A 58433-nucleotide genomic window follows, 5' to 3' on the forward strand; every position below is an offset into this window, starting at 1 on the left:
TGTCTTTCACGCTCGTTGTTCCGGATTGGAACGGTAGAGGAATAGCTTGAAGGTGTTTCGATGAACCCTCTGCCAGGCATTTAATTGTGAATTACAGAGCAATCATGTAGATGTAGATAAAGATGTAGATGAATACGAAGGTTGCTGGTATCTCCATTCAATATGTATCCCCTAATTAATAGTAAATGCCTTTTCTGATCTTAGTAATCCACACCATACAATGTAAATCTATCTACTTCAATAAAATCCCTTTTCATTCTCTCTTCACATTTAAACGTAAACTGTAGCTGTTTCTAGTACAGCTAATACTGTTATTATCTTTCTGTATCTCAATAATTTGTATAACTGTTGTTCTCGTTCGACGCACATGTAAATTTCTACTAGGAAATCGTCTTCTTTTCCGCTTTTTTTTCGTTTACTTATCTCATCTTGTTTCTCCTCCCTCTTCAAAATTTCCATTTCGCTGTTTTTGCACGGTCCCCTATCTTTCTTCCATCGTGTTCATTCCCTCCACACCATACAATGTAAATCTATCTACTTCAATAAAATCCCTTTTCATTCTCTCTTCACATTTAAACGTAAACTGTAGCTGTTTCTAGTACAGCTAATACTGTTATTATCTTTCTGTATTTCAGTCCTTAATAAAAATAACAACTATTCTAACATTTGTGCCGTAAAACGAGAATAATGTGCGATTCGTTATTAGAAAAGGACTCACGGTCCTAATCATGATAAATAAATTCAAAATGTGTCAAGTTACATAATGTGAAAAAGTACGAAATCTACTAGGTGTTATCCAGCGTCAACAAAATTCACACCAATAAACAGGTTATTTGTTAGTTCTCTGAATAGATTGCACAAGACATATTTTCTCACGGGAAGTAAACACACACTGGAATTTTGTATTCCTTGCTTGAGAGACACTTGTGCCGAATAGGTTGCATCAGTGCTAGACCGCTTTCGAGGCAAAAATCGGAGTAGTGGTGCCTTGGGGGAATAGTAATCTGCTGTCCGTACTAGCTATTTTATCGATTAATATAACTATCTAAGGCAAGCCTAGAATCATTTATAACACTAAAATTTCACTGTATGTTAAGCCCACATGCATAAAGGGAGAAGAAAACATCTTTCTGAGCTGTAACAAAGCATTAGCACGTACCATTGTAATCTCTGGGTTCTACGCACAGCGCTAAGTAGACAGGGGCACATACAACTCGATATGCCCCTGGAATCCAACTTGCACAACGAGCAGGGGCAAATTCACGGGGGAGAGCACATTTTCCTAAAAGCAATAATATTATCACATATACCAATTCCAGTATTTCTCAGATAAATATCGCAGAATAACATAGCACGAAAACGTCTAGTCCCTAAAAATGGCAAGAATTCTAAACAATTATATTAAACAAAGAAAAAATAACAGGAAGACTGACTTTCCCAAAGGTAGGTGCAAATGACGTACACAACAAACATATCCCCCTTTTAAATACTCACATAACTACAATCTGCAAACCAGACAAGCTGTAGAAATAAGAATGTGTGAGAAGATCTTCAACCGTGACAGCGGATATAATCGTAGCAGTACTTGGAAACGAGCTCTCGACGTAGAAAAGAGCCATATCTATTCGTCAGAATGTTCACGCTACGGCAGGACCGGTGGCATCACCAGCGCAGACGTTGACACCTTCTGCGGTAGCTTTACGTAATTACTGACCAATCAGAAGCCGTCTCTGGGCTAGATAAAGCCACCACAGCAGCATTTTTGGCGGTCAATTGTTCCTGACGAAGGCGATGGAAGTAATCGTCGAAACCTCGAGGTTTTACTCTGAACTGACGTGGAAGAAGTCCGAGAAAGTTTTATAGAACTTTGATTACGATCATTGTTCTGACTGAAATGATGATAACGGTAGGTGCTTGCTACAATTTTATATCGTCTAAACTGTACACTGATCAAAGCTGATAGATTTGGTTGCTTAGCGTGTTGTTCCCTTTTCAAACATAATACAACAGAGGTTCTGCTTGGCAAGGATATTACAAGTCCTTGACAGGATTCTAGTAGTATGTGGCCCCAGATGTTTACGCACAGGTCAAGCAAATCCCTCAAATTACAGGATGGTGGTTTATGGATACGCAGGTGGCGCTCGACGTGTTCTCCAATGACTACAGACCAGACACATTTGCTAGCCAAGACATGAGTTCACTATAATGCCCCTCACACCACTGCAGCACGGTTCTGACCTTGCAACACGTACTGTTTATCCTACTGGAAAATGTCGTCGCCGTAGAGGACATTTCAAGTATGAAGCGATTCAAGCGGTCAGCAATAATTTTCACGTAGATCACTGCTACCTAGATGCCTTCGATTACCACCACAGATCCCATGGAAGCCCAACTCAATATACCTCATAGCATAATTCTGCCCTCGCCGGCCTGCGTCTGTGGCACTGTGAATGTTTCTTGAAGCCATTCGCCTGGATGACGGCGTGTTACGTCGCAGCCATCGACCTTGTGTAACAAGAAACGCGATTCTTTCGACAGGCGACACGTTGCTGTTGATCCACGGTGAAAACTCAGTCATGCCTCACCCACTGTAATCATAACTGACGATATTTTTGGGTAAACACAGGAGCACGTAGGGGGTCGTGTGATGAGGAGCTGCATGTTCAACGATGGCCTTTGAACAGAGTGTTCCGAAGCATTTTTGCCTACACCAGCATTGTACTCTGTCCTCAGATCTGCTACAGATCGCTGTCTATCCTGGATCCTCAGCCCTCTACGTTTTGTGGTAAGACGTGGTCGTCCAATACCATACGTCCTACTCGTTATTTCACCATCGTTCAATCACTTTCCATAGCTGCTCACGACAGTAGTACGCCAACAGGTGACCAGCTTCGCCGTTTCGGAGATTCTTCTTTGTCAAATCCCATTATGTCGATGGATTTCCGCATTTGCGGCCCGTATGTTCGCTATGAATGCCCATTCGTCTCTCTTACATTGTTTCCTTACTGCATCATGTGCCCGCAACACCACCGGTAGGCGTTCAACCTAGCGGTGGGCAGTGGTCATAATGTTTTGGAAACATTAAAGTGCAATGTATGTATGTGTGTGTGTGTGTGTGTGTGTGTGTGTGTGTGTGTACACTCACATTATTTTAATAGATCAGCATAAAGTGTGATTAAATATTTCAATACATTCTCATCATCCTTCAAATTGATGACATTTATTTCTGTTCCTTATTAAAAAAAAATGGACATAAGAAACTATGTGATACGTGTAATACCACAAGTGTTTATTCAGGTCTGAACATGTTCATTACCGACCGAAGCTAACAGCCTGATTACGAATAAACATGCTGATCTAAGTCTAGAATTATAGTAAAGAAAATAGGAAATTATTATTACATAGGACACATTAGTGTTATTTCTTCACTGAAGCTACTGTTCAACTTATATAAGTAGTCTGTCAGCTGTCTTGAAGCTCAAAGTTTGATTGTAGTTCATTTATGTATGATTCTTTCATAATAACTCTGTTTTTGTATGATTTACTTTTGTTACTTGAATGCATTCACACTTACATGTTCTAAAAGTTTTTATGTGATGGTATTAAAACAATTTAATTTGGTGACTAATCACTATCTAACGAAGAAATAATTAATGTAAAGTCTCATTCCTGCGGTAGTTTATCAAATTTTAGAGCAATATGGCGTCAGGGGCACGTTATTGGTTAGAATATAACTACAGTGAAAATGTTTTACTATCTAGGCCTGTAAAATAAGATCTTTGGGCAGTTATAACAGTAGACAAGGCACTAGTGTAACTCTAAGTACGATGATAGTTTACACTGGAAGATAGAAGCACATGATTACTTGTATCATAAGTTACACCAAAGCGGAGCATTCCAGTATTATAATTAATTATTGCAGATGTGGAACGTACAGTTTAATATATCTTTTGTATGTATATGTTTTGTGTACATAAGCGAAATTCTGTGTATAATGCATGTATGAACAATGAAAAATATTATGCATTTGATATACAGTGGTTCTCTTTTGGTACAGATGAATCGAACATGTTAGATTATGATCGAAATCAATGTCAAAATAAAAATAAGTACAGCTATGTACTGCATGAAACAGTTCCTATGTTATATTACAGTTGTTCTACACTGCCTACTAAAAATAAGACCGAATCAAGTCCGCACATTTTTTCTGCAATTTTGGTGAAATTTCGAGTACAATTAAGGAACTTCATGTTTACTAAATGACACATGATGGCCAGAACAGAGACCATAACGTTATTAACATTTTGGCTGCTTATGCTGTTGCAAATCGATTCACTTAAACAGTGCGTTACTTTCCTGCTATGGGACTGCCCTACCCTCCCTTTGACAGGGGTTTGAATGGCGATACGATTAATCCGACACAATATTGAATGTATTAACCCTTTGGGCAAGAGAAACTTATATTATACCCAAAACAGGAAAATAAGTTTATGATAACAATAGTGAAAACTGAATTCAACTTTTTGTGACCCCAGTATTTCAAGAAAACACTGTATCAGTTACTTCTGAGGCCGAGAGAAGCATAAACACAAGAAGATTTCGTTTGCAATCAAACACTTAATGGTGTTCACCGAGTATGCCGCCAATCTTGGAGCTGGCTCAGCATCAGCGCATATTAATAGTGAGGTATCTATTCCACCTGGAAAATCCAGTAAAGACACCACTTTTTATGTAAAAAGCATATTCTTCCCAGGTACTTAGCTGTGAACAAAGATCTGGAAGTAAGGGAGGTCTTTCAATATGCACTACATGAAATTCTGATTTTATAATACGTTAATGGAATAGCCTAGTCACATCCAAATTCCAGAACAGGTGCGGCCGATCAGGGATAAGCAGTGAAATAAAATACAAGTGTTATTGTTTTATGTGTAGTAAGTATTTTCATTTTGTTATAGTAAAACATGATATTTTGTTTCTTTCTTTTTATTGCTATGTCAGATTATGCGTCAGCTGACTTAGAAATATAGCAGAATCCATTACAAAATGTAAAACAGAAAGATACCACATATCTTTAAAGTTTTAATAGAGTTCTAAGTACAGGGTACTTCTTAAAATAAGTCTAAAATCTTTTAAAGAATTGCAAAAAATAATAGCATGATGTTCCTTAGTATTATTTTATTTTTCTCCTGTAGTAACTCGCTAAGGCTAACATTAAAAGAACGTACTCTACGTAGTTTTTTCACTTATCTAAAAACTTACTTTACATGACACCTGAGCTTTTATGAATAAACAATTCACTTCCAAACCACTGGTCGATATACAAGAAAAGTTTCAATGAGCACACTAAATCATATCTTCAGCTCTTCAATCACATTCACCTACGCATCACAGTGAAAAACCAATTGATTTACCCAGTGCTTGAGCTTTCGTATTTGTGACAAAAGAATGTCGGTTTTAGACGTAGCTTCTGCTAGTAAAATGGGCATTTTGAAAAAAGTGACAAAGTGCACAGACTTCTCTGTATGGTTAGGATGAGGTGTACATACTTATTAAGAAAGAGGCATAGATGTAGAAGCATGACTCTTCTTCCATCTTACAGGCAATAGGAGATGCAACTTTAGATTACTAGACGGGCAATATAATTTCAGGTGCTGTGTATTTCTTTTGGTAATTATTAAGGCACTAAAAACTTTATGGATGTGCCATGAAATCTCATGAGTCTCTTATGGTATCTATGAAAATTGACTAGGCCTTAGTAATGGGGCTATGTAGGTTTCAGAACAATGGGGGGAAGTGCATTGTTCTTTTACTTCAATAACTATTTGCCCTAGCCTGATTTAATGACCCTTACGTAAACGAACCGCTTACTTGGGTTCTTATTTTCTAGATTTAGGATCTAATTACTGGCTCATAACTGTCATTTTCAGTACCAAAATTTTTGACCAAGATGGCCACCAAGGAGTGCTCATGTCTACCCATGTGTTACTTAATGGTCAAATGCTTTTAGCCTACTATGATAACTGTCATCTTAATGATCATTTAATTTTAACGACCATAATTTATGACTCAAAAACGGCGATCTCACCTTCTTCATTGGTGTAGTATGCTCCTACAGGTCGTCTACCACCAGCCCCTACACCCACTACCACTACCACCACTCTTAAGCGGACCCTGCATCATGAGTTGGGACTTTGCATTTGTGCTCTGTATCTTGGTACATCAAGAACAACAATAGCAGCTGCAAATTCTTGTGAGAGAGGTCCTCCATGATTTAGCGTGTTTTAAAAATAAAGTGCATAGTTCTCTTATTTCCTACCCTCGGCGGTGGTTCTAACAGCACCAGAAGTGTGGGTCCAAACATTATTTAGTCATGTCCTGCGCACCTTGAAAATTGGGAGAAAATCTACAAAATATCAACGAAACTGTAAATAGCGTCGTACATTGATGTACTCACAGGGTACGCAATGTGGTGTTAGTTGTTAAACATAAATGTGTGTCTTCTTGAAAAGTGGGAGAAAATCGGTAAAACAGACCCAAAAGTGTAAACAGTGCCATATGTTGGTGTGCTCACAGGACAAGCAAAGTGGTGATAGTTATTAAATATTTTCTTTTCTCGAAAAGTGGGAGAAAATCAGTGAAATAGCTCCAAAATCGTAAACAGTGCGATAGACTGGTGTGCGCGTAGTGCATGCACAGTGGTGATAGGTATTCAACATTTTAAGTCCTGTATTTATCTATGTCTTCTAGGAACGTGGGAAAAAGGCGATAATACTGCCGCAAAACTGTATATGCACACAGCAAAAGAAGGTTTTGCATCACCCTGGTTCCCAGAACTCCTGATGATGGACATAGACGTTGGATATTGTAACACAGACACAGTCCCTTTGACTGTTCAGAGATCTCACTAAACCCACCCAAAGATGTAAACAACCATGCATGAGCAGCGCCTGTTAGACGGAGACGGTCCGACACCCCATCACTTCCAGTCATTCCACCAGGAAGGAGGTCCACGGTTCATGTTGTCTGTAGTTTAACCATGCCTAGACGATCAATACTGCGGTTCGATCACGTCGGCACTGTTAATTTGTGCCAGAAGGGCTCTCAACAAGGGAAGTGTCCAGGCGTCTCGGAGTGAACCAAAGCGATGTTGTTCTGACATGGAGGAGTTACAGAGAGACAGGAACTGTCGATGACATGCCTCGCTCAGTCCGCCCAAGGGCTACTACTGCAGTGGATGACCGCTACCTATAGATTATAGCTCGGAGGAACCCTGACAGCAACGACACCATGTTGAATAATGCTTTTCATGCAGCCACATGACGTCTTGTTTCGACTCAAACAGTGCGCAATAGACCGCATGGTGCGCAACTTCACTCCCGACGTCCATGGCGAGGTCCATCTTTGCAACCACGACACCCTGCAGCGCGGTACAGATGGGCCCAACAACATGCCGAATGGACTGCTCAGGATTGGCATCACGTTCTCTTTACCAATGAGTGTCACATATGCCTTCAACCAGACAATCGTCGGAGACTTGTTTCGAGGCAACCGGTCAGACAGAGCGCCTTAGACACACTGTCCAGCGAGTGCAGCAAGGTGGAGGTTCACTGCTGTTTTGGGGTGACATTATGAGGGGCCGACGCACGCCGCTGGTGGTCATGGAAGGCGCTGTAACGGCTGTACGATACGTGAGTGCCATTCTCTGACTGATAGTGCTACCATATCAGCAGCATACTGACGAGGCAATTGCCTTCATGGACGACAATTCGCGCCCCCATCGTGCACATCTTGTGAATGACTTCCTTCAGGATAACGAGATCGCTCGACTAGAGTGGCCAGCATGTTTTCCATACATGAACCCTATTGAACATGCGTGGGATAGATTGAAGAGGGCTGTTAATGGACGACGTGACCCACCAACCACTCTGAGGGATCTACGCTGAATCGCCTTTGAGGAGTGGGACAATTTGGATCAACAGTGCTTTGATGAACTTGTGGATAGTATGCTACGAAGAATACAGGCATGCATCAATGCAAGAGGACGTGTTGCTGGGTATTAAAGGTACCGGTGTGTACAGCAATCTGGATCACCGCCTCTGAAGGTCTCACTGTATGGTGGTACAACATGCAATGTGTGGTTTTCATGAGCAATAGAAAGGGCGGAAATGATGCTTATGTTGATCTCTATTCTAATTTCCTGTAAAGGTTCCGAAACTCTCGGAACTGAGGTGACGCAAAACTTTTTTTGATGTGTGTAGTTTCATAAGTTGGTGTGATTGATGGGCATGCACAGTGATTGTTGTCACACAAACATCACAGGAAATGGCATTTGGTGTGATGCTCTACTAGAAATTACACAAATGAAGCCACAAGACTGTAAATAGCAATAGAAGGCAGTGACCTTGCAGAAAATACCGTTGGATGCGATACTCAACTGAAAATTGCGAATATCACGTGATTTGCTCCAGCCACTGCTGTTATTGATTAACCCAGATTACAGAGCACAAACTCAGGCTGCACCCAGACAGTGGGGGCAGTGAGGCAGGGGGATCGGTAGGGGGAGGGGGGCAATAGGGGGATACTACACCTGTGTGGGAGATGACACTGCCATTCTGGAGTCATAAATTATGATCATTATGATTAAAGATAAATTATGATCATTAAGGTGACAGTTATCACATTAGGCTAAAAGCGTTTGACCATAAAGTAAAACCTGCATAAAAATTAACCAAGTGCACTTTTTGGTGGCCATCTTGGGCAATTAATTTTGTCCTAAATAAATAAAACAAGATCTCAAGCGAGCAGTTTGTTTACATAAAGGTCATTAAATTGTGGAAGGGCAAGTGGCTGGTTTGTTTACATAAAAAAACAGTATCCCCCGCCTCATTGTTCTGGAACATACAAAGCCCTACTGCTGTCATGTTTAAAGCTTTCCCGGCGTACTGATTGTTCAATAAAAACACGGGAGAACTGCCGGATATCAGTAACGTTCTGCCACGATATTTCGGCGCAGAGTCTTCTGGCCATCTTCAGGTGAATGCCATTGTAGTAGTACTGGCGAGTACGCGCTGAGCTCCGCTATTTAAAGTCTTCTGAGGTGACATTGCGCATGCGCTGCTCAGCGTGCGCGTTCATAACGGCTCCGTGCGCTGCGCCTCGCGCCCTCCACTGTGAAAGCCTGGCGTATCGGTACCAGGTCGATTTCCATCTTTATGCAGATAACTACGTCGACTACGAAGTTTCTCTATAACAGGATTCCAAGCAGAGTTCAGCTGATAACCGCTATCTCGATTGATGAGAGTCTCGTTGTCAGACAATCTTATTTCCACAGATTCATTGATAATCGAGCTCCAAAAGTTTGATGTATGGGCCAAAATTTTTGTGTCGTCGTAATTCATGGAATGGTCTGTGGAAATACAATGTTCGGCGATTGCGGACTTGGTGGGTTGGAGAAGGCGAGTATGCCGTTGGTGTTCCCCAATGCGTTCCTGCACAGTTCGTGTCGTTTGCCCTATATATGATTTGCCGCATTCACACGGAATTTTGTAAACACCTGGTTTACGCAGGCCCAGGTCGTCTTTAACGAATCCCACCAGTGATGAAATTTTGGAAGGAGGACGAAAGATGACTCTCACTTGATCAAGCTGAGCAGCGCATGCGCAATGTCACCTCAGAAGGCTTTAAATAGCGGAGCTCAGCGCGTACTCGCCTGTACTACTACAGTGGCATTCACCTGAAGATGGCCAGAAGACTCTGCGGCGAAATATCGTGGCAGAACGTTACTGATATCCGGCAGTTCTCCCGTGTTTTTATGGAACCCTACTGCTGTCCTTGATCAAAGCTGCACATTGAGACCAATCTTCTTCTGTAATTGTGTAACATAGTGATGTACTGAGATATGTTGTGTGGCTCCCAGCCTGGTACCAGTCTTTCTTGAGTGTCAGATTTGCTGTTTCTTCATTTGAAGCTGTTCCTCAGCTGGTCTTTCGAAGGTGGGTGGACCCTTCCCAGACGTTTTCAACTCAGGTCTGAGAAGGTTAGCGGGAACGGAACCAGAGATCTCTGCATCGGTATCCAGCAGTGCTATCTACCAGATGACAGAGGTGGAAATGGTGCACATGGTCTCACTCTTCTGTCTTGGGCACAGTAAACCAAGTTCTATATAGATGACTGTGATGAGTCCCTAGTATCATTTTTATATTATCATTGATAGGTTTGGAATGAGAGGATGTGAGCTGGTTAATGGTGGGTCCCAGATAAGAGTTACACAAAGTTAACGTTCTCCATCCAGCAGAGGAGGAACCACAAAGACTGCCATATGTCATCATATTATGATACATTGTAGAAGTACCCAGAATTTAGCTCAAGGCATTGGTGCATGACCCAGTGATCGTGGACCAGATTCCACCATTCCCTCTAACGTTCCGGCGAAATATCGGTGACGACTATTTCTTGCCATCGAAACCATCTGGTTTTGAACTTTCTGGCCCTGGATCGGTCGATGTTGCAACGTCATCTGTTCAGTACTTCAGCTATGAACCCCAAAAAGTTCTACACCCGTAGCAAATGATTTCATTCAGTCGCTCAAATACATATCGCAAAAACTGTAAAAGAGCGTCTCGTGTCACCGACTTCCAAATAAAAGTCTATCTAGCTTTCACAACGTACACCGCGTTCCCTGAGGACGTCCCGAAGTCCACGGAAGCCGTGCATTCCGACCTTGGCGCCAGCAACCTGGCAGGCGTATCGCAGGCTGTGTTGCAGGGGGCATCCGCTAGACAGCGCAGACAGCAGCGCGGCGCAGAAGGCGTCTCCAGCGCCCAACGTGTCCAAGACGCGCTCTGGAGGATAGGCGGGGGCCAAGAAGACGCCCTCAGGACCTTTTGCAGCCGCTCCTTGCTCTCCCCACGGCACCACCAAGGTCGCTCTGTAACAGGAAAGCACATCCATAAATCAGGGGAAAATCACACAACTGAGGATATTTCTAATATTTTGAAGGATCAGCCTCTCAGTTGCGCAATTTTTCTGGTCTTTACCAGGTTTCAGCTTAATTAATCTAGCCTTCTTCAGAAGCATAAAATTACTATAACATGTCAGAGTAAGGCACAGTCAACATTAAAATTAAAACCTATAGTACCGTGGTACCATGTTGAATTAAAACTACTTAACTGAAGTCCGGCCCTGGCATCGCTTCACCACGCGGTCGGTTGGCAGCGGCAACTACATTGGCACTGACCGTTGCACGCGGACTTGCACTGAGCACGTAGCAACTCGTGCGCGGTCCTATAGGTTTTAATTTTAATGTTGACTGTGCCTTACCCTGGCATATTATAGTAGTTTTATGTTTCTGAAGAAGGTTAAATTAATTTAGCCGAAACCTGGTAAAGACCAGAATATTTGCGCAACTGAGGCTGATCCTTCAAAATATTAGTCTTTCACAGTAGATTAGATTAGATTACATTAATACTTGTTCCATAGATCATGAATACGACACTTCGTAATGATGTGGAACGTGTCAGGTTAATAAAAGATGTCTGTACAAGATATTACATTACACAAAATATTGCGTGACACTAATGTTTAAGTTGTTGTTTTTTTCCCTTAATTTATATCTAAAAATTCAGCCAAACATTATGCAGTATACATTACATTAATACACTACTGGCCATTAAAAGTGCTACACCACGATGATGACGTGCTACAGACGCGAATTTAACCGACAGGAAGAAGATGCTGTGATATGCAAATGATTAGCTTTTCAGAGCATTCACACAAGGTTGGCGCCGGTGGCGACACCTACAGCGCGCTGACATGAGGATTGTTTCCAACCGATTTCTCATACACAAGCAGCAGTTGACCGGCGTTGCCTGGTGAAACGTTGTGATGCCTCGTGTAAGGAGGAGAAATGCGTACCATCACGTTTCCGACTTTGATAAAGGTCGGATTGTAGCCTATCGCGATTGCGGTTCATCGTATCGACACACTGCTGTTCGCGTTGGTCGAGATCCAATGACTGTTAGCAGAATATGGAATCGGTGGGTTCAGGATGGTAATACGGAACGCCGTGCTGGATCCCAACGGCCTCGTATCACTAGCAGTCGAGATGACAGCCATCCGCATGGCTGTAACGGATCGTGCAGCCACGCTCGATGCCTGAGTCAACAGATGGGGACGTTTGCAAGACAACAACCATCTGCACGAACAGTTGCAGCAGCATGGACTATCAGCTCGGAGACCATGGCTGCGGTTACCTTGAAACTGGATCACAGACAGGAGCGCCTGCGATGGTGTACTCAACGACGAACCTGGGTGCACGAATGGCAAAACGTCATTTTTCGGATGAATCCAGGTTCTGTTTACAGCATCATGATGGTCGCATCCGTGTTTGGCGACATCGCGGTGAATGCACATTGGAAGCGTGTGTTCGTCATCGCCATACTGGCGTATGGGGTGCCATTGGTTACACGTCTCGGTCAGCTCTTGTTCGCATTGACGGCACTTTGAACAGTGGACGTTACATTTCAGATGTGTTACGACCCGTGGCTCTACCCTTCATTCGATCCCTGCGAAACCTTACATTTCAGCAGGATAATGCACGACCGCATGTTACAGGTCCTGTACGGGCCTTTCTGGACAGAGAAAATGTTCGACTGATGCCCTGGCCAGCACATTCTCCAGATCTCTCACCAACGGAAAACGTCTGGTCAATGGTGGCCGAGCAACTGGCCCGTCACAATACGACAGTCACTACTCCTGTTGAACTGTGGTATCGTGTTGAAGCTGCATGGGCAGCTGTACCTGTACACGCCATCCAAGCTCTGTTTGACTCAATGCCCAGGCGCATTAAGACCGTTATTACGGCCAGAGGTGGTTGTTATGGGTACTGATTTCTCAGGATCTATGCACCCAAATTGCGTTAAAATGTAATGACATGTCAGTTCTAGTATAATATCGTTGTCCAATGAATACCCGTTTATCACCTGCATCTCTTCATGGTGTAGCAGTTTTAATGGCCAGTAGTGTACTTGTTCCATAGATCATGAAGACGACATTTCGCAGTGATGTGGAACGTGTCAATGATGGTATCAGCAAACGAGTCTCTCGTTGGGATAACCGTGTTTGTCGTCACGGCGACTATGTTAAGAAATAGATATGTAGACATAAAGAGTAAAGACGTAGAATGTTAATAACGTTTGTTTCGTTTAAAAAGCTTTAAGAATTTCCACATAAAAATTTGAAGGTATTACTTTTCAGAACACCACTGTGTGTACTATGAGATGCACATGCAAGGACGTCCGCAGCTCGTGGCCTAGTCGCCTAGCGTTGCTGTCTCTGGATCATGTGGGTCCCGGGTTCGATTCTGCCCGGGGGCTGGGTGTTTGTGTTGTCCTCATTATTTCATCATCATTCGTGTAAGTGGCTAGATTGAACTGTGTAAAGATTGGGACCGCTGATGACCGCGCAACTGAGTGCCCACAAACCAAATATCGTCACGTGCAAGGACATAAGAGATCTGTAGTTCACGTTTTAGTAATTAGTGTTCCCGCCCTAGTAAGATGTGTGGTAGTTTCCCCCACTCGACCTCACTTTCCAGTGGCGCACCACTGGACAGTACATTAGCATACTGTCTTCGCTCCGTTGTCTCTTTCCAGTCATCTGTTAATCTTGGGTGACGACAGGAGACGAGAGAGAGGTTGCTATAGACGAACAGACAAAATGGTTCAAATGGCTCTGAGCACTATGGGACTTAACGTCTGTGGTCATCAGTCCCATAGAACTTAGAACTACTTAAACCTAACTAACCTAAGGACATCACACACATCCATGCCCGAGGCAGGATTCGAACCTGCGACCGTAGCGGTCACGCGGTTCCAGACTGAAGCGCCTAGAACCGCACGGCCACACCGGCCGGCGACGAACAGACAAACAGACCTTCTTGACAATTGGTTGATGTACCGTTCATCGGCCAGTGTCGGTGGCAATTTTTCACGCTCCTTATTACTTCACAAGTAAACACTCCACAAGCGAGAAAACATAAGCCACCTACCTTATGTTTACCTCTGCCCACTGTGTATCACAGCGTAAAGAGATTAGCCCGCCACTGGCCACACAAAACGCATCAAAAGGTATCGCCTGGAATGATGAGTACGAGTGTGCGTTGTTTCTCCCAGTGGCAGGGTATGAGTATTATGTCGCAAACAATATGAAGAAATACGACTAGATTTGACAACGATATACCGATACATCAGTTATTTTGTAGACTTAATACATTAACATTATACTGAAGGTACATTGAGAACACGATGCATTTCTCCAATATATGTACCTTATAGTTTAGTACTGAGTATATATTTTTACCTGATACTGAATGGAAGTAATTACTGTTTTTTACATATTCTCTGTGACAATATCTTATAAGAGAACCCTTACGGGACTGTATCAAAACTATTGGCAGAATGCATATTTCACATATTAGCGTAGACCACGATATGTGTACAAAAATGGTGTAACCGTCACATTTATAACAGAGAAATCCACCTTCCATAGAAATAAAAAAAAACTGCTCAATTTTAAAAGTGAATTACCACTATTTCTGACACATTAATATTTTTGAAGAACGAGTACTGTTTTGAACTGCAATTTTTTTGTTAGTATCTAAACTGACACCACTGTTTTATATTATTCCTTTGAGCTAACTGTAAGATGCTGAGCGAACTTAATATATGTTGTTGCTGATTTCCAAACTCTATTTTGACTTCAGAAGAACTTCGCTTTACTAGTGACGAAGCGGTGCAAGCAGAGGTCAGAGTGTGGCTACGTCAGCATCGTCAAAGATCCTACAGTTTACATTGTTTTGGTATAATTATTTAGCTTCATAAATTTTCTGTAGTTTAGGAGCAATTAAAATGTTAAAGTGTTTTTTGGATAAAGCTTATGTTTAAATCAAGGACGACAGGCTTTTCGTTGAACCAGTTTTGGTACGAAAAGTTTCGTTTTTAAAAACCAAACAGCTTTAAAAGAATAATAAATTCTGATAAATCGAAAAGCTGAAACATTGAAAATATCGACATTTCATGTCTTATATATCTTTAGCATCGACATCTTCCAGGCGAGTTGTCAAACTTTGATACAACACTTCAGTAAATTTTGCCATCTCTAAGCACGACCTGTTGGGCAACATGATGCCGCTCAGGCAGGTGGCCATTTAAAAGGACAAAGTTGGTCCCCTGGTACGTCTGCCACCGTGTCTCGCCGTCTAATAACAGAGAAACCTAGTTTCCTGAACGCTTGCATTCGATTATTCGCATGAAGTACCCCACAATAGGATAACACTCTCTCTCCTTACCCAAGTCGTTTTCGAATTGTCAGAGTAGATTGAGGAAAGCTCGACGGACATCAGGGCTCTTGCTTTAGGCCCCAGATCACCTGATACCCAACCTACTGAACACATCTGGGACATTATTGAGAACAATAAGTGTCTTGAATCCAACAAAGACCAATTTCAAAGAGCTGTGGACGTACGTTACTAGAGCAGTCATGGACAATGACTTCACAACGCTTCTGTGTCTCATGGAATCAATGCCACGGAACGTCTCCTCTCATTTTTTTTTCCGAGTAATCAGTCTTCTGAGCAGTGTGATGTGATCCGCCAAGGATTCCTCTCTTGTCCCAGGCCCTTCATCTCAGAGTAGCACTTGTATCTTACCTCCTCAATTAGTTGTTGGACGTATTCCAATCTCTGTCTTCTCCTGTTGTTTTTACACTCTACGGTTCCCTCTAGAACCACGAAAGTTATTCCTTGATGTTTCTACATATGTCCTATCATCCTCTCCCTTCTCCTTGTCAGAGTTTTGAATATGTTTCTTTCTTCGCCGATTCTGCACATAACCCATTCATTCCTTAATCTAACCATCAAATTTTCAATATCCTTCTGTAACACCACATCTCAAACGTTTCGATTGTCTTTTTTTCCTGTTTATTAAAAACCATGATTCAGTGCTATACAATGCTGTGCTCCAAAAGTACATTCCCAGAGACGTCTTCCTCAAATTAACACCTGTGTTTGATACCAATAATCTTCTTTTCGCCAGGAATGCTCTCTTTGGCTGTGCTATTCTATTTTTTACGTCGTCCTTCCGCCCCCCCCCTCCCCCCTAACCCTCCCCCCCCCCCCCCGCCCGAGGCTATGCAGTTTTACCTTATGGTTAAATGATGATAGCATCCTCTTGGGTAAAATATTCCGGAGGTGAAATAGTGAGGAGGACGTCGTTATCAGGAGAAACAAAACTGGCGTCCTATGGATCGGAGCGTGGAATGTCAGATCCCTTAATCTGGCAAGTAGACTGGAAAATTATAAAAGGGAAATCGATAGGTTAAAATTAGATACAGTGGGAATTAGTGAAGTCTGGTGGCAGGAGAAAGAAGACTTCTGGTCAGGTGAATACCGGGTTATAAATACAAAATCAAATACGGGTAATTCAGGAGTAAGTTCAATAATGAATTTAAAAAATAGGAATGCGGATAAGATACTATGAACAGCATAGTGAATGCATTATCGTAGCCAAGATACATAAAACCCACGCCTACCACAGAAGTACACGTTTATATGCCTACTAGATCCGCAGGTCATGAAGAGATTGAAGAAATATTTGATGGAATAAAAGAAATTAATCGGATAGTAAGGGAGACGAAAATTTAATAGTCATGGCGGACTGAAATTCGATTGTAGAGAAAGGAAGAGAGGGAAAAGTAGTAAGTGAATGTGGACTGGGGGTAAGGAATGAAAGAGGAAGCCGCCGGGTAGAATTTTGCACAGAGCATAACTTAATCATAGCTAAAACTTGGTTTAAACATCATAAAGTAAGATTTTGTACGTGGAAGAGACCTGGATACACGGGAAAGATTCAGACTGATTATGTATAATGGTAAGGCAGGGATTTCTAAGACATTTACAGGGGCAAGTGGACTCTGACCACAATTTATTGGTTATGAACTGCAGATTGAAACTGAAAAAAACTGCAAAAAGGTAGAAATTTAAGGAGGTGGAATCTGGAGAAACTGAAAGAACCAGAGGTTCTAGAGTTTCAGAGGTAGCATTAGGGAAAGATTGACAAGAACAGGGAAAAGGAATACAGTAGAAGATGAATGGGTAGTTTTGAGAGATGAAATAGTGAATGCAGCAGAGGATCAAGTAAATAAAAAGACGAGGGATACAAGAAATCCTTGGGTAACACAAGATATATTGAATTTAGCTGATGAAAAGAGAAAACATAAAAATGCAGTAATGAAATAGGCGAAAAGAAAACAAACGTCTCAAAAATGTGTTCGACAGGAAGTGCAAAATGGCTAAGCGGGAATGACTAGATGACAAATGTAAGGATGTAGAAACATATATCACTAGGGGTAAGATAGGTCCCGCCTACAGGAAAATTAAAGAGACCTTTGGAGAAAAGAAAACCACCTATATGAATATCAAGAGCTCAGATGGAAAACCAGACCTAAGCAAAGAAGGGAAAGCAGAAAGGTGGAAGGAGTAGATAGAGGGTCAACACAAGGGTAACGTACTTGAGGTCAGTATTATGGAAATGGAAGAGGATGTACAGGAAGGTGAGAAAGGATATATGATACTGCGTGAAGAATTTGACAGAGCACTGAAAGACAAGTCGAAACAAAGCCTCGGGTGTAGACAACATTCCTTTAGAACTACTGATAGCCTTGGGAGTACCAGCAAATGACAAAACCGTTTCGCCTGGTGAGTAAGATGTTTGAGACGGGCGAAATACCCTCAGACTTCAAGAAGAATATAATAATTCCAATCCCCAAGAAAGCAGGTGTGACAGATGTGAAAATTACCGAACTATCAGTTTAATAAGTCACAGTTGCAGAATACTAACACGACTTCTTTACAGACGAATGGGAAATCTGGTAGAAGCCGACCTTGGGGAAGACGGTTTGGATTCCGTAGAAATGTAGAAACACACGAGGCATTACTGACTCTACGACTTATGTTAGAAGATAGATTAAGAAAAGGCAAACCTACGTTTATAGCATTTGTAGACTTAGAGAAAGCTTGTGACAATGTTGACTGGAATATTCTCTTTCAAATTCTGAAGGTGGTAGGAGTAAAATACAGGGAGCGAAAGGCTGTTTACAATTTGTACAGAAAGCAGACAGCAGTTATAAGAGTCGAGGGGCACGAAAGGGAATCAGTGGTTAAGGAGAGAGTGAGACATGGTTGTAGTCTGTCTCCGATGTTATTCTATCTGTATATTGAATAAGTAGTAAAGGAAACAAAAGAAAAGTTTGGAATAGGAATTAAAATCCCGGGAGAAGAAATAAAAACCTTGAGGTTTGCCGATGACATTGTAATTCTGTCAGACACAGCACAGGACTTGGAAGAGCAGTTGAACGAAAGGCAGTATCGAAAGGAGGATAGAAGATGAACATTAACAAAATCAAAACGAGGATAATGGAATGTAGTCGAATTAAATCGTATGATGCTGTGGGAATTAGATTAGGAAGTGAGACACTTAAAGTAGTAAATGAGTTTTGCTATTTAGGCAGCAAAATAACTGATGATTGTCGACGTAGAGAGGATATAAAATGTAGACTGGCGATGGCAAGGAAAGCGTTTCTGAAGAAGAGAAATTTGTTAACATCGAGGGGAGATTTTAGTGTTAGGAAGTCTTTTCTGAAAGTATTTGCATGGGGTGCAGCCATGTATGGAAGTGAAACATGGACGATAAATAGGTTAGACAAGAAGAGAATAGAAGGTTCCGAAATGTGATGCTACAGAAGAATGCTGAAGATTAGGTGGGTAGATCACGTAACTAATGAGGAGGTATTGAATAGAACCGGGGAGAAGTGGAATTAGTGGCACAACTTGGCTAGAAGAGGGGGTCGTTTGGTAGGTCTCATTCTGAGACGTCAAGGGACCACGAATTTAGTACTGGATGGAAGTGTGGAGGATAAAAATCGTAGAGGGAGACCAAGGGGTGAATACGTTAAGCAGATTCAGAATTATATAGGTTTAAGTAGTTAAATTGAGATGAAGAGGTCTGCACAGGATAGAGTCGCATCAAACCAGTCTTTGGACTGAAGACCACAACAACATGTCCTCCTTGCTTCGACTGTCACGTGTTGTTTGCTTTCGAGGCGCAGAATTCATGAACTTCGCGTACTTCTTGGTCATCGAGTTTCATGTTATATTTATCGATAACTTTCCGCTGCTCTCAATTACTTTCGTCCTTTTTTATTTACTCTCAATTCATATTCAGTACTTACAAGACTGTTCATTCAGCTTCTTTAATTCTTCTTCACTTTCACTGAGGAAAGCAATGTTGTCCGCGAATCTTATTTGTATCCTTTCACGATGATATTTAATCAAACTCTTGTCGTTTTCTTTCGTTTCTGTCATTGCTTCTTCGATGTATAGGTTGAAAAGTTACGAAAGACTGCATTTACATCCACATCTCCACAACTATTCTGCATTTCACGCTTAAGAGCTCGGTAGAGGTTTCGCAGAACCACTTCCTGACTATTTTTGAAACATTCCACTCTCGAATAGTATGTGGGAAAAACGAGAATCTAATTCTTTCCGTAACAGCTCTGATTATTCTTATTTTATTACAGTGGTAATTTCTTCCCATGTTAATGGGAGTCAACAAAGTATTTTCACACTCGAAAAAGAAAGTTGGTGACTGAAGCTTCGTAAAAAGATCTCACCACAATGAGAAACGCCGTTGTTTTAATGATTGCCATCCCAACTAGCTTATCATATCCATGACACTCTCTCTCTTATTTCAGGATAATACAAACCGAGCTGCCCTTTCTGAACTCTTTCTATGTCCCCCGCCAGTCCTGTCTGCTAAGAATCCCATACCGCGCAGCAAAACTCCCCAAGTTACAGTCTCTTTAGCAAATGTGTTGCATCTTCTAAGTGTTCTGCCAATAAAACAGTTTTTGGTTCGTCTTCCCAGTAACATTTTCTATGCGAGTGTTCCAATTTAAGCTGCTCGTAACTGCAATACCTAGGTATTTAGATGAATCAGCAATACTTTAAATTTGTTTGATTTATCGTGTAACCGAAATTTGTTTTGCGCTCATGTGGAGGACCTCAACTGCCATTTTGCGTACCACACAGATATTTTGTTTAAATCATTTTTCAATCTGTTTTGATCTTCTGATGACATTACCAGGCGGTAAATGACAGCATATCTGCTCCTCAGATTTTCTTCTCAATCTTTTACACAGATTAACAACAGCAGAGGAATACATCACATCGTTGTATAATCTCGAATATCACTTCTGTTTTACTCTATGACCTTCCGCCAGTTACTACGTACTGTAACCTTTCTAACAGGAAATAACGAATCTAATCGCACAATTGAGACGATACCCCGTAGTCATGGAATTTGTTTATAAATCGTTTCGAGGAAGTGTGCCGAACTCCTTCAGGAAATCTAGAAGTACTTAATCAATTTCAGATCCCTTTCCGATAGCACTGATTAATTCGTGTGAATAAACAGAGAGTTGTTTCCAAACAAGGATATTTCTGAATTCGTGCTATGTATCAATAGATCGGTTTTTCCCCGAGGTAATTCATAATGTTCGAACATAGCATATGTTCAAAAATCTCAATGCAATTTAGTGTCAGTGATATGCGTCTATAATTCAAATGATTACCTCTATTGCCTTTGTTGTGTATTCGTGCGACTAGTGCAACTCTCCAGTCTTTACGTACGGATCTTTCGTCGAGCGAGCGGTTGTATTTGATTTCTAAAAATAGAGCTACTTCATCAGCATACTCTGAAAGAAACCAAAATTGTATACTATCTGGTCGGGAAGATATATCTTTATTGAGTGAATTCAGCTGCCTCACTACACCGAAGGTATCTGCTTCTGTTACTCATGTTAGCAGCTGTTCTTGATTCGAATATTTACTTTATTTTTGTTGAAGAAATTTCGGAAAACCATACTTGGTAACTTCGCTTAAGTGGCGCTGTCATGAGTAACATTACCACCGCTAACACGCAATGAAAGTATCGATTGTGCCTTGCCGCTGGTATACTTTACTTACGATCAGAATCTCTTTGAAATTTCTTCCCTATTTAGAGACAGAATTACATAGTGGAAACTATTTAAAGAATCTCGCATTCTGCACAAAACTTTGAGCTTGTGCTCAACATCCCCATTCTTGGAGATTTTGTTTTCCTTTAAATCTGGTATGCCTTTTTCATTGTTTCTCCAACAGTCTGCTGGCGTGTTTAGTGTATCAAGGATAATATGATCCGTCTCTTATTAATTTACTAGGAATGAAACTCTCAATTCGCCGATAATATTTCTTAGAATTTAAACCACATCTGGTGTCCTCTCTGTCTTAGAAGGCGTAAGCAAATTTTTAATCTGCTTTTTTAAATAGATGTATTTTGCGTTTATTTTTGGTGGAGGTGGATGTTACAGTTTTAGTCTTGCTACAATGAACTTTTGGTCACTAATTCCCGAATTCGTCATGCTTCTCGCTATTTGCTCAGAATTATTTGTTGCGAAGAGTCAAGTATGTTTTCGCAACCTTTTACACTTCTTGTGGACTCCTGAATTAATTGCACAAAATAATTTTTGGAGAAAGCATTCAGTACAGTTTTCAACGATGATTTTAGCCTATCACCGACATTAAACAGATGTTTTCGCCAAGATGAGGAGGGTCGATTGAAGTCACCACCAGCACTAGTTGTATGACTGGGTACCTATTTGATATGATACTCAAGTTTTCTTTGAACTTTTTAGCAGCTGAATCATCTGAGTAGGCGGTCTTTTTTAATCCGATCACTTAGTTCTTGGCTTTCTACTCTTATTTTTTCCTCTTGGTTCTTATACATCTTGTACATAGCTTGACAGTTGCTGATGAACAACTGACACTTGCTAAGAAATAACTGCCAACCACTACGGAACAATCTACAATTGCTATGGAACACCCGACCAATGATACACTAATGGCCGTTAAAATTGCTACATCACGAAGATGACGTGCTACAGACGCGAAATTTAACCGACAGGAAGAAGATGCTGTGATATGCAAATGATTAGCTTTTCAGAGCATTCACGCAAGGTTGGCGCCGGTGGCGACACCTGCAACGCGCTGATATGAGGAAAGTTTCCAACCGATGTCTCATACACAAACAGCAGTGACCGGCGATGCCTGGTGAAACACTGTTGTGATGCCTCGTGTCAGGAGGAGAGATGCTTACCATCACGTTTCCGACTTTGATAAAGGTCGGAATGTAGCCCATCGCGATTGCGGTTTACCGTATCGCGACATTGCTGCTCGCGTTGGTCGAGTATTACCAGACCATGGAATCGGTGGGTTCAGGATGGTAATACGGAACGCCGAGCTGGATCTCAACGGCCTCGTATCAATAGCAGTCGAGATGACAGACATCTTATCCGCATAGCTGTAACGGATCGTGCAGCCACGTCTCGATCCCTGAGTCAACAGATGGGGACGTTTGCGGGACAACAACCATCTGCACGAACAGTACGACAACGTTTGCAGCAGCATGGAATATCAGCTCGGAGACCATGGCTGCGGTTACCCTTGACGCTGCATCAGAGGCAAGAGCGCCTGCATGGTGTACTCAACGACGAACCTGGTTGCACGAATGGCAAAACGTCATTTTTTCGGATCAATCCAGGTTCTGTTTAAAGCATCATGATGGTCGCATCCGTGTTTGGCGTCATCGCGGTGAACGCACATTGGAAGTGTGTATTCGTCATCGCCATACTGGCGTTATCACCCGGCGTGATGGTATGGAGTGCCATTGGTTACACGTCTCGGTCACCTCTTGTTCGCATTGACGGCACTTTGAACAGTGGACGTTACATTTTAGATGTGTTACGACCCGTGGCTCTACCCTTCATTCGATCCCTGCGAAACCCTACATTTCAGCAGGATAATGCACGACCGCATGTTTCAGGTCCTGTACGGGCCTTTCTGGTTACAGAAAATGTTCGACTGCTGCCCTGACCAGCACATTCTCCAGATCTCTCACCAATTGAAAATGTCTGGTCAATGGTGGCCGAGCAAGTGGCTTTTCACAATACGCCAGTCACTACTCATGATGAACTGTGGTATCGTGTTGAAGAGGCATGGGCAGCTGTACCTGTACACGCCATCCAAGCTCTGTTTGACTCAATGCCCAGGCGTATCAAGGCCGTTATTACGGCCAGAGGTGGTTGTTCTGGGTACTGATTTCTCAGGATCTATGCACCCAAATTGCGTGAAAATGTAATCACATGACAGTTCTAGTATAATATATTCGTTCAATGAATACCCGTTTATCATCTGCATTTCTTCTTGGTGTAGCAACTTTAATGGCCAGTAGTGTAGTAAAAGGAAATGTAGAGGGCGAAAGTGTTAACTGCAGCGAAGCCTGTGCTCGAACACTCTGTGCGCATTCGACAGTTCATGCAGTACAGTGTTTGACGAAGGTTGTTGTGGAACTGATTAGTGCGACATTCCATGTGGTACAGAAACATGTCTGCAAGACATCATTTGAGTGCTTACGATCGTGGGCGAGCAGTTGGATGGCTCGAAGCCAGTTGAAGTGTCACTGCTGTGGCCACAATAATGGATGTGTCCAAAAATGTCATCTCACTATTAAAAAGGCCGTTTAAGGTGGAAATGTTATGCAAAAGCTTGCCGGTGGTCACAGACAGGTCACCATAGCCAAAGAGGATCGATATGTAGCCCTAGATGTGAAAAGGAACAGCCATTTCACTCCTAAGCAGATCACTGCAGACCTTCTACACGCTGATGGTGCAAGTGGTTCCAGCAGAACCATGTCGTAGTGATTAAATCAGGTTGGTTTGTAAGCTCGGAAGCCGGGAGCATGTTGCTTTGGGTCAGCAACTGTGGGCCACAGTGACGTTCTTCAATGAATCCCGCTTCACTATGGCAAATGATTCTGGCAACTTGTTAGTGTGGAGAGAGAAAGGAACACGGTACACACAACAGAATGTTCCTGCATGTCACCGGTATGGCCAAGGCATTATGGTGAGGTTAGGCATGATGTACACTGGCCTAACACTGCTGCATATCTTTGTGTGACGTACTATTATTGCACAGTGGTGTTGCAGGGAATTATTGTGGATCGTGTCTGTCTGTTTAGGGATGCGGTAGGTCCCGACTTCCTGTTTATGGATGACAATGACTGCCCACATAGGGCCGCTGAGATGTCGGACGTATTGGGAGGTGAAAATATTGAACGTATGGAGTGGCCTGCGTATTCCCTGGACCTAAACCCTACAGATCATACCTGGGATGCTCTTGGCAGACATGCTTCGCAACGAACACCCCTTCCTCGAACCGAAAAAGAATTGAAAACCGCCTTGAGACAGGAGTGGGAGACATCCCCCAAGGACTCCTCACAGTTTGACAGCCAGCGTGAGTAACGGGTCCAGAATCTGTATTAGAGCCATAGGAGGGCATATCCTTTACTGAGAACCCTTTACCGACCTTTATGTTGGGAGTCTGAACTGCATCAAAAAGATTGTTATTTATCTCTGTTATCCCACTTCCCCATGTGATGAAATCTGTACCATTTTTCGTTATAAACGTACCAGTCCAATTCTGTTAGGTATGCCGTCCGTCTTTTCCTGTGATTATTCCTGTTCAACAGTTGTCAAGCAGTGTGTATTACCCGTCTTACCCTATAGCTTACTCGTGTTTTTCCCTGAATTTCTAATATCTTATACCATGTCACATTGTGAAACGCTTTTATTAGGTTGACAAATACTATGAACGTGTCTTGATTTACATTATTAAGCGCAATGTCAGAAGTGCCTCTTCCTTACCTTTCCAAACGCCAAACTGATTGTCACCTAACAAATCTTCATTTTTCTTTTCCATTCTTCTGTATGTTATTCTTGTTAGCAACTTGTATCCATGAACTGCTAAGCTGATTGCGTGATAGTTCTCGCACTTAGCTGCCCTTGCTGTCTTCTGGATTTCATGGATGATATTTTTTCGAAAGACTGGTGCTGTATTATCTGTCTCATAGATTCTACACACCAACTTCAAAAATTGTCTTTTAGTTTCTACTTCCTCCAACGTTTTTAGAAATTCCGATGGCAAATTGTCTGTCCCTTCTGCCTAATTTGATCGCAAATCTTTCAAAGCTCTGTTAAACTCTGACTCTAATACTAGATCCTTTAAGTCTATCAAATCGACTCCCATTTCATCTTCTACCACATCATCAGACAGTTCTTCCCTCTCGTAGAGGCCTTCAGTGTTTTACTTCCATCTACCTACTCTCTCTCTCTCTACACACACACACACACACACACACATATATATATATATATATATATATATATATATATATATATATATATATATATATATATCCTGCGTTTAACAATGGAAGTCCCATTACGCTCTTAGTCTTGACGTTGACGCCCATTCTTTTAGTTTCACTAAAGGTTATTGTAATTTTTTTATGCCGATTCAGTCCTTCCAATGACCCTTTCTTTTTTCGATTTCTTCTCATTTTCCTGCAACATTTACGCCTTAGCTTACCTGCTCTTCCTATTCATTTATTCCTGGGTGACTTATATTCCTGTATTCCTGTCTTTCCCTGAACATTTTTGTATTTCTTTCTTAAGTCGATCAGCTGAAGTTTTTCTTCTGTTACCCACTGTTTAGTTGCAGTTATCTTCCTTGTTTCTACGTTTTCTGACCAACTTCTGTGATTGCTCTTTCTCGAGATGTCCATCCCTCTTCAACTGAACTGCTTTCTGTGGTATTTGCTATCGTAGTATCTACAACATTTGAAACGCATCTTATCATTCTTCAATATTTCAGTGTCCTACTTCTTTCCACATTGATTCTTCTGGACTATTCTTTTAAACTTCAGTCTACTCTTCATCGCCATTAAATTGTGATCCGAGTCAGTATCTGCTCCTGGGTACGTCTTACAATCCAATATCCGTTTTCGGAATCTCTGTCTGACCATGATGGAATCCAGCTGGAATCTTTCTGTGTCTCCAGGACTTTTCCAAGTTTGCCTCCTCCTTTTGTGACTCGATTAGTCTTTCTCCTCTCTCATTCCTACTACGAAGCACATATTCGCCCATAACTCTCTTACTTTCCTTCCTCTAGGACTGTGTTCTAATCCCTCATGATTGTTAGATTATCATCTCCCATTACATACTGAACTACCCATTGTGTCTGTCTCTTTATCTTCTGCTTGTGGTGTCAGCGTCTTTAACTGAACTATTGTTTTTGTCGTTGATTTGCTGTAGACTTCATTGAGAAGAACCCTATCACTGCACTGTTCACAGGAACTCACTCTACACCCTACCTTCCTATTCATAATGAATCCTACATCCATTATACCATTTACTACAGCTGTTGATATTATCGCCTATTCGTATGATCAGACATCCATATATTCTTTCCGTTCCACTTCACTGACTCTAGTTTAAGCATTTACATTTTCAGTTTTTCTAGCCATATTACTAACTTCAAATCTGTCACATTTCCTTGCTCCGAGTCGTAGAATGATATTATTTCGTTGGTTATTCAGTGTTTATCATATGGATAACCGCGGAAAACAGGACTTCTCGTCAGGTAATTTCAGGATTATCAATACAAAACCAAATAAAGGTAGTGCAGGAGCAAGCCTAAAAGAAAATATGGGTGCCGGTAAACTACTACGAAAACTATCATAACAGCATCATCGTAGCCGAGACAGACACGAAGTCAACACCCACGACAGTAGTAGAGGCTCATATGCTAACTTGGTGATGAAGAGATTGAAATAATGTATGATGAGTTAAAGGAAATTATTAACATAGTTAAGGGGGACAAAAATTTAACTGTGGTGGGTGACTGGAATTCGAAAGTAGGAAGAAGGAGAGAAGAAAAAATAGTAGGCGAACATGGAATGTGGGAAAGGAATGACAGAGGAACTCTTCTGGTAGATTTTTGCACAGTGTATAATTTAAGCATGATTAACATTTGCTTTAGGAATCATGTAAGAAGACTGGATATCTGGAAGAGACATGGGGACACTGGAAAGTTTCAGGTTGATTGTATAATGCTAAGACACAAGTTTTAAAACCAGATTTTAAGCTGTAAGACATTTTCAGGGATAGATGTGGTCCCTCGTCATAAAGTATGCACTGTAGTTTCAAACTGAAGAAATTCCAAAAAGATAGGAAATAAAGAAGCAGGACCTTGACAAAATGAAGGAACCAGAGGCTGCTGAGAGTTTCAGACTACGCATCAGGCAACGTAGGACCCAAACTGGGAAAACGGAAAAATAAAAGACGAATGGATAGCTCTAAGACATGAAGCAGGAAAGGCAGCAGATGATACATAGGTAAAACGGCAAGGTCTAATATAAATCCCTGTATAACGCAGGAGATATTGAATTTAACTGCCGAAAGGAAAAAATATAACAATGCAGCAAAAGAAGTAGACGTCAAAAAACAGAGACTGGCAGAGAAAGTGCAAACTGGCTAAGCAGGACAGGCTGGAGAAAAACTGCAAGGTTGTAGAAGTACGTATAACTAGGAGAAACATAGATACCCCCTACAGGAAAGTTGAAGAGCTCTTCGGACAAACGACAAGCAGCTTTATGAATATCAAGAGCTCAGATGGTAAGCCAGTGGTAAGCAAAGAAGAGACGGCTGAAAGTTGAAGGGAACATACAGATGATGTATAAAAGGAAATGAGAACAATACTATAGAAAGAGAAGAGAAAAATAGATGAATATGTGATGGGAGATATGAAACTGCGAGAAAAATCTGACGGAGCACTGAAAGACCTAAGCAGAAATAGGTCCACGCATTGAAATCCTAGGGAGAGCCAATCGTGACAAAATTATTCCATCTGGAGCGCTAGATATATAAGACAACCGAAATGCCCTCATGTGAATTCTACCGAACCTTCAGTTTAATAAGTCACGGTTGCAAAATACTTACAGAAGACACGAAAAACTGGCATAAATCGATCTCGGGGAAGACCACTTTGGGCTCCAGGGAAGTGTAGGATCACGCGAGGCAATAAGGACTCTACGACTTCTCCTTGAAGATAGGCTCAATAAACGCATAGCATAGTAAAGTTAGAGAAAGCTTTTGACAAAGTTGACTAGGGTACATTCTAGACATTGTAGACGATTTTTATTCAAAATTTAAGATGTGATTGGGATCGAACCGGGAACCGAGAACATGACGCTTACTTGTGAAAGTCGCGACGTGTTTTTCCTTTCTTTCGATCTCTTTCTTCGTCATATTTAAGTCAGTGATTCGTGGTGATATTGATTGATATCTTTCAACTTTCGTCGATGAGAACTTCAGCCGGTTTTTAAATTTCAGATGGTGCACTGTCCCCTAAGCGAACTATATACCTGCGATACCACATTGAAGGTGGGCGCTACACTAGGTAGTTGTTCGTAATTCAGTTGTTCATAATTGCATACAACTACATAAAGTATCGAATCCCTAACAAAGAGTGTTAGTAATAAGATAACGAATTGTCCGAGAACATGTAACACATTGAACGAATGTGCACCTAAGAATTCCGTAGTGAAAACTAAAATACCGAAGAAATCTGTTGGAATAACGTAGGTTACCCAGGTTTGAGGTATCCATAAAGGCCATCCAGTGTATCAGACATTGACTTATATCCGAGCGTCCTCGCGAAATCTTTGCTGACAATAATAAGATCGGCCGTGGGCATCATATCTAGACACCGGTCATCATAATCTTGCATATCTATTGACATCGGGATAGGTCTGCGATCTCCGGAATTCCAAGCCAGAATCCTCTTTGTCGCTTTCTTCAGATGGTCGAAGTTTCGTGCCTGCACAAAAAAATTAAAGACAATTGTAAGTACATAGAGACAGATGTAAAATACAAAATGTTCGAAGTCTTTCAGTTCCTCTTAATGAACTTTACACAATGCACTTTGTGTTATATCTCCTAGTTTACGGTACCTCAAGGTGAATCCAAGCATACTGTGACAAATCTATTTTAAGAAAAGCTTCATACGAAACCCATGGCCATTCGCCGCTATGATGCAATATCGTTCGTGAGCCATTACTCTTATTAATTATACAAATCGAGACAGGGAATTCTTTGTCTTCTACAATCTCACAGAGTTTCAGGTTGACACCATATGATTCCAGTTGCTGTCTGACAAAACTGCAATCAAAATAAAGAGAGGAAAGCTGAACACATTATAAGCAATTACAAGACATTGGGTAAACATCTGAAATCAAGCGGACAAAATCAAGGTTATGCTAGCGCCGAGTAAATGATAAGTTACAAGGTAGTCACAAGAGTTACAATTCCTATATTGTTCGCTGGAGCTAAAGAGCAGTGGGGCGTGACATGTCAAAGGATAAAGCACTCGCTTTACAACCATTACCACTGATTCCGTTTGTCACCATTGGATAGCGCAGTTAAGCCCGATAAACCCTTCACCGTCGCCAACGACCAGCCTCATTGCGAAGTTGATTCTATGCAGTGTGTCAGTTGTGTGAACTGTGAAATAATGTATCTTTAATTACTCTTACAATAGTATGATGTAACAACATGCAGCGTCCTTTTTTGTGACAGGGAGCGAAGCTCCATCTGAATCGAATCGAAGTGTCAGACTGATGACCGTCTACCTTGCACACCGGCAGCCAGACAGTGGATTTTAGGCGTTTTCCACATTTGCTGCTTTCCTATCTCCACCTCAGGATCACAACACACGGGTAACTATGATACGAACATACACAGAACAAAGAGTTCACGATTTACATATCGAGGCGCACATTGCTCCTTGCTCCTTCTTCAGGAGAGCTGGGGTTAATGGGTTTGTGGCGACAGGAAGGAAATCCGACCAAAGAATTAAAATAAAAAGCTTTCGCAGGGCATTATAACACTCAACAAATCCACTTATCTATTTATGAATCGCAGAAGACTACAATTGTTATACTCTTGAGACGTCTCACCTTAACTGTCAGGACTTCCACAGTTACCGCATTCCACCATATGGGATACTTCTTTAACTAATGGTGATCGCTTTGTCCAGGTTCGAGCACTAAATTCCCCTTTATTATTCAATCAGCTTGATTCCCGTTTAATACCAGTGACGGCCCGAACACCCCCGCCCAGGTCATGCAGCTTTGTGACGAAACAGACCGCAATATTCGCAGATCAGTTCAATCATTTACAATGTTTTTTAGCATAGGGGTGCAAGTTCTGTGACGAAAAAAAAAAAACTTTTCTCTCGCACATACTTAGAAATAATGTGCTCAGTTTCTCGACACTGTTTTGGTTTGAACGTTTGAGGGTAGCTCAACATCAATTTAAAAAAAATAATAATAATAAAAAATTTTAAAATAATTGGCAAGTAGGTCGATGACTGTCAGATTATAAATAAAAATAATTCCTCAGCCAGCTTTACATTTTTTGTCACTTATTGCTTCTCTCCTCCCTGGTAGTGATTTGTTACCGTGAAAAATGATGAGTTCCACTGTGGTTCGAATTTCTCGTTAAGCCGCAAGTCCTATAACTGGCTGTGGAGGTCAGTTCGAAAATCAGGAAAAGGTAAGGTATGTGAGCGACTGGGTGTCGGCAAAATCTGCTATTTGGCTACCGTGTAGTTATTTATAGCTACTGAGGCTCTCGGTATTCTTGCTCTGCGTGTATCACAGCGGCTCTGCTCTCCGACTGATTGTTGTCTCGTCCAGCGAGAAGACTGGCCCTTGTGAGGGCTTTGCGCTGTACAAATAATAGAATCTCATAAAGTCAACGAGTGTACCAAACTTGGAAAGGAAAAGGCAGTCTATGGCTTTACGGGGATTTTTCTCCATTTTAGAGGAAGACAGTTAAAGCGTCAAGCGATTATTAGGTGATGAGGTGTGACAAATGGCAAGTACCTTACGTCTGGCTGTAAGACCTAGTTTTTAAACTATCCAGTTTGTAGCTCCTTAAAATTTTTTAAACACATTATAGTGTATTTACTCATATTCAATTGTTCTGATATTTTATCACTATCGTGGTTTTCTATTACTTTATATACGTGTTATAAATTTTATATGTTAATGACACGAACGAAGTTACATATAAAAAACGAAACTTCTGATACACGTGATATAAACACTGATAAGAAAGCTATGTATATTGGACGTACCTTCCGGATCGCGAATTAATGCTGAGAGTCCCAACCAAGTCGCACTGAACACCCAGCTCACCCAGAACTGCGCAGTCGTTGGCAGCGTTTCCTCCTGGTCTCAGCTCCCGAGCTACAACCCTGTCAAGAAACTCACAATAATACTATAGAAGGAACCAGCGAAACAAATGCGTCTCTGTATTGTGAGACGTACATGTAATAAGTGAGGATTGTTTCGAAATTTCTACAGTCTGAGCATGCGTGCTTGCTAGGATGATGCTCTTTACTCCAGTATTTATACTGATTACACAACAGACATAAATTCAGAATTTTACTTTGGGTGTGTATTGAGTAACAGCGGTGAAAAATGTAGACGAAAACTGACAAGAAAATACAATATTTTTTTGTTTCTGGTTTCTCACCGAGACAACCAGAAACTGACTAAATGAATCTTTCATTCCACAGAGAGAAAGGTGTCCTGCAGGTAGGTAGTAGTCACGGGAGAGGTGTGAGCCAAGGGCTACAGGAAAAGCTAGGTTTAGAATATCAGGTCACTAGCATTGTGAAACCTAGTGCCAAGCTTAGCCAGTGACAGAGAACATAGGGGCCTCATTCCTCCAGGAGCGCTAGTTCTGCAGGGTCTCAAGGAGAGTTCTGTGAAGCTTGGAAGGTAGGAGACGAGGGACTGTAGAATTTAAGCTGTGAGGAAGGGTCGTGAGTCGTGCCTAGATAGCTCAGACGGTAGAGCACTTGCTTGCGAAAGGCAAAGTTCCCGAGTTCGAATCTCGGTCCGGCACACAGTTTTAATCTGCTAGGAAGTTTCATATCAGCGCACACTCCACTACAGAGCGAAAATTTCATTCTAAAAGCTCGATTGGTGTTGATGAAATTTCAAACAGAATTCTGAATATTTGTTCCAACTTAAAAAGTAATGTCCTTAGCAATATATGCATCACTTTTACAGGAAAGTTTTCCAGGCAGGTTCAAATGTGCGATTATTAAACCTCTTCATAAAAAAGTGACTATAAAGACTTAAACAACTATCATATAGTTCCCTTATTGATATTGTTTTCCAAAATATTCGAAGAAGTAAAGTACTCAAGAATAATCTATCACTTAAGTAGAAACAGTTTACTTAGCACATCACAGTTCGCATTCCAGAATGGTTGTTAGACTTAGCATGCTATTTATGTATTCATCCCTCAAACAGTACAAGTCATACATAATAAAATATTGCCAGCTGCTATTTTTTTTATCTCTCCAGGGCATTTGAATGTACAGATCATATTACTCTCTTAGAGAAACTTAAGTTTTATGTAACTGATTGCTCTACACAAAGGTGGTATGAACAATACTTAACAAACAGAATTCAAAAAGTTGTGTTGAATAATTTAAACAATATTGAAAGAGTAGCAAATTTTAGTGACTGAGGAGTGGTCACAAAGGGAGTCCCACAGGGTTAAATCTTAGGTCCACTTCTATTTCTTGTGTATTGTATGAACTTCCATTTAACATTCAGTAGCCAGAATTGGTACTTTTTGCAGACAATATTAATGTTATAACAAAACCTACTACAGAGAAAGTAACAAAAGAGATTGTAAATAACGTTTTCCAAAGAATTATTAAGTGGTTCTCAGAAAAAAATTGAAAAAAAAAACCACACACACTACATTCAGTTGTCTACAACAAATATAGCTCACCAATAATTGTTCTAGCACATGAGCAGGCGTCAGTAAATAGGGTGGAATGCTGTGAATTTTTGGGTGTTGTTATGAAACTGATCTGACAACATCATGTTCCATGTACCAAGTGTAATTTCCGATTCAAGGTGTTTTATCAAGCATTTTGCGATACACTTTTTTAATTGTTATAAATTTTGTAACTATTTTTTATAAAAAGAAAAATTATCTTGATTATTGTGATAAATGTACATGTCAGAGAGGTATGTGAGCATGGAGAAATTGAACAATCTATGTTTAATGTGTAGTTATCTATGTATTTAACAATCTAGGGATTCTCAGTGGTGGAAAACGTAAGCGAGTTGCTGTGGAGTAGTTTGCCAAAAGACGTTGTGTACGGCTGCATGCGGTCAAAGTTGGGCGAGTGTCGCCCATTATTTGTAAATAACTATGCTAAAAGGTATCTTTTAAAGCTCTGAGCCACAAGAAAAAATGTTATTTAAAATTTGTGAAATGATTTCAAAAATATATCAACAAAGTCCAAACTGAAACGTGTTCATTGTTTTGATTAGAATTGGTACAGCAAGATCATATCTGCGAACCTCCACAAATTCAAATATTTTGCCAATATTCTACAGCGAAGCGAGAAAGAAGACCCCTAGATGCCAACCACGAGGAACAATGAACCACCGTGTTTGCTCAGTATGCTACATCTACATCTACATCTACATGGTTACTCATCAATACACACTTGAGTGCCTGGCAGAGGGTTCATTGAACCATTTTCATACTACTTATCAACCATTCCACTCTCGAATGGCGCGTGGGAAAAAGGAACACCTAAACCTTTCCGTTCGAGCGCTGATTGCTCTTATTTTATTATGATGATCATTTCTCCCTACGTAGGTGGGTGTCAACAAAATATTTTCGCATTTGGAAGAGAAAGTTTGTGATTGAAATTTCGTAAATAGATCTCGCCACAAAGAAAACCGCCTTTGTTTCAGTGACTGCCACCCCAACTCGCGTATCATATCAGTGACACTCTCACCCCTATTGCGCGATAACACGAAACGGGCTACCCTTCTTTGCACTTTTTCGATGTCCTCCGTCGATCCTACCTGGTAAGGATCCCACACAGCGCAGCAATATTCCAGCAGAGGACGGACAAGTGTAATGTAGGCTGCCTCTTTAGTGGCTTTGTCGCATCTTCTAAAGTTTTCTACCAACAAAGTACAGTCTTTCTTTCGCCTTCCCCACAATATTATCTACGTGGTCTTTATAATTTAAGTTGCTCGTAATTGTAATTCCTAGGTATTTAGTCGAATTTACAGCCCTTAGATTTGTGCAATTTATCGTATACCCAAAATTTATCGGATTTCTTTTAGTACCCATGTGGATGACCTCGCACTTTTCTTTGTTTAGTGCCAATTGCCATTTTTCGCACCATACAGAAATTCTCTCTAGATCATTATGTAATTGTAATTGATCGTCTGATGATTTTACTAGACGGTAAATTACAGCATCATCTGCAAACAATCTAAGGGGGCTGCTCAGATTATCACCTAGATAATTTATGTATATCAGGAACAGCAGAGGGCCTATGACACTACCTTGTGGAACGCCAGATATCACTTCTGTTCTACTCGGTGATTTACCGTCTATCACTACGAACTGTGACATCTCTGAGAAGAAATCACGAATCCAGCCACACAACTGAGACGATACTCCATTTGCATGCAATTTGATTAATAGTCGCTTGTGAGGAACGGTGTCAAAAGCCTTCTGGAAATCTAGGAATATGGAATCGATCTGAGATCCCTTGTCGACAATACTCATTACTTCATGGGAATAAAGAGCTATCTGTGTTGCACAAGAACGATATTTTCTGAATCCGTGTTGGTTATGTATCAATAAGTCATTTTCTTCAAGGTGATTCATAATGTTCGAGTAGAGTATATGTTCCAAAATCGTACTGCAAATTGAGGTCAGTGGTAAGGGTCTGTAATTCAATCGGTTACTCTTATTTCCTTTCTTGAATATTGGTGTGACTTGTCCTACTTTCCACTCTTTAGGAACAGACCTTTCGTCAAGTGAGCAGTTGTATATGATTTCTAAGAAAGGCACTATTATGTCTGCATACTCTGAAAGGAACCTGATTGGTATACCATATGGACCAGAAGACTTGCCTTTCTTAAGTGATTTGAATTGTTTCGCAACACCTAAGATATCTACTTTTATGTCACTCATGCTAACAGCTGTTCTGGTTTCGAATCCTGGAATATTTATTTCATCTTCTTTCGTGATGGAATTACGGAAAACTGTATTTAGTAACTCCGCTTTAGTGGCACCATCATCGATACTATTTCCTTCGCTATCGCGCAGTTACGGTATTGACTGTTTTTTGCCACTGGTGTACTTCACATACGACCAGAATCTCTTTTGGGTTTTCTACCATATTTTGAAACAATGTTTCATTGTGGGAACTATTAAAAGCATCTCGCATTGAAGCCCGCACTTTATTTCGAGCTTCTGTAAAACTTAGCCAGTCTTGGGGATTTTGCCTTCTTCTGAATTTGGCATGCTTTTTTCGTTGCATCTGCAACAGTGTTCTAACGTGTTTAGTGTACCAGGGTGAATCAGTCCCGTCTCATTAACTTATGCGGTATGAATCTATCTATTTCTGTCGATACTGTATCTTTAAATTTGAGCCATATCTGGCCTACACTTACATGATTAGCGTGGAAGGAATGGAGACTCTCTCTTAGGCAGGCATCAAGCGAATTTTTATCTGCTAATTTAAATAGATATATTTTGCGTTTATTTTTAGTGGTTTTGGTTGATATGATTTTGAGCTGTTATGCTGTTATGAAGAATGACGTACCTGTCCTGACGATCAGCAGAGATAGAATTTAAATAATTCATTTGAATCAGTAATTATAGTACAGGAAGTCAGAGTGTACATATCAATGAAAAATTGAACGCTTAAAGTAGTAAATGAGTTTTGCTATTTGGGGAGCAAAATAATTGATGATGGTCGAAGTAGAGAGGATATAAAATGTAGACTGGCAATGGAAAGGAAAGCGTTTCTGAAGAAGAGAATTTGTTAACATCGAGTATACATTTAAGTGTCAGGAAGTCGTTTCTGAAAGTATTTGTATGGAGTGTAGCCATGTATGGAAGTGAAACATGGACGATAAATAGTTTACACAAGAAGCGAATAGAAGCTTTCTAAATGTGGTACTACGGAAGAATGCTGCAGATGGGTAGATCACATAACTAATGAGGAGGTATTGAATAGAATTGGAGAGAAGAGAAATTTGTGGCAGAGCTTGACTAGGGAAGGGACCGCTTGGTAGGGCATATTCTGAGCCATCAAGGGATCACCAATTTAGCATTGGAGGGCAGCGTGGAGGGTAAAAATCGTAGAAGGAGACCAAGAGATGAATACACTAAACGGGTTCAGAAGGATGTAGGTTGCAGTAAGTACTGGGAGGTGAAGAACCTTGCACAGGATAGAGTAGCATGGAGAGCTGCATCAAACCAGTCTCTGGACTGAAGACCACAACAACAACATGAGGAATGTCAAGTTAAAAGATGTATCTTGCAAGTTTTTATCCATTATCGAATAAACAGCAAGTATTAAACTTTGTTGTACTCTAGCTTCTCTTATATTGAGACAACCTAACTGCCATAACTCTGCTTGACTGGGTTATGTACAATTTTTTTGCAGCACTTGCAAGTGATTACATACACGACACTTTGTCTCGTATATTTCAATTTATCCTTACTGTTGAATAGCATTGTATCTATTCTTTTTATGGTTATCACATATCAGGCATCTAGTTGTTTTTAAGTAATATTCGAAAAGATGACGAAATTTTAGCTTTTTTACAAGACTGTCTGAGATTCTGCAGACATTTGGGATAATTCACTATTTTTTCCACAACTGACAGGTGAGATCTAACATTAAGTTTTTTTGCGGTGATATAAAGCTATGACGCTGTCTGGATGTAATGAATTCAGCAGACGACAGTGTAAGTCGACTGACAGCCCGTACATTTGCTAGAGGACAAGTGAACAACGGTTAAATTTTTATACATCGGTATCTCACTTTCAGGCACTATAGCGCAACAAACCGAGAAAAAAGTGACTTCTCTTGGGTAGATCTTTAATGCACTGTATCATTGAAACTGCGAATTTGCGATATTAGCAAGTATAAATACGAAATCCACCAAATACGCACGATAGCTTCGGAAACTGTGAAATCGAGATTGCGCTGTACGACGTGCTTCTATTATGCAATTTGAGCACAGGGCACATCATCTAGTTAGCTAATTACTGCGTACATAGCAGACGTGATCTCTTCAGCCAACGGCAACGTTATTATTTCGTTACGCGCACACACAAAGTAATGTACTTATATTATAGAAATAATAGAGCTATAGCTTCGTATATAATTTTGGTTCCGCTTTGTTTTCGTGAGAGATGTGGTTAGGTTAGGATGTGAGACGACATCTTAAATTGATGCGAATGAAGCAATGATATTGCTACTCTTGTTTTCGAGAAATATGTGGTTATCTTATTCCGAGTATGTCGTTTCCATATCGCCATTTCCGAAGGTATGGTACGTCTTGGACGTAAGAAACAGAACTTAATCCTAGAACATTAAAGAAACGGGGGACATTGTGACAGTATTACTAAACCATCTTAAATTTTACTACTCCATATTTTATTCAAAGGATGTCATAATTTATAGTTTATGCACTAGTTAATTACAGTTATAAGGTCACCAGTGGTATGCCACATAAAAAATAAGTACAACATGTCCAGTTTTACATCAAATACTGACAAATTGCTCAAAATGTTTGTGGGAACCACGAATTTGTACAAGCTGCAATTGTAAATTATTGGAGTGTTTAGTGATCTTGGGAGTGAATCGGTGTCTTTTATACTCCCTTTTGCTGCAAATACTTCGCTATTGTTTTACGAATAGGTCACGATTTCCAGGAGTGTCGTTAAGCTGATTTCGGATGTACTTTCTGAATATATCGCGGTTTCCTATAGTGTTGTCAGGCTGGAACATAAGAGCACAGCTTGAATTGGCAGAAAAAATCTGGTTATGGTGACAGATTGATCTTTAACGTATCCAGAGGTCTATGTTAGGTTGGAATGTAACCGTTTGGTTGTGAGTTGGCGAAGCCAACGAATATGAAAGCAAAAAGTCTGGGTGTGGTGACAGACAGATGTGTAGCGTAGCCAGAGGTCTAGGTCATATTGGAATGCAACAGTATAGCTGTGAGTTAGCGAAGCCAACAAATGTGGAAGTAAAAAACCAGGTTGTGGGGGCAGGCTGATCTGTAGCGTTGCCAGAGGTCTGGGTTAGGATGGAATACAACAGTTCGGTTGTGAGTTGACGAAGCGAAATTTGAGAAAAGGAAACACAACAAAGGCCGGTGAAATTATAGGAAGTTGCGAGTTCGATGGAATGCAACGATGGTCGAAAAAATGCTTCCTTGAGCCCGCTGAATTTCGGACCAAAGTTTTCGAGGGAAACCAGCGCCTTCAGTTTGCTAAACATTACAGGAACGTTACACCATCGCTTTGCTTGGTACTGTACATTACATTGTTCAGAATAATAAAAGAAAAGTCTTCGTTGTGACGACGATCATCAGAGACTGTTTCAGTTCATACAGCACTCTAGATACTGAAGGTTTTTAGTATCTTACAGTGAACCATAGTCTGAACTTCGTGGATACGGAAGGTCGTTCCGTTCACACAGAACATGGACAAAATGTTGCGGGACGTCACAGGTGCCATCCGAAAATGTGGCAGAAAGACCAAACATTTCGCATGTTACCTAGCTGAGTATATGTTCTGTCGACCACATCGCCAGAAAAAAATATTACATCACTTTTTTGTTGAAGCGAGTGAGCATTATCCGCCTAGCGGAGCTGTAATGCAATAATTCTTTCAAAATATGCTCAAAGCACGACCAGCGATTACAGTTTCGTGGCTTTCGGGGGAAACCAGCACCTTCAGTTTGCTAAAAATTGCAGGTACGTTACAGCATCGCTTTGTTTGGTACTGTACATTGGAATACCTACTTTATTCTCGTTTCATTCTTAACATCTTTTCGTCGTTTGTGTATTCGTGCATTGAAAAAGTGATGACATAATTGGCTGAATATACAGCGTGTAATGTGCTCTCATTTTGTGTTCTGAGTGGCTGAGAATATCTGTCCTGTGCCCAGATATTGTAACATATCGCACAGCGCAATCTCGATTCACAGTTTCCGAAACTATAGTCCCTTATTTGATGGATTTCGTAGTTTTACTTGCTTATTGCGCAAATTTGAAGTTTCATTGCCACTTATCCAAGAAACGTCCTTTTTTTGTCGGTTTGTTGCGCTACAGTACTTGAAAGTGTGATATCGATATATAAAAATTCTACCGTGAACAAGGCAAAGGTATGTTATTAGATGTCAGTTACTTCACCAGACTTGTGGAGTTTTAACGGTAGTTCCCTTCTATGATCAATAAATTTTGATGTTCGTATCAGTGTGATGCGATTGTCGAGAATTTTTTTTTTTTTTTTTTTTTTTTTTTTTTTTTTTTTTTTTTTTTTTGCGAATATCATTCTCCTTAAAAGCCAGCTCTTTAGGAAACCTTCGCAATGTTTGCTAACCTCTCTCAACAAACAGGAGCCAAATTCATCTATTTGAGTTTCAGTATTACACCTGGTTACATGTACAATTCTTAGTTACCAGAATTAAACTTAACTCCTAATCATTTGCTTGTGAGAAGAAAATATAGCTTATTCTGCACATACCACAAGAAACCTATAGTAGATGACAGATAATGGCTTTCTGTGAACATAATATAGTATAAATTACCTACTTACGATTTCTAGACATACGTACATTTCCACAGAATCCTCGACAGGATAGTTTTCACAGTACAACAATTCGTCGAGACAGATCAGTCCAACGCAGAGAATTCTTTTGTCGCTCATTGCCGTATTTATCTCTGGCCGGCGAGGCTGAATACGTAGACTTCGTTGTAAGCGATGTAGACTGCTAAAAACGAGCTCTGTGCTGTGAAACTGGTCTTGAAAAGAATCTCGGGTCTCAACACATATCAGCACAAGTGTCTCACTGCCAGCAAACATCAGAATGCTATCTCATTATGTAATATTTACCACTTCTGACATACAGGAAGGTACCTGAAGCTAGTTATTTCTGTCCGCTTGTAGGATGTGATGCAAGGGTCTGAATTTCGTGGTCATGTAATGTCATCTGTTACTCTGGTTGAAAGAAAAAGCAGAAGCGCTAATGTAAAGAGGTTGATGTGGGTACGCAAGCCAAATGTTACAAATTGTTTCCAGCACTGGTTTGGAAAAAGCTGTGTAATGTCAACGTAAGTAGTATTGGCCTATATGTTAAATTGAAACACTGGCTCCTCTGACTGGACTGACAATATTTTCTCCAAGAAATGAGCTACCACGAACCTAGCAGTAAATAACTATCAAATTTTCATTCTGAGACCATTCTCATCCGTCATAGTATAGTTCAACGTAATACCGTTGCAACGTTTAAGAGCTCCGGTAATCGTTTTTAGTTCCTTAAATATACTATAATTCAACGTTATGCCGTTGCAACGCTTAAGAACCGTAATAATCGTTCTTAGTTCCCAACCTTGATGAGAAAATCAATTAAATTTATATATCTAAAGTAAATTCTTTTTTCAGGTTAAATTATTATAAATCTTGCAATAACCCATGTTAATTTTTAGTATAATTATTAAACATCAGAATATGGTTACTGATAAACGGTTTGAATTCATACTGTGACAGACGCCACAGAAACATCTTAGCTGTCCCATTATCATTGCTGGCATCATATTTTGAGCCTTAAACCTGCACAACTTATTGATCCGTCCATCTTTTCCACGAGCGTTCTTATCTTCGGCAGTCTACTGGTTCATTCGGATACGCCGCTTTGGCCAACCCAGATTTCGGCGTTATTTTACAAGTGCTGACGCCAGTTACTACGTTATCGCATCTTTGATGCTCTCAATGAATAGAGATCCTCGCGATTTCTGAATTGCTTTCACGGTCACACAATGAGTAACAAGCTATATATTGTAAGAACTACATTTAAAATCTTTCCACGTTTCCTTCTTGAGTTAATGCAAGGGTACAATTTTCCCTTCCATACACCAGTGACGATTTGTAATTACTTTGCGTACAGCAAAAAATGCGTCTCTTGCTAATTTGTACTCCATAAAGCACCTACAATTGTTAAATCCGGTATAGGGCTCAAGTGGTTTTGCTGTCCGATACGCAAAAATCTAAATATATAACTATGAAATTTGGTCACTGATTTTATGTACACTATGTGATCAAAACTATCCGGACACCCCCAAAAACATACGTTTTCCATATTAGGTGCATTGTGCTGCCTCCTGCTGTCAGATACTCCATATCAGCAACCTCAGTAGTCATTAGACATCGTGATAGAGCAGAATGGGGCGGTCCACGGAACTCACGGATTCGAACGTGGTCAGGCGATTGGGTGACACTTGTGTCATACGTCTGTTTGCGAGATTTCCACATTCTTAAACACCCCTGGGTCCACTGTTTCCGATATGATAGAGGAGTGGAAACGTGAAAGGACACGTACACACAAAAGCATACAGGCCGACCTTGTCTGTTGACTGACAGAGAGCGCCGACAGTGGAAGAGGGTCGTAATGTGTAATAGGCAGACATCTATCCAGATCATCACATAGTAATTCCAAACTGCATCAGGATCCACGGCAAGTACTATGAAAGTTAGGCGGGAGGTGAGAAAACTTGGATTTCATGGTCGAGCGGCTACTCATAAGCCACACATCACGCCGTTAAATGCCAAACGTCAGTAGGGGGACTAAGTATGTGCCAGGCCACGCTGCATTGTTGCAAATTAATTCAAGATGGCGGCGATGACGTCACCCACGATGGCGGCATGTAGACTTGGCAACATCGCATGACGTCATCTAAGATGGCGGATTTTGGCAGGAAAATAGGCCAATTGTGCTTCATCCACTAACCTAACCTCAAGAAAAAAAGGCGAGAATTTTGAATTTTGGCGCGAAAATAGCCGAACTGTGCGACGTCCACTAACATAAGCCTCCAGAAGGAAAAATGGTGGGAAGTTTGAATTCCAACAGGATAATACATGCCCAGACTGTCCTTGTCTTATTATTATTATTAATTATCATTTATTAACATTCATTATCATTCATTGTAATTTATTATCATTCATTATCATTTATTATTATTTATTATTATTTATTATCATTTATTATTATTTATTATTATTGACCTGCCTCCACTAGAAAATTCCCTCCAAATTCATATTCCAACAAACCTTACTTTTGTTTATTATTATTCATTATATTTATTAACATTCATTATCATTCATTTTCATTTATTATCATTCACTATCATTTATTATCATTCATTATCATTTATTATTATTCAATTTCATTTATTATTATAGGTCTACCTCCACTAGAAAATTGCGCCTAATTCAAATTCTAACACGATATTCTCTTGAAAACTGTACTTCTATTTATTATCATCATTTATTATTTATTCAAGATGTCCGATTTTCTCGGTGAAAAAGCTATTTTCTTTACATCCATAACAAAAATCTATCTCAAGTTCAAATGCCAACACCGTAATTGATCACATGTACGAGCTTTCTCCATCACTTATCTTTTTTCACTGGTAGCCTATCACAATCGTGTCAAATAATAAACTGCACTTATAGTAACGTAATTCACGTCCTTTGATTTTGCAGGGAGGAAGGGACTGAAGACTTTATTTCAAGCAGTACGGTCATCACTTGTTCTCCAACACAGTCAGCACACACATCTTTGATATCGCAGTGCAGTCACCACGACGTCCTCACTCCAACTGAATTAGTTCAAATCCTCGCCACCCCCCGGCCAGCGCGAGGAGACACTGCCTACACCTGTCACGTGAGGCGGCCAGCCACTAGCGCGAGGGGCGAGCCCAGCGATCACTCCCACGTCGTAAACATGTTTTCGCTGGACACGCTGGAACTTGCCGAGTTGGACGTCACAGCGGCCCCTTGTCCGCTCACCACGTGCATTCGTCGCATCCGCACGTTTCCCGCCAAAATTGTCTGCCTCGGAACTGAATCACACAATAGTCGACCGTTCACTGCCAAAGTTGTTTTCCTCGGCACGTTCAAACCTGTCGATGCCAACCGCTTACCGTCCACCACGTGTCCCTGTGCGAGCGAGAACGCAGTGCTACACTTTTGGCGGCAAAAGTTTGCTCGACAGTGTAATCCACCATGACTATATAACAGCACGTTTGGACTGCACTAGAACACACGCTAATTGACTTGCTCTTGCGCCCGCGTAATAACTGTACAATCGCTGCGCCGTCGCCCGCTTACGTCACACACCCTCCATACACGCGACGGACATGGCCTTCTGTAAATACCTGGAAAATGACTCTTTATTTCAGACATTAGGGTCATGCGGATGTGTCCCAACTGACTTCTCCATGCTCACACAGCGAAACTCCAGAGCACAGCTGATGTACGCGTGGCCGGCTGAGCCCGCTCCATCGGCAGCTCCCTGGCCGGCTGACGTCAAGCGACCAGCGGTCCCTGCACACTCCCACGGCCAGCGTGCCAGGTAGGCGGTTAGCGGCGCCTAAGGGCCCTGCCACAAACAGTCAGCCGCGCTAGCCTCAGAGCCCGACTACGTAAACATCTTTCCACGGCCACGAGCACTTAACGCTGCACAGGATGGAACCTGTCGACCGCGTGCCGGACAAAGGATATGTTGGTGCCAGAGTTTGACTGACAGTGGAATCCACCATGACTGTATAACAGTGCGTTTGCTCGTCGCGAGAACGCTCGCTAATTCACTCTCACCACCCCGCTATATTAAATAATTCAATTTACAATTTCATATACGTATGCAAACGTGTTCAACTCCCTAATTTCAACTACTTTTCGAGGATCAGACCGCCACCTCCTCCTCCTAGGAACCAGCGCCAAGTTTGAAATCTGCCAGTAAACAAAGCTCACTTGCACTTCTGCCACCAACCTAAGAAAATTGTTTCAAACTAAGCCACCGACACTCAACCTCTTCCTACACGTTTCTGGTAAACGGACTGACCCTGCACTAGGTCCATTATTTAGGAATGCAGTATATGTATCACGCCAACATGTCCCACATCATACAGACCTGAAAAACACTCCTACATAACTCATTTATAATGCTGTAGACACACGGTTTGCTAATTGTAAACAGTTAAAAATAACTCATAGCACAGCCTACAGACATGCGAACGCTCGTAAATAATGCAAAACATTTACCTCCAAATAGCCAAACAACTACTAATTTTCGGAAAGAATTTCAGTGCATAGGCTGATGGAAGGAAGAACGAGTGTACTTTATTTATTTGCGACATGTCTTTTTGAAACTTTTGCTTCTCATAGGTTTCGATATGTAAGGCTGACATAAGGCAGTTTCTGAACTACAGTAGTGCACTACACTTGGCAACACAACCACACCCATCAGGATATTCATTCCAATCCAGACCTGTAACTCCTCTACAGATAAATTTGTCCATTTATTTGTCTGCTCACTCACATTCTGACCAGATTGCCGTTATTGCGCAACAACAGCGCAGACTGTGCTGTTCTGCTCGGGGAAGTAAGGAAGGGCTGAACTGTATTTATTTGGAGCCCTTTTATTTTACCACACAATAGCAAACAGCTCTTAAATAATGCAGTACACAATATCAGCAGACTAGCTCGTACTCTTAAACTCTCCAAATAAAGCACCGCACAGTGCACAGACATGCTCGCAAAATAGTGCAACAGACACGCCCAAACACCACCAGCTCCCAAACCGACCAAAAGTCTCTGCTCGGCCTCCCCCAAACATGACCTCAACACAGTCGCATTCGCACCTATCACCGGAGAAATTGATATCGCCTATGCGCCTTAGATTACGCTCCAAGGCAGGCCGCGCACGCGTGCGGTCGGCGGGGAAGGGGATTCCAGAGTCTCCGGCCAAGTTCAGCTTCCGAGCGCTCGTGACAGCCGACACATTTCAAAGCTTCATTGTTCTTCTCATGTATACCGCAGGCGTCTCAGGTCTGGACCTGCCTTCACGTCTATTGGCAGAATAGCTCATAGCTCGTTGACACACTCGATTAACGCAGCCGGGAAAACATTTACTACTCACATGCAACAGAGATGGTGATGGAAAACCAATCACTCTGATCTGCGCTGCAGGTGCATGTAATCATTGAGAACACTCTATTTATTTTTTTCGAACAACTTATTTAACCATACAGTATATATATCACACTATCACTAAACACCAATCCCAAATACAGAAAACAGAGTAAGCGCTCTCCGAATGTGGAGGTGACTGGTACGCCTTGGTTACATTTAGAGACAATTTTAGAACACAGAACAATAACTTATTTCGCGGTCGCATGAATAGATCTGACATAAAATAGAAAGAAATGCGAAAACTGATTAGCGCATAGATATAAACTAACCTAATATACACCGAAATGCGGTGAAAATGAGAACATACTTGCTTATCTTCTGGTTCGCAGGGGAGAATTTGTACATGGAGTCAAGTATGCGGCAACAAGAGGAATGCAGGGAAACAATGACTTCGATGCGAGAAGAATAAGGAAGGCAGTTAATTTTTTCTCATTGAGTTCGTATTATAGTGTATGTCTACTGAGGTAGCAGTGATACACGCGAGTTGAATACTGTATTTGATGCTTTTCAGTAGGACAGAGAATCATTCACGTCTAAACTTACTCACATCTGTGTTTAATCATAACAGAACGTGTACGGGATGATCGATTGAGACAGAGCTGCAACTAGATACGATTCAAACGTTGACTCATTTATTCTAGAGAAGGACAAGTTGCTGAAGGTAGATTTTTTTTCCAGTATTCTATTTGGATGCTTTAGTCACGTGATATAGCCAGCGTTCTAGTTGTATGCGACTACGTGTTTGGTATGTGGTTTAAAGCGCTGTCTATTTGTGATCGTTAACGGTGAACCCGTCGGTCATCAGAGGACTTCCATCTCATGTGTGATGAAGGTTGACACATTCCTCTAAATGCACTTTGATTTACGCGTTCCCCACCCTGTCGCATGCTTGGTGTAAAATCGAGACTTCAGCGTCATAACTAAGTTAGCTATGGGTATTTGTGATGGGCTGTAATCATTGTGTACACACTTACCCGACAGACGGGTGTTTACAGAGTCGGTGACGGGATGACTTTTAATTTTCACATGTTGGACGCTGCTGTTATACGTATCTGTTTGCTTGTAGGATGTACCGGCTGCAAATAACTATCATTTTTTATATAGACCTTATGGAGTAATAGTATTATTTCTGACTTGTGATCTGGTGTGATCATTGGGCACTAGACGTGTCTGCAGGGCTATATTGGGCTCGTATCATAGAAAGGAAAAGTTTTACGATTGGGGTAGAGACAGCTCAGCGTAAGGTGACCGGGGAGGAGGATGTATGTCTGACAGAACGGAAAAGTAAGCGATCTAAGGTTATTGGCCGTTTTTAAGTGCTGAACGTTCTAGTCTTTGGAGTGTGTGTGTGTGTTTATGTTCTCTCTCTCTCTCTGTCTCTCTCTCTCCACTTCCTATCGGAACCTTCAATGCACCGATCATGGACTCTAGAACAATACTTTACACATGAAAGATTGGATGATTTGCTTACAAATCTATCGAACTATGTGTATAAATATTGCTCCGTTCTTGTTCTTCTTAACTGTATGCTACTAAATTAAGACATTTTGAGATCTGTTACTATAGATCGATATGGTGTGCTAAGCTCCAAGACTTGGTTACATTTCGAGAAATGTGGCGCACTTGGATGGATTAGGACAAGGAAAGCTCTATTCAGTCAAGAGAGGTGGAGTGTAGCTGCATTCGTCTGCTCGGTTGAGGAATAATTGGGTAGCAATGTTGCGGGGTAGATAGGTCAATGCCGAGGTGAGGATGGTCTTTTAATGTAAGAGGTCTAGATAGCTCTGTGACCGCCATACACAGAGAGATTGATCGAGTACTATGCGCGAGGTCATAGAAATACGTATAGCGTTCTCTGGTATAATTTGATCATCTTTATGTGTTCGAGAATTAAGTGTGAATGGACGTGCTGAGCAGTCATCTACGAATGGTTGCAATGATACTTGCAAAGTAGAGGACATATCGTTTAGCTATGATACTGAAATTAAGAAAACAAGCTGTCAAATGATTGGCCAGTGTTGGACTTACTGTAAAATTTTTCGCGATAACAGCTGTGATGAATAATATTATAGTAGATCAGTGGTGTCTTGTCCATCGCATCTGTGCATTGGGTGCGACTGAAACGTCCCCTTTGAACAATTTATACAAGACTGTGCTTAACCTGACACACAATATTTTGTTAGCGCAACGCAATCTGACTTTCAAAATTCCCTACAAAAGAATGGCCCTGACTAACATTAAACTATACCTTTCACAAATCACTTACCTCACAAAAATATTCGCTGCTCAAGCTACTGCAATACAGCGAGCGCCACTACTGCCAGCTAAATAAAAGATTCAAACTATGGAAGGCACTAACTACTGATAGGGATAGTTGGCAAATGAAAGATATTAATAGAGAACAAACAATGTATTTATCTTAATATCATCAAAAGTCATAATATATATAGGAGTTCATAACATCCATTCTTACAAATATCAAAACTCCGCCATTTCTCTCTCCACATCCATCACTGCTGGCGGCTCACCTCCAACTGCGCAACGCTACGCGCTGTTCACAGCCAGCTGCCGCTGCCCAACACTACAATGGCGAGTATTACAACAATGCAAAGCAGCCACAGACTGCACACAGCACAGCCAGTGATTTTCATACAGAGTTGGCGTTACCAATAAAAAAACCTAAACAGCCTACTTACATAGCCCCCATGCTCCCCACAAAAAATTTTACAAATTGGTTTGGGCAGTGGCCAATACAGATTTGAAAAAATTTTTCATAATTACAATAACAAAGAAATCAAATGCACACACTTATTGATACAATGTTGGTCAAAAGCTCAAATTTTCTCACAGTCCATAAAGACAGTCCTGATCGTTCATTACGGTAAAATAGTAGTGTTTTTCTCAAAGTCTGAGCAGTAGAAGAAAATGCACACGGAAGTAGTGGATTTCCATGCAGTCTTGAAGAAGTAGTGTTGTCCTTCCAACGGAAAGACAGTGCTGACTCTTGACATGCATACAGGTAATGGGCCACAACAGAGCAAACCCACAGCAGAGTCAGTCGAAATTTTGAAGAGTATTGGTAGGTAGGTCATCACAGAGCAGACCCACTGTAGTCCTGGTGGAGATTACGGTATTGGTGGGCCACCAGAGGTGCAGACCCACTGCAGTCCTTGTAGAAATAATGGTATTGATGGATCATCAAAGATGTAGACCCACTGTAGTCCTTGTAGAGATAATGGTACTGGTGGGTCATCAAAGATGCAGACCCACTGTAGTCCTTGTAGAGATAGCCAGCAGCCATCTGTTGTGACTGTGCAGGTGCACAATCACCATTGAAGAATCTTGCGGATAATATAGCAAGTCCATAAACCACCACTTGTGCACTCACAAAGTTTTTGAAATTGTCCTTAGAACCAGCAACGCTGTTATCCAGTCCCTTGCTGAATTATTAACACATGTGCAAACACTGACAGTCCCTACTTCTCACATATTGTCCATATACTATGACCAACAGAAACGTGTGCAGTGTAATGTAACTAACAAGTTAATAATATCATGAACTGGTGACAATTACAATTTTATAACATAAGAATACAATTACAAAGGTACAAAATACATCATTAAAAACATAATAATACAGATAACATTTGTAGTAATATGGGCTTTACAAAAGAATCGAAATAACATATACATCAGTGTTACAGGAATTATGACATAAGTACATACATAAAAGATCAGAGTAACTTTCGAAACATCAACTTCACACATGAGCATTAACACAAAACAGAATAAATAATGTCTAAACATCTTTACAAAGTAAATAACACATTATTAATGCCAATTGTATTTGAGGATAACAGTATTCCTCATCATAGTGAATGTAACTTAGTATTAGAAGAGAAAAAAGTTCTATGAAACAGTACACAGAGACAGGAAGAAAACAAATACACAAGGGTACACAAACATATAGTGGGATAACACAAAAGGGAAAGGACAGGGTTTGTTTTACTGCAGTATTTTGCGTGGAGATCTCCCTTTGTTCATCATTATTCCCAAAAAGTCCTATCTAAGCCTGCTTTCTGTATTCTGTTCATATTTCTTTCAAAATAATTATTTCTGATTGTACAATACTCATTTGGGCCCAAATCTTTTTTATATAACTTCGCAATGCATTCTTTACCTATTCTCCATAGTCAGTTTCTCATATAGTCTACCCCCTCTTAAGCTAACTTAAATCTACTGAGCTCAGATGCTAAACTAAGGGACGAGGCAATGCAGCAGCACATAAAACAATTAATATAAACAGCAACGAAAAAAATGGAAAATCGCAAAGCAAGCTACAGTAAATCTAAATTACCAAGCAATTCAACATTACAACTAATATGAGGCAATGCGCAGCAAACAAAAAAATAAATCTGGCTTAGCAGAGTAACACAAATTAAAGTTCAGTAGCACTATGCCTGGCAAACAGCAGCTTATATCTAAACATGACATAGCTCAAGCAGAAAAAATAGTACACTAAAGATAACAATGCAGATAAGGGAAATGTATAATCACATCTTAATGTCTAAGTAATTAAAGTGGTGCACCACAACAACTTATTGTAAAAGAAATATTACCATGTACTTGAAAAGAATATTATGTATGCAGTTACTGTTACTAGTCCCTTCTTATTGTTCTTTCCTTTCCGAGTGCTCCTTTTTTGAAGAAGGTGGATCACAAAATTATTATTTAATAGATCTGTTGACAGAAAGTGTTCACATTAGCAAATGCATTTAATTTTATTTTATGAAACCAATGCTGCAACACAGCTGTAAAACAGATGTCAAATGAAATAAGCAATTACGCAAACCAAAGCATAAAAACATCATTCAATAGCTATGTGGCATTTCGTAAGTCAGTAGCTCTCAACTCTCGTAGAAAGACACTTGTCCTAATCAGGTGTGCAGATGTAAAAATATTTCTTGTCATTTTATTAGGCATTTCAGTAAATATCATAAATTACGAGCTCCACAGTATGCTTTCAACAAGGAAATGTCAGTAGCGCGGACAATGGCCTCCCCTTTTTTTTTCTACCTGTGCCGCTGAAAGGCTAATGGCCTTTTTTTTTCGGGCGGCTGTCGCCCAGGTGGGTGCCCGCGATGCATTACGTGCAGGTGGTCACTTAACTTTCTTACGGAAATATTTACGACAGCAGTTTCCGCTACAGTGACAGTCTCACATAAAAATATTTCACAAGTCAAGAATTAGCGTTGCAAATCTGTAGAAACAAAATCCTATAAATATAAGTGTCCAAAAAAATTTTCGCCGGCATTGTGATACATTCACACATTTACACACATTTCATAACTCTTAAAGTACGATTCTTGGTTTCCAACATCCTGTTTCACAAGTCAAGAGTCCCTACCCACTATTCATTACTCCTTACCTTATTACACATATACGTATCCATCGACACTCGTCAATATTTCGTCATTATAAATATGAAGCATAATCAAATAACTCATATAGCCTCAGCCTATTAATCATAAACATACCTCAGCAGCATAATACACATCGTCATCGTAAAAATAACATCATAACACCTCAGTCAAATCTCAAAATCGTCGTAGCTTCCTCCAATAATTAAAAAAAATTCTCTGCTCATGTCAAAAGTGTCATCTGCCTCAAACGTACTTTAAAATCATGCTCCCTTACCAAATATATCATTCAAAGCTCTCATAGTATCACAATGGTTCCGAAAAAATATGAGCATTTCACAAAGTACAGACAAAATACAATTTCATAAGTGTGAAGTTATCCAACTGTGTAATTGCGTAAACATCTGTCACTGATGTAATAAAAAAAGTTTATCTCTCAGTTAGATGATAAGATAGCTGTGTAATTTGTGTGTTAGAGAAATATGGTACCGATGTGTAAAGTTGTATAAGCAAATACCATATTAGCTAGGGTTCCTTGTGGTTGCCACACACATGTACACAAAGTAAGCGTGTACCCCCCTGAGGATTAATGTAATTATACCCTCAGGTATTACAGATTACAGCAATGGAATGAAATGTATCACGGAAAACTTTCTTTGTAATTCAAAAATCTTTAAAAATAAATGTTTAAGTACAAAATTAATCACTCAAATACGTGTACTGTAGCGCTAAATGTGCGTCTTGTTGCAACATAATCTGTCTGGAAGTGTCGTAGTTATCGTCCTCCGAAAGCTAAGTTCTGCAGAAGTCAATGTACTTACCTCATAATACACAAAAGTGAAATGCTTTGCGTATAAATGTCTTAGTTATTACGCTTATTGCCGTGATGAGGAAAGTACTGTGCTGTAACGTATTGTTGTGCTAAGGAAAAGGCAGTCTCATTGTAGCTATACCACAAAAGTTACTACTAAAACATGTTTTACTTTCCAGAATAAAACAGAAAACTGTGCAGATATAAAACAGAAACACTGCAAAAGCAACATTGTAAATTGTCACTCATTAGTAGCGTCGTGATAAAATCGTGTAGCTGTCACATAAACTAACCACTGTGTCGTCTGGTATCTCACAGAAAGTACTTTAAATCCAGAATGTATTTTCAAGTAAACCAAAATGTTGCATTAAAATCTCATTAGCATTACTGGTAAATGTTCTAAGTATGTAAGCCTTATAGTCGTTCCATAATCGTGCAACTAACAAGCAAGAATGTACACACACAATAACACTGTGACGTCTGTTCACTATAACAATGCATTTGTAATTTCTGTTTAAATAAGTTCTCTTGGTTCTTGATTGGATACTTAACTTCAAACATTGTTGCATGTTAACAGTTTCTTAAGTCTGACAAAGCATACTAGAAATGTGAAGTGAAAAGTTTTATGGCAAAGACAAAGTTAAAAAGCAGATTATGTTTCAATAAACGGTTTTACATGTGAAATGTGGTGTAAAGCTTTACTCTTCCTAGTACGCAGAGTTTCAACTTCAACGCAATTATCATGTGGTATACGTCAGATTCTGTAAGGTCCATTGTAAACTAGAAAGAATTTGTGACTCAAGTGTTTCTTCTTATGTGACAATGAATGAGCTTTAATGAGAACTTTCTGACCAATATATAATTTCTTTGCATTTGCTTTACCGTGTAGTTCTCTCCTTTTGTCAGCTGCAGATTTTATATTTTTAAGAGCCAAATCAATTATGTCTTTGTGTCGAAGTTTACGTGTATTCGGGAAAGGTACAAGCTCTCTGATTCTGTTCGGTGGTTCTTCATTCTTCAGTACAAGAGTAGGTGGTAAAGCAGTGGAATCATGAGGCATTCCATTCAGCACATTTTGAAATAATTGTAGATATCTGTCCCAATGCTGATGCTTTCTGTGACAATAAAGTCTGCAAAGCTTATTGATTTCTTTCATAATCCGTTCAGACGGGTTGCAATGTGGTGAGTACAATGAAATAAAAACAGGTTTGATTTTATGATTCCGAAGCGTGCGTGACCAAACAGCAGATCTAAATTGCGGTCCGTTATCTGAAATGACTTTAGCAACGTGGCCAACTTCAAGTAAGAAATTTTTAACAAAGGCGTTGGATACAGATCGTCCAGTGGCTTTACGTAACGGAGTGAAAGAAATAAATTTTGAAGTAAGTTCAACAGTGACTAGAACGTACGAAAATCCATTGGATGTTCTGACAAGGGGTCCCAAGAGATTAACAGCAGCAAATTCTTTTAATTTAGAAGGAATAATAGGAAACAACGGAGCACGATGTGAGATAGTAGATGGTTTCGCCTTTTGACAAAGTTTACAAATAGACAAGACTCTTCGAATTCGCTTTTCCATATTGTTAAAATAACAAGTCGTTCGAAGAATATGATAACATTTTCGTGGACCAAAATGTGCGTAGCTGAAATGAATGTACCAAATGAGCTTATTAACAAAATCGTCAGGAATGCAAAGTACCCATAGCTTGTCATCAACAGTGCAGCGTTTGAACAGTGTGTTGTTTCTAACCAGGTAATAATGCCGAATCTGAGTGTATGTCTTTTCATGCCATTTACTTTTGATGTCTTTCCAAATCGGGTCTTTATCTTGTTCATGAGCAATGTCCTTTAAAGTGTGGTGATGAAATTTTCAAAGGCGACTTTCTGAATGTAAAGAATACTGAAATTTTTCTCGAGGTTGCCTTCTGTGTTACTTTTCTCAAGCCCAGCCGGTGCGCGTGACAGCGCGTCCGCAACAATGTTCTCCTTGCCGGGAATGTAGACTATTGTAAAGTGGAATTCTTGCAGAAACAATGCCCAACGTTTTAACCTGTCATGATTTAATTTTGAAGACATAAGAAATTGTAATGCACGATGATCACTGTATACTTTTACGTGCTTACCAGAAAGAAAGAAACGGAATTTGTTAAATGCCCAAACGATAGCCAAAGCTTCTAATTCAGTAACGGAATAATTTTTTTCAGATTTTGTTAGCACTCGGCTAGCAAAAGCAATGGTTTTCTGAATGGTAGTGTCATTTTCTATGGCTTCTTGAAATAAATGGGCACCAAGACCGACTTTAGAAGAATCCGTGCTAAGGCAGAAATCTTGTGACAGATCTGGATGAGCTAAGATTGGCGCGTGAAGTAACGCTTCTTTCAAAGAATTGAATTCCAATTGTGCTTGTTCGTCCCAGTTCCAAATAGTATTTTTTCCAGTGAGAGAACAAAGTTTTGGTGTAACAAGAATTCGCATATTCAGAAAACGACGGTAAAAATTTACGAGACCTAGAAAGCTGCGGACTTGTCTTTTTGTGGATGGAACTGGAATGGCTCTGATTGCTTCTAACTTTTCAGGATCCGGCTGAATCCCTTCAGAAGAAATAATATGTCCCAAAAACTTCACCTTTGTCCTACCGAATTCAGACTTTTCCAAGTTAACTGTAATTCCAGATTCTGCAAAAATACGTAACAAACTGTTGAGGATGCGATTATGTTGTTCCCATGAAGCTTCTGCTATCAGAATATCGTCCACATATAAGGTGATGTGACGTTTTAAGAACTCAGGTAATATGGAATTTAACCCACGAATGAATGCTGCCGAAGAAATGTTCAAACCAAAAGGAAGTTTCCGAAACTGGTAACAAACGCCGAAACAAAGGAAAGCTGTGTATTTTCTACATTCTGGATGAAGTTCGATCTGATAAAAGCTGGATCTGAGATCAATGGAAGACAACACTTTTACACCATTAAAATTTTGAAGAAGTTCTTCCAACGTTTGCGGCCTGTCTGTTTCAGGAATAATGATCGTATTGATTTGTCTCGAATCTAAGACAAGCCTGATCGATCCATTTTTCTTCTCAACAACATGTAATGGATTGTTGTATGAGCTTACTGCAGGCTCAATAATGTCCTCGTCAAGCATAGATTGTATTTCTGTTCTAACACGGTCCCTATAATGTGCTGGAATTACATATGGTCTAACACAAAATTTAGTATGCTCACGAACACGAAATTGGTATTGAAATCCCTTGATTGTTCCTGTTTTGTGAGTAAAAACTGTGGAATGTGCTTGTAAAATCTCAAAAAGGTCCTGCCTATCAGTGTCATTACAATTCTCAATTGTTTGAATTTTATTCTGAATTAACTCATTAATTTCAAATATGCCGTCGATGTCATCCCTGTCAGTACTTGCAGAGTGATTGTTAGTGTCTAGTTCCGGAGAAAATTCCGAACTGTTGTCTAACAGAACGTAAAGCCGATTAATTTCCTCATCATGGTTTGAGAGCCAGTCTTCAAATTTCAAAACTATTGACTTACCTTCTTTCTCTAAACTTATTTCAGCATCATGAAAGTTTAAGATTGCTTTGAATTCATTCAAAAAGTCTACTCCCAATATAATTTCCGTCGACAATAATGGAACAATAAGAAAGTTCGTAGAGAAGCTGTGGCTTTGACAAAAGAATTCTAAGTTGGTTTGTTGGCGTACATCTACACTTTTTCCAAAGATTGCACCTTGTAATTTAATCTTACGTAACGGAAGTGTGGGGCAATCATTCGATTTGTTGCATTTGCTAAAGGCTGTTTCACTAATTACTGAGATGGGACTGCCAGAGTCAAGTACTGCCGTAAATTTTACGTCATTTACAGTAATGTGAATCGCAGGATATGTAATGTTGTTAAGTTTTACGTCGTGTTCCTGGAGTAAGATGTCCCTAATGTCTTCCATTTTTACGTAATTACTAGCTACGGCAGCTGCGTCATCAGTTTCATAAGTACGTTTTGTTGCTGCCAGCGGTGTGAGTCATTGCCTATTGTCTCTTTGTTGGCGCGCGTCGTTATTGGGATTTGGAGACCTAACTTCTACAAATTCACCATGACGAGAGGGCCCTGCTCTGTTTGAATCCCGCCAGTTCTGATGCAATTCAGGTCTGTCGTTACGATCATATCGTCTGTCGACTTGTCGGTAGATTCCATAGTTTCTTTCTTGTCGGTCACATGGTGGAGAATTTCTCCCTGAATCGTAACTGCGCGCTGGTCCGTTGCGTCTAAAGTTATTCTGTCTCCCTTGATAGTATTTATTTTGGTTCCCATATTGTCTGTTTATCTTATTGTCTCTGTGATAGTCATTACCACGGAGAGGTGATCTTTCCCTGTAGTTATTACTACTCTGCCAACGGTTGTCATACGGGTGGTGTCTGTTTTGGTCACGATTTGTGTTGTGAGAATAGCCTTGTCGTGTCAAGTTATTACTTCTTTCATCGTGGAATTGCGACGGATGTGACCTGTAATTGTTGTGTTCCTGGTTTCGCGTTCCGCGATTGTCAGTGTCAATTTCTAATTCTTGTAAGAGTCCCTGAAATGCTTCAATGTCGTCTTTGCAACGTCCTGCCAAAATAATATGTCATAAATGTTCAGGCAGTTTGATTAAGCAAATGCGGATGAGTTCTGAGGGGCTGTATGGGTTTGAAAGATACTGATTCTTATGCAACATGTCTTCAAAATATTTCATAAGACTGGAAAATTCAGATTGTTCGAAACGTTTCATCATTATGATGCTATGTTTTACTCGGTCTTGTGTGGCTTGAGACCAATATGCTGAGAGGAAGGCATGGTAAAACTCTCCTTCACTGTGGCAATCGTGAATTACCGATCGCATTCTTACAGCTGGTTCATTCTCCAAGTAGCCACACATAAATTCTAATCTGTGTTCTAACGACCAGTTGGGAGGAAAACAGTGCGAGAATTGATGGAGCCATGCTTGTGAATGAATGTCGTTGCCAGAATTCTTAAATGTTTTGAATTTACGTGTAGTAATGAACAGCTTATAGTCAAAATCATCATGTCGGCGAGTCGCATATCGGTCATTGTTAGGTCGTGTCGGCCGTTCCATATCAAAATTCGGTGCACATTGCCAATTTCTTTCATAACTTCCGAAATGCCCTGTGTTATTATTTTGTGGCTGTTCCGTATTTCTGTGTCCCTCTTCCCGTATTGGGGCGCGAGTATCCTCTGAAATACGTAATTCTTGTATTACCTGTGTCAGCTGATCTTGTACTTCCCGGATTTCTCTTTTGTACTGTGTATTGATTTGATTTTGATTCTGTTTGAATTTTCTAATTTGTTCATACTCTTCTGTGTCAGTGAAGGCTACAGGTCTTGTGTCATTCAGATCATCATCTACCTTTGTAGATAAGTTAGTGACCTGATCCGAAAGTTCGGCTACTTTCTCCGATAGTGAACACATTTCCTCAGTGTGTTTTTCTGAACCAAGTTTCAGAGTGTCCATTTGTGTTGAAATCGAATCTACTGTGTCCTTTAAGTTTTCCTGAGTTTTTGCAAGTTGCATAACCGAATCGGTAGATGCAACTGAGTCAGTTTTAGCCCACAAGGTCTCATGATTTTCATGAACAATGGTTTGCAGTTCTTTTATGGCTGCTTCGTGATTCTGTAATGCATTTTCATGCCGCGAAAAAATAGGTTGAAAATGCTCACAAATTTGTGTTTTTACGCCATTACAGACTTTTTGACATTTCGATTCAATGTTATGTAACTCAGTAGTTAAATCTTCACGTGTTTGTTGAAGTGTTTGTTCCAATGAGTCTAACTTTTTAAGATTTTGTTCCACTGTGTCTAACTTTTGAAGCTTTTGCTGTGTTTGTCTCTGATTTTGTTCCATTGTGTCTAACTGTTGCTGTGTTTGTCTCTGATTTTGTTCCATTTGTTGCATTAATTGCAATAATAATGTATTAGTGTCTGGAATCTGTTTCTCTACACTTTTCGGCAGTGCATTTGCACCGGCAACATTCACATTTTTACAAGCAGAAAATGTGTCTTGACTTATTTGAGAAAATGGTGATGACCCAAAACCTGAATCTACAGTATTTGCGAAATTGTGTCCTGTCATTTCGGATTCCTGAGGCGAGCTGTTGCTGACCGATTGATCGATAATGCTTCCCTGTTCACTACCTGTTTCACTGTCTACACCATTGTTTGCAGCCCGCTCCATTTCCCTATGCACAATTACCAAATTACTACTTTGAACATCAGTTAATTCATTACTCGGTGGCGCTAACACACTGCTTTCATTTTCACTGTCATTTCTCAGTTTACTTTGGAGCCTAGTATTACGTTTTTCACACGCCATTATTGTCACAGTATTTCACACGACAACACAGAAAAACACAATTTGAAGATCAAAAATAAGAGAACACATTAACATAGCACTGAAAATAATATCTAGTTAATTGCAGCTGCGAAATACTTGGTGCAAATCTACATGCATGCCACAACTGTTTTACTGTACAACAATGAAAGACTGCAACTACAAAGGAGATTTTCTCTACAATTACGCACTAGCAATAAACAAAATCTACACTAATTACACAAACTACAACAAAAAATCAGAAGATTCCAGTGAGGTATCCTCGGCTAAGGGTCGACATATGAAACGTCCCCTTTGAACAATTTATACAAGACTGTGCTTAACCTGACACACAATATTTTGTTAGCGCAACGCAATCTGACTTTCAAAATTCCCTACAAAAGAATGGCACTGACTAACATTAAACTATACCTTTCACAAATCACTTACCTCACAAAAATCTTCGCTGCTCAAGCTACTGCAATACAGCGAGCGCCACTACTGCCAGCTAAATAAAAGATTCAAACTATGGAAGGCACTAACTACTGATAGGGATAGTTAGCAAATGAAAGATATTAATAGAGAACAAACAATGTATTTACCTTAATATCATCAAAAGTCATAATATATATAGGAGTTCATAACATCCATTCTTACAA

General features: G+C 40.4%; 1 protein-coding gene across 1 annotated transcript; it reads right to left on the reverse strand.

The window, feature by feature from the left end:
* Window positions 1-1189: 1189 nt before the first annotated feature.
* On the reverse strand, window positions 1190-28789 carry LOC124788581 (ketohexokinase-like). The gene is made up of 3 exons (XM_047255854.1): window positions 28638-28789; window positions 10669-10927; window positions 1190-1282 (listed from the first exon to the last, which is right to left on the reverse strand). The coding sequence occupies exons 1-3, from the start codon at window positions 28787-28789 to the stop codon at window positions 1190-1192; spliced, it is 504 nt and encodes a 167-aa protein (XP_047111810.1).
* Between the last annotated feature and the right edge of the window lie 29644 nt (window positions 28790-58433).

Source organism: Schistocerca piceifrons, chromosome 3 (assembly GCF_021461385.2).
Source record: "Schistocerca piceifrons isolate TAMUIC-IGC-003096 chromosome 3, iqSchPice1.1, whole genome shotgun sequence".
Classification (NCBI taxonomy): Eukaryota; Metazoa; Arthropoda; class Insecta; order Orthoptera; family Acrididae; genus Schistocerca; species Schistocerca piceifrons.

Excerpts from the sequence above, each read along its gene's own strand:
- LOC124788581 (XM_047255854.1), bottom strand. The coding sequence starts at position 28,789 with ATGTCAATAGATATGCAAGATTATGATGACCGGTGTCTAGATATGATG. Across the intron at positions 10,928-28,637 it reads TATGGATACCTCAAACCTGG|AGCGACCTTGGTGGTGCCGT; the intron begins GTAACCTACGTT and ends TTCCTGTTACAG. Across the intron at positions 1,283-10,668 it reads ACGTCCTCAGGGAACGCGGT|GAAAATGTGCTCTCCCCCGT; the intron begins GTACGTTGTGAA and ends TATTGCTTTTAG.